General features: G+C 53.0%; 1 protein-coding gene across 2 annotated transcripts; it reads left to right on the top strand.

Annotated features, from left to right (window-relative positions):
- The first annotated feature begins 12150 nt into the window (after window positions 1-12150).
- TESPA1 (thymocyte expressed, positive selection associated 1) lies at window positions 12151-39110 on the top strand. Of its 2 annotated transcripts, none has more exons than XM_039513749.1 (11): window positions 12151-12286; window positions 24528-24734; window positions 25433-25475; window positions 28871-28920; window positions 29292-29345; window positions 29922-29958; window positions 30408-30506; window positions 31744-31952; window positions 32814-34057; window positions 35353-35437; window positions 38071-39110. In XM_039513749.1, exons 2-11 carry the CDS (start codon window positions 24569-24571, stop codon window positions 38226-38228), a joined length of 2145 nt encoding a protein of 714 aa, XP_039369683.1. In that variant the 5' UTR covers window positions 12151-12286; window positions 24528-24568; the 3' UTR covers window positions 38229-39110. The 2 variants fall into 2 exon arrangements, with proteins under 2 accessions (XP_039369683.1, XP_039369682.1); XM_039513748.1 differs by having other exon boundaries at window positions 30405-30506.
- Window positions 39111-70575: the final 31465 nt, after the last annotated feature.

Raw genomic sequence — 70575 nt, 5'->3', positions numbered from 1 at the left:
GTAACTGACCCTCCCTGCACTGGCTTGGCTGGGTCTAGCCCTGCAGAGTTATACAGAAAGGGTGAATCCCTCCCCGCACGCTGGGTCAAAATGGGCAATGTTTGCATTACTTTGTTGTGGGTGACATTGCCCTGCCTGGATGCACAGGCAAATCAAAGGAGGTTGTCAGAGACCAGTGGCAGCAGGAAGGGCAAAACAATAGCCTAGATATAGCCCTGAAGAAGTTTTTTCTTTCCAAGGCTAGGACTGAGATCAAAGGCCCTAAGGGGTTAGACAGGTGCCACTGGCAGGAAGCGGGGGTGGGGGTGCGGAGTGATGGGATACAATCAGCATGCAGCAGGCTGACACGGACAGACTGACAGGTAGACAGATGGAGCCAGGGTCTGCAGCAAGCAAGCTGTAACTTGGTGCCCAGAGAGTACATCTACTGCAAAGCAATCTCGTGGTGGTGAGTCTCAGAGCACTGGTCTGCAGATTCAGGCTTGCAGCGCTTTTGCTCCATCACTAAAAGTAGCCATGTCATTGTTCCAGCTTGGGAACTCGGGCTGTGAAACCCACTTCCCTCCCCGGGCTTCAGTGCCTGAGCTGCATCTACACTATTTTTAGCTTGAGCGCCAGGAGCCCAAGTCAGCTGAACTAGACTCTGAGATTCGCTGCTGTGCTTTGGGTTTTTTTCTTCCACGTAGAGACATACCATAAGCCAGGCTCTGACTCAGGTTTGAGGCCAAGCCTCTGCTTCTGTCCACAAACAAATCAGTCTGAGTCAGGTCAGCAAGTCCTCAGGATACGGGCCCAGACTCACAGGCGTGGGGTGGGGGATGGCTCGCAGCCGCCTGCATCAAACAGCAGCAGCAGCAAGTAAATGAAAGTACCATCACTTATTCATGCAGCAGGGAGGCTCTTTTGGTTTTCTGCAAGTCTCCAGCAGAAGGAATTAACTAACTAGGTCAGTGAACGTGGGGGATCGAGATGGGCTGCGTCTGTTCTGACTCGCTGGCTAATCAGTCAGCTGGGGGAGGAGGAGAGGGCCAGGGTGCTGGGCATGGTCTGTGGGTATCCCAGTGGAGCCTCCCTCCCTCCGCCCTGGTCCCCTCGCTCGCCCCCGCCCCCACTTTTCCCAGTGCAGCAGAGACCTGGCTGATCCACTTTCCTTCTGTGGGTCCTTCCGGTTCCGGGAGCATCCCTGCAGTGGTGTGTGCTTTTGGGGTGCATTGAGATCCCAGAGCAGGTTGGGCAGATATTGACGGCACAGCATCTTCCAGTGCCTGGCAGAAAGCTTTAAAACACGCAGTGCTGCTCTCGTTGGACCCGACGACTTCCTCTTCCTGGCGCCAGGGTGATACGGGCACTGGCCCGCAGCCAAGGGCTAACCCTCGGGTGCGTTCAGTGTCTGACGCCCCTGCCTGCGTGCAAAGTGCTGGTCTCTCTGGATCGTCGTCTGCAGGGTCCGTGAGCCAGAGCTGGGGTCTCATGCCAGGAGGATTTTGAAGGATTCTGGTTTTGTTTACATCTTTGGTCCCAAGGAGCCAGGGCTGGGAAACACGCTAAAGAAGCAGAATTGTATCTCCAGCGCTGCTACAAGAGCCGTCTGGCCTTGCCCCAGGACTCAGGCCAAACTAAGCACCTGGCAAGCTGGGCTGACTTTCCTCGCTGTAGCCTGTGCCCATCTCCCAGGTGCAGATGTGGGAGAACCAGGATCCCAGTGGTGATGGTGGGAGAGGGGGGCATAATCCATCGGCTGGGGACTAGTGGGAGCAGTTTTGGGAGAGCAATTCCCACTGGGCCCGATCGCGAGGCTGCGTGTGGCCTAGAATCCAGGGCCTGATTCTGACCTCACACCTCTTGGACACTGGTGCATCTCCATTGACGCCAAAGGAGTTAATCCAGATTTACCAGGTTCTGAACCCCTTTCTTCTGGGCTCCCCTGACCCAAACCCACCAGCTTCGCTAAACAGGCCAGGTGTGGCTGTGGGAGCGGAAGCACCCAGCGTCTCTTCAAGGCCCATCCAGGGCATCTTGCTGTCCTGCCGTATGACTGTAGCACACACAGGAATGAGTGAATCCAGCCTGTCCTGCAGTGCCATGCCAGTGCCTGGCCACAGCAGTCGGCTAGGGCAGGGCGGCAGCAGTGGGCAGCTGCTCAGCACTGCAGGACCAACTCAGATTTCCCGGATAAGTTTGGGACAATGTGACTTTAGTGGCATCACTGCCAATAGGGCTGGGACAGAGAGACACCCCCACTCCATAGCCTGGAGCAGGGTCTACTGTAAATCAGCACCTCCTATTTTATCTGGCCTTTCATTACCCTCTAGCAGGGCCTGGTGCTCTGTGGTACCTCTGTGTCTCAGCCAACTGGCCAGCTAATGCCCTGCAGCCAGAGGGGCGGGAGCCACTAGGGGCTGCCTGGTTTGATGCAGCAGTTTGGGTTACTCTTGCCTGTACACCATGTCCATCCAAACCACGTCCACTGTCCCTGGGTGATGCCCCTAGCTGAGCATGTAACTGTCACTGCATTCACACACGCAGGCCCCGCCCCGCCCCGCTGTTAGCAAACTCATTGCTTTGCCCAGTGTCTTGAGAGTCTGTGGCCAGCTGCTTAGCAGCAGTAACTCAGCAATACTAAATTGACTCGGGTGCTGAGTTCCACCAGCTGAAGACAGGGCGAAAGGCCCTAGGAATACTCAAACTCTGACCTCTGGCTAAGAATACAAGTGCTGAATCGGTGGGTTTCAACCCTTTTTGGGCTCAGGACCCATTTGTACACCTTGATGGCATATCATGACCCAGGAAACACCTGGCTTACTAAACATTTCTTACCCACAATATATAATACACACATTCATGTAATACGTTCTCAATAAGTACCCTGTGCTCACCTCCTGTGGCTCCTGTTCTGTGGGGCTGTCTGGGCTCAGCTCCCTGCTCTGGACCTTGCAATTTCCAAGGCCTCAGCACCACTCAGATTTGGTCCAGCTCCCCTGATCGGGGGGGGGCGAGGGGGGAGCAGCTGGACCAAATTTGTGCAAGTGGTGTTGTAACCTGGCACACGGGGTCCCAGCCCACGTAGCCCCTGTAACCAGGACAGAAGGGTGCTGGGCCATATCTGAGCAGAGCTGTGACCCATGCACCAGCTCACAATGCCAGGAGTGAGTGGAGAGCCGAGCCCAGCCATCCCCACAGGGCTGGAGCCACGGGAGCTGCTACTGCAGGGTGAGCGTTGGGCAAGTTCTGCAACCCCACCGCAGCCTCGCATGTCACCCTGTGTCATGTGCTGGTGACCCCATTTTGGGTCGTGACCCCTGGACTGAGATACCCTGCACTAAACCCACTTCACTCCCAACGGCTGCAAACGCAACCGTGTCCTGCTCTGATCCCACTCAGAGACTGTCAATTATTGATGAGGAAGGATTCGTGTACAAGCTGCCATGTTCAGTGCTAGGAAGCTGCTTTCCCTCATGTACCTTCAGCTTCCTCTCCTCTCTTATGCCCATATTGAGACTTCTTTCTCATGTGCTACTATTTACCTAGCAGAATATGATGATGATTTATTAGGTGTATTATGGTGGCACCCTGGAGCCCATCAAGGCCAGGGCCCCATTGTGCCAGGAGCTGTACATCGCTTATTAGGTGTATTACAGTAGGACCCCTAACCCTCTAAATACTGAAGTTTCATTTTGCTTTGAACCAAACTCATGACATTTTTGTTTCATTTTGCTGACTCTCCCCCCAAGGTGTGTCAGAAATGTCAAACAAAATGAAAAATGTTTCAGATCCCTAGAAGAGACCATTAAACATTTAGTTTCACCTCCGGTATATCACAAGCCATAATTTCCACCTAGCATTGCCAGCAGATTGAGGGACGTGATCATTCCCCTCTATTCAACATTAGTGAGGCCTCATCTGGAGTCCTGTGTCCAGTTTTGGGCCAGACACTACAAGAAGCAGCAAAGAGTCCTGTGGCACCTTATATACTAACAAACGTATTGGAGCATGAGCTTTCGTGGGTGAATTTCCACTACATGCATCCAACGAAGAGTCCACTGGAGGGCAACAAAAATTATTAGGGGGCTGGAGCACATGACTTATGAGGAGAGGCTGAGGGAACTGGGATTGTTTAATCTGCAGAAGAGAAGAATGAGGGGGGATTTGATAGCTGCTTTCAACTACCTGAAAAGGGGGTTCCAAAGAGGATGGATCTAGACTGTTCTCAGTGGTAGCAGATGACAGAACAAGGGGTAATGGTCTCAAGTTGCAGTGGGGGAGGTTTAGGTTGGATATTAGGAAAATCTTTTTCACTAGGAGGGTGGTGGAGCACTGGAATGGGTTACCTAGGGGGGTAGTGGAATCTCCTTCCTTAGAGGTTTTTAGGGCCCAGCTTGACAAAGCCCTGGCTGGGATGATTTAGTTGGGAATTGGTCCTGCTTTGAGCAGGGGGTTGGACTAGATGACCTCCTGAGGTCCCTTCCAACCCTGATAGTCTATGATTCTATTATTCTAGTCACCCCAATGTGGAGCCCACTAACTTGTGTTTTGTTCAAAGCATCTTCTAGACAAGCTTTGGCTGGATGTCTTTGGACATCCAGAGATGGAGAATCCACCCCGGTGCTTGGCAGGTTGTTTCAATGTTTAATCACTCTCACCACTCAGAATTAGTGCTTAATTTTGAATTGAAATGTGTCTGGCTCCGTCCTTTTGCAACCCTTTCGGGCGTCACTGTGCGTGGCTCCAGTCCCCATTCAGTAGCCATGGCCTGATTCCTTGTTCCGAGGTGGAGGACCTTGCATTTGGCTACATTCAAATGCATTTAATTTCTTTTCAATGTTTTTGCCTAAAATAGTTCCCATGTTTGGTCCAGCCCTGGACCCGCCTTGCTGCCGGATGGTCACTACCCAGCTGCGCTTCCCCAGAGTCTGCCAATGACGTTCAGCTGCTGGAAAGAGAGGCAAGCCAGGCTCCTTGTCCAATCCACTCTCCATGGTATGCTGTAGGCCACTCCATAGTCAAGCCTGCAGTCCTAGCACTGTCAGCCACCTCCAAAGGTCGGCACAGACCAAGCCTGGGTACTTGCAAGAATTGCTGTGGCATCTGGACGGAATGCTGGGTGGGGCTATGATTCCCCAAGACCTCTGAGAATCACTCAGCCATGCCCTGGGGGGGTGGGTCACATGCAATGTTCAGATGCCAGTTCAAGGTGGCTTCCCATCAGCACTCAGCCTTCCTGCCTGCCCTCCTCCCCCTGGCTCACTGCTCCCGAGGGGCTCTCTGTGTGCTCCAGGCACTGAGTTCCTGGCCATGTTGATCTGTTGTCTCCTCACAAGTGTCTGTGTCTGGTGCATGTTAACGTGGCCGGAGGAAGTGCTGATCTGTCCGGCCTGATGCAGTGCTCAGCTTTTTCAGCTGGTGGGCTGCTGGAGATAGGAATGCAGATAAGGGGCTGCCTGTCAGATGAAACCATCTTCAGTCCAAGGGTCAGGGTGCCTCACCTAGTGCTGGGCCATCAGCTAAAGCCATGGAGGCCTCTTAGTGCTAAGACGTGCTCCTCAGCACTCAATGACATCACTATGAGATGGAAAGTGTGAACTTGTCTGCCCTCCATGCCCATCCCCCACCCCTGGTCTCGCCAATGCAGGACCTCCTCGGAACCGTGGGGTTTGCCAGGGCAAGCTGGAGTTACAGACAGGGAGCAGCCTGGGCCCACTCCTTGCCCTAGGTGTGTGGCAGGCACCTCGGTTAGCAGCTCACAGCCCCAGTGCCCTCAGCCAGCGATCAGCAGCATTCCCCAGCCCTGAGCTCCCTGGGTCCCTGAGGCAGCAGCTATGCCCAGAGCTCTCGCTGCCCTGTGCTGCCAGAGCCACAAAGGGCACAGCGTACCCACCTCCTCTTCTTTCCAGGATGTAGTGCAACAGGCTGTCGGGACAGGATTTCCTGCCCTCCCTCCCTAATCAATGGCTCTGCTCCCCTCTGCCAATCAGAGCCTCGGGGCCAGGCTTTCCCAGCACCGCTGCTGCGTTGTGGGCGTCACTGGGAGCACCTACTGCTTTGCGTCTGCCTCTTGCCCTGACCTGAGATTCTGGAGTTGGAATCTCGTGACTCTCCTGCTCTCAGACTGGGCCTTGGGTGCACTGCCCCATGCACCAGCCGCTCATCGCCCTGCAGATTGGGTGGGGTCCTGTCTTCACTGACTGGTGAGCAGCTTGAGTGGCCAGCAGCCTCCTGCAAACAACATGTCTTTATTTAGCAGCTGGATCAATGTGTTGGAGATCAAAGGATTTTAAAGTAACCACCCCCGTGCGCACATCCAGCTGCCCTGAACTCCTGCCGCTTTCATACAGGTGCAGCGTCTGCAGCTACCCTGGCTCTGGTGTGGCTCAGGCTGGTTCCTCCTGTGCCCTGGAGTGTCCCATTAAACTCTGCAAGGGGCCAGGCCCTTTCTTCTCCAGGACGTGTTCTTCCCATGTTGATTGCTTCAGCCTCTCCTGGTCAACGAGGTCCCATCCAGGACCTGAGCCAGTGCCGGCAGAGCTAGCAGTACTGGCATTGGCCCGTAGCACCCAGCATTGTCCTGTAAACACCCTACAGTGGAAGCTGTTAGGGGACCATCTTGATCCATCTCCTCCATCCTGGCTGGACCATCCCAGACAGCCCCTATTAGGAACCACAGAGCCAGGCCAGCACACATTATTATTAAACAGCTCCCACTGTGTGTCACATGGCTGGGGCTCTCTGGGCCTCTGCCTGGCACTGAGCTTGGGAGAAGGGTCTGTTTTCCCTGCTATATCTTGTTTTCTTGCCCTTCTCCCTTGGGGAGTGCTGGGTTGAGCCAAGCACAGCCGCGGTAAGTTTTCAAGCCCTGCAGTGGTTCCAATCTGATCTGGAATATCGATGTTTCATCCTGTACCAGCCCCAAGGAATGGGGAGGAGAGACTGGTTCATTCCTGGTGCCTCGAGCCCCTTTACAGCCAGGGCAACGGTTAGCTCTGCTCAGTGCAGTGAGAGCCTGGGACAGGGAATGAACTGGGATTCCCTGAGTCTCCATGGTGATCCAGGGCAGCGAGTGGGGCCACCTGCCCCTTCCAAGGGGGAAGCAGCTCTTCACGCTGCCTGCCTGGAGCCTGCACTCATCTGTCCCTTGCAGACAGCTGTGGCCAGTAGAGCCCCAGGGAGCGAGCTGCAGACAGCCCCTGGAAGCCAGTGGTGCTGCTGCCTCTGGACAGGCAGCTCTTGGCAACTGACGAGTTTGTAGGGAAAATCTAAAGCAAAGCCCCGAAATCAGCCTCCCAGGCCCAAATGAGGCACCACCGCTGCCTTTGGCAGCCCGAGGGGCATTTCATCTCTCAAATCCGGGGGTACTTAGAGACCCCAGATCCCACCTTCAATTTAAAATTGGGCTCTGACTGGCCACATGTACAGCTGATGGATTTCGGGATGTTGGGTCCAGGACAGGCCCATTGCCCCCTTTCAACCCGAGTGGCTAGAAAGAGTTTGGGGCCCTGTGGATGTTCCTGCTGGGAGTAGAAACGAGCTAGTCGGATATTTCTTTGGTGGAGTTTTGTTTGTTTACAAAGAATGTGCAAAGTCCCGTGTCTCTGAACGCAGGGGGAATCAAATAGCAGGAACCAGCCCTAAGAGCCCCCTGGCCCAAAAACCTCTCCCAGGTTTCTTCCAGAGTCAGCTGTTGTGCTGCCAGCTGCTCCTTACCCAGCTGGCTCTCCCTCTCAGTCACAGCCCTTTTCACTTGTCTGTTGTTCTCTCCCCATCCTATCCCCTAATCTGGTCACAATACCCAGTTAAACCTTCTACAAACTTGATGCTAGTTTCAGGGCAGACTCCATTAATAGGGCCCTACCAAGTCCATTTTGGTAAATTTCACAGTCATGGGATTTTAAAAACCTGAAATTTCACCGTTTCAGACATTTAAATCTGAAATTTCAGAACAGTGTAACTGTGTGTGTGTGTGTGTGGGGGGGGTCCCAACCCAAAAAGGGTCATGGGGGAGTCGCAAAGCTATTGTAGGAGTGCTGCTGCTGGTGGCGGTGCTGCCTTCAGAGCTGGGCAACTGGAGAGCGGCGGCTGCTGGCCAGGAGCCCAGCTCTGAAGGTAAAGCTGCCGCTAGCAACAGTGCAGAAGTAAGGGTGGCCTGGTATGGTATTGTCACCCTTGCTTCTGCATCACCACCAGAAGTGGGTCTGACCCCATGCAGAGAAAGAGGAAGTCCCGTCCCTCCACAGCCCAGCTGGGGCTAGCAGCTGGAGCCCAGCGCATGGTAAGAACGCTCCGCCAGGACACACGTGACCCTGCTCCTCCGGCACTTGAGGGTTAAAGGGGCCTTGGGCTGACTGTGTGTGGTGGGGAATGACCACAGTGTCCTGAGCAGTTACCCACATCACCCACCTGTAAGGCTGCCTCCCCCCCCAAAGTGATTCCCCCCATAACACCCTCACCTCTGCACTGCTGTGGTGCAGCCCTGCCTTCAGAGCTCCGCGGCTGGAGAGCAGAGGCTGCTGGCCGGCCACCCGACTCTGAAGACAGCACAGAAGGAAAGGTGAAAATGCCACTGCCCCCTACAATAGCCAGATTTCACGGTTTGTGATGTGTTTTTCATGGCCATGAATTTGATAGGGCCCTATCTCTTAGTCTTTGTTTTAGGTGTGGCTCCTTAACTGTCTCTTACAACTGTCTTAAATGGAGGACCCATTCACACATCAGCCCAGAACTTCCCAGCTCATGAACAGAGCCATTAGGTCATCGGTCTGGCTGCCTGGGTAACACAGGCCAGAGAATCCCCTGCATAGAGTCCCCAGACTTTTGCCTAAAACAAGGGGAAGAATTAAAATGTCCAAAGTGACAGAGCCTGGGGGATGCTGGGCCCTGACCCGTGACCTTTGCAGCAGTCTGACTCAGGGCTGGGGGCACAACAGTGTCAGAGACAGGCCTCTGTGTCCCGAGCTGGGCACCTGGAGTCACTGCCCAGGTCTGACCGTTTGGGGCCTTTCCAGCTGACCCTGCCCTTCAGCTGTGCTGGGCATCCGGCCAAATTACCCTCTTGGCAAAACCCTCCAAAGTGTGAAAGTCTGGGGTGTGAAATGGTGTGAGAATAAGTGCTGGTGCCCTGGTCACCTGTGTGCAAAGTCCCAGTGATAAAGGCTCAGTGTCAGGCCCTTGTCCTCTCCCAGCACTCTCATGGCTCTGCCAGGGGATGCTGTGTGGCCCTGGCTCTTGCAGGAATTTACACACACTCATTTACATGCACAAGTACATTGGATTGATGTACATCAGTGTAAGAGCCATTTACAGTGGTGCCACCCCCGGTATGGGTGCCTGACTCCGATCAGCCTAGCCAGTGCACTGTCAGTTGCTCTACACACAAAGCCAAACAGGAACCAGTTTAAACTAAACTGCACTTTTTTAAACCCAAATCGGAGCGTCCACACAGGTTAACAAAACCAGTTTAAATTAAACCAACTGGTGCAACTTTCTTGTGTAGACCAGGCCTAAGGTGTGAATGATGCTGTCTCATCCCCTTTCTTGCAGCCCTCGTCTTTCCTCAGTGGGAGCCTCTGGCTGGTGAACCAGGAAAATCACAGTTCATAGAATATCAGGGGTGGAAGGGACCTCAGGAGGTCAGCTAGTCCAACCCCCTGCTTGAAGCAGGACCAATCCCCAACAATTTTTTTTTGCCCCACTTCCCTAAATGGCCCCCTCAAGGATTGAGCTCACAATCCTGGGTTTAGCAGGCCAATGCTCAAACCCCTCTCCACTCCTGTCCCTTTGCCCCAGCCTTATCCCAGGTCAGGGGTAGGGGGGGCATTCAACCAGCACTTCTCGCTGACCTTCTGCAGGAGTTAGTGTGAGAGGCAAGAGTGTTGATACTGCTGGCAAAGACCCCGCCCTGACACTCCCTCCCCAGGGAGCATCTATTTCTGTGGCAGGGTCTCTCTGGTGCCAGTGTGCTGCTTGCACCAGGATCTTTCCAGGAGAGGTGCCAAGCTGGAAGCACAGTCAGTGCTTGGACTGATGCTTTATGGAAAATCCAGTCTGATTTCTACGGGGGCTTCGAACCAGGGACTGAGTGACTGTGGTGGCTGGATCCCAGCCTGGGCTGTCATACACACATGTGGTGCTGGAATCTATGCGTGTTACATCAGCACAGCTCTGTTGACACCACTGGAGCTGAATCCATTGCTACCAGCTCAGGTTCTGCCCCTGTTTCATTTCAGCCTCTCTCAAGGCTGCAGTGATTTATTGCACTCATTCCAAGCACCCAGCACCCCCTACACACCAAGCTGTACCAAGATGTTTGCACCATCAGTACAAGCACTGGAAATATTTTCCTCCATCGCACCTGCACATTTATCCATGACCAAGACACCTGGGGACAGTGTATTTATGGGCCAATTTCCTCTTACAATTACACAGGTGGACACGGGGACCTGATCCTCCTTCACACCATGCAGCCATTTGTAGTAGTGCAAACTGTCTGTGAGACTGAGCCATCCAGAAAACCCAATTTCTGTTCCATGGTCATTTTCAAATCAGGACAAAGAGCCATAAAGTCAAAACTTTTCACAGAACTGAAACCCCATGTTACTGAGAACTCCAGAAAGGTTTCTGCAACAAAATGTGCTCCCCAGTATCCCGGTCAGCTGTGCACTGAAATTGACATAATTTTTGTCAGTTTCCTTGCTGTGCACCACTGACTCCAGCAATCAAACTGACCCAGGGCTTGTCTAGGTGGTGAGTTACTGCAAGGCAAGCCAGGCTGTGAGTCCTCAGCGCACCAGCTTGTTGTGCCCTAACTGGTAGTGGAGGAAGACCCCAGTTTCAGAATAGCAGTGAAACTGATAAGAATCATGTTAATTTCATTCTGCCCCTGCAAGGTCTTGCAGGGTCCCTTGCGCCATGTCTGCCCTTCCAAGCTGAGTGCCTTGGAAGGATTCCTGAGGGATTTCAAGGTCTGTGGTTCAGCTGCTGAGCCACTCAAGCCCTGCTGTGTGGCCTGCCCCAAGGCCGGGTTCACAGGGCTCCCTGAGCTGCCCAGTGCTTGGGGCAGCTGGTTCTTCAGGCTGAGGGAGTCAGACAGCACAGGGAGCCTGCTGGCCCAGCAGTCAAGAAGGCCTGGGGTCCCTGGCCCTGGCCAGTCCTCCTGATGGGATGCTGAGGTGCTGGCAGGAGACCAGGCAGATTTTGAAAAATTGTGTTCTAAGGAAAGATCTATCTAAATTGACAGGTTTTCATAGGTGCTGGAACTAGGGGTGCTGGGGGTGCTGCCGTACTCCCTGGCTTGAAGTGGTTTCCATCCTATACAGGGTTTACAGTTTGGTTCAATGGCTCTCAGCACCCCCACTATACACAATGTTCCAGTGCCCCTGCAGGTTTCTGTAAAACACTTTGCTGTCCGTAAACGGGCATGTGCCAGTGTTTCAAACCCCCTTGTGAAACATTGTGACAGGAGTCAAGTGCCAGGCCCAGATCAGCTGGAGGCACTTTCACGGCCAGCTGGGCTTGTTTGCATTGCTTGACACTAAGATCCCAGCCCTGCTTGCCCATGGGATTTGCAAAGACTTTATTCCCGCTTCTCCGGTTTCCATCAGAGACAGCAGAATATTGGGACAAAACTCCCTTCCCCCCACCCCCCACTGGGCAGATCACCTTGAAAACATGGAGCTAGGAGTTTGGAGAGCTGGATTTGACTGCCAGCCCTGCCACCAATCTGCTATGTGACTCTCCTGTCTCCATGCCTCAGTTTCCCCCAGTAATAATTGTGCCCCTCCTTGCTGGGGTCAGGGATAAAGGAGCCTTTGGCCTGTGTGTTCAGAGTCACTGAATGGACAGCACCTTGCAGAGCATGAGTAACCAAAGGAACAATTTTGGTTGAGCCTTATGGCACTAGAGCCCAGAGCCAAGACAGTGGGTTCTATCTGCAGCTCTAGCACCTCCTTTCCCCTCCCCGTGCCTCAATTTCCCCCTCTGGATGGGGCGATGACAAAGGGTTATATCAGGGCTGTGTGCTATTATTAGCCGCCCCCTCCTGCGTTGGCGGATCATTAAGTTTTCCCGTCTACGCAGCGGATGTGGGTCAACGTTTGAGGTTTCGTTGTTGATTTTTTTAAATTTCCTCTTCAAAACAGATCAGCTTCCTCCCTCCCTGCTGACGACAGATGCGTGCGTGGGCCGTTGTGCCTCAGTGCTGTGACGGGATGCCACGACTGATGGCCCCTCTCTGGAGCTAGACGGCGATCCGCTGGTCAGCCAGTGACCAGGGTCACGCTGGCGCCCCCCAGCCCCGGTGAGTGACAGACCCTGCTGGGCGGCTGAAACCCCTTGCTCTGGGCACCTGTTCTGAGAACGTGCTCGGCAAGGGCTCCGCAGGGCAGGGTTTGCAGGTGGCGCCAGCAAAGAGGGGGAGGTGGGGGGCATGGCAGGAGAGGAAGAGGGTGGGGGTGGGAGGTGAGAGAGGGACCCAGAGGGATGGTGTTGGAGGGGATGTATGGTGGGCAGGACAGTGTACATGAAACAACGGGAAATTACCCTCTTGCTGCTTTGTTTCGGAGGGTGAGATGGGGAGTGGAGACAGGTGGGGAAGTAGAAGGTAGGGCACGAGGTGGGGTGCAGAGAGGGCAGGAGGAAGAGTTAAGAGTGGGGATGGCAGAGGATGGGGGCAGGATGGGCAGGGAAGGGGGCAGGGTGGGGAAGGCAGGGTCAGGGCTGTGAGTGAAGATGTGGGGGCAAGGCAGGGGTGGGGAGGATAGCAGCAGGCTGTAGGGGCCTGGGTGGGGGCAGGGTTGGGAATAGGGAGGGCAGAGGGTTGGGGTGAGGGTCAGGGCAGGGGGTGGGGCAGGCAGTATGGCAGGATGGGGGGCAGAGTTGGGAGTGCAGGGTGAGGAGGGCAGGGGCAGGCAGTGGGGGCAGGGTGGGGAGTGGAGAGGGCAGGGGGCAATGCGGGGAGTGGGGGCAGGGGCAGGCAGTAGGGGCAGGGTTGTGAGTGGGGAGGGAAGGGAGTGGGGTCAGGGTGGGTACGGCAGGGGCAGGGTGGGGCAGAGTTGGGAGTGGAGAGGGAAGGGGTGGTGTCAGAGTGTGGAGGGCAGGGTTAGGAATGGGGAGGGCAGAGAGTGGGGTGAGGGTCAGGGCAGGGGTGGGGCAGGCAGCAGGGGCAGGGTGGGGGCAGGGTTGGGAGTGCAGGGTGGGTAGGGCAGGGGCAGGCAGTACGGGCAGGGTGGGAGTGAGGAGGGCAGGGGCAATGCAGGGAGTGGGGGCAGGGGCAGGCGGTAGGGGCAGGGTGGGGGCAGGGTTGGGAGGGGGGAGGGAAGGGGGTGGTGTCAGTGTGGGGAGGGCAGGGTGGGGGCAGGATTGGGAGTGGGGAGGAAGGGGTGGTGTCAGAGGGGGAGGGCAGGGGCAGGGTGGGGCAGGGTTAGGGGCAGGGTGGGGACGGCAGGGGCAGGCAGTAGGGGCAGGATGGAGGCAGGGTTGGGAGTGGGGAGGGAAGGGGTGGTGTCATAGTGGGGAGGGTGGGGGCAGGGTGGGGGGCCGGGGGGGGAGAGCAGGGGCAGGCTGTAGGGGCAGGGTGGAGGCGGGGTGGGGAGTGGGGAGGAAGGGAGTGGTGTCAGAGTGGGAGGCCAGGGGCAGGCAGGATTGGGAGGGGAGGGGTGGTGTCAGAGGGGAGGGCAGGGGCAGGGTGGGGCAGGGTGGGGGGCAGGGTTGGGGGCAGGGGGGGGAGGGCAGGGGCAGGCAGTAGAGGCAGGGTGGGGGGCAGGGATGCCGGGGGAGTCAGTGGTTTCACCCGAGTAGAACTGGCATATCCATGCTGAAGCATTTGTGGCCCTTTGCTTCTCTGTCTGGAGGGTCTGTGGCTGCTGTCACCCAGCCTGCTGTGGGAGCCTGGGGGGCAGGTCAGCCCCAGTCTGTTTCATTGTGGTGGGGCTGCAGCTGCCATTGTGGTGCTGGGGGTGGGGGGCTGGCTCGTGTACTGCGTGTGCCCTTCCCCACAGCACCATGGGCCATCAGACTCGCAGTTTCCCAGCATTCCCCTCATTGCCCAGGAGCCAGGGCTGGGGCCTGAGGCGGCCTCGTCCCATGGACTCTGCAGCATATGGCAGCATGGGGGGCTGGCCCAGCCATGGCGGTGCCTGGGAGGGGGCAGGATACTCCCAATGATCCCTGTGGCTTTGGTACTGTGCCCTGGGAGCCCTGCGCTCCTGGAGGTGCCAAGCCCAGCACGCTGCCCAGCTGCAACAGAGCAAAGCTGGCACGAGGGCAGCCTGGCAGGCGCTGGCATCACTGCAGTGGGCCGTGCAGCCTCGGCCAGTTCTGCCTGCGTCTACCTTCGGCCAGTTTGATTCTGCGTCAGGGAGGGGCCAGGCTCTGCTTTGGGTCCTTTTGTTTAAGATTTCCATTTTGGAGGGAGAAGGGGGTTGGGGGAGATCAGTGACAGGGTTTAAGGGGTAGAAGGGGGGGTCTGTGTCAGTGTTTAGGAGATAGAAGGGGGGTCAGTACAGGGTCTGGGGGGAGAAGGTGGCTCAGTGCTGGGGTCTGGGGATTGAAGGAGGTCCAGGGTCTGGGGGAGAAGGTGGCTCAGTGCTGGGGTCTGGGGATTGAAGGAGGTCAGGGTCTGGGGGGAGAAGGTGGCTCAGTGCTGGGGTCTGGGGATTGAAGGGGGGTCAGGGTCTGGGGGGAGCAGGCGGGCCAGTGTCTGGGTTTGGGGGATTGAAGGGGGGTCAGGGTCTGGGGGGAGAAGGTGGCTCAGTGCTGGGGTCTGGGGACTGAAGGGGGGTCAGGGTCTGGGGGGAGCAGGCGGGCCAGTGTCTGGGTTTGGGGGACTGAAGGGGGGTCAGGCTCTGGGGGGAGCAGGCAGCCAGTGCTGGGGTTTGCAGGTAGCAGGGGGGTCAGGGCCTGGCTGTCATTCTCATGGTAGAGCCTTTCTCAAAGAGGAAGGTCTTGCGATGTTTCCTTGTGCTGGTCAGACACTGGATTCTCCTGATCTCTGGGAGTGTGTCCCACTGCCAGACCCCCCTGGCTGGGAATGGGGGTCCCCAGCTCTCCTGCACTCCCCCTGGATCTGTGATCTGCACCGTCCCAGGGGAGCGCAGCTGTTGCGGTGGGTCACAGATCGAAATTCGATCTCTGGTGTCGCTGGGGCTCGACCCATTAGCTGCTGTGCTGATCTGGACCAAAGCTTTAAACCAGCACAAGGAGCTGACGGAGCCAGTGGAGGGACCTGGGCACAGGCCTGATATGCTCCCAGGGGCCTGAGCCATGGAGAAGGCAGGCGGCCACATGCTTAGGGTGACCATATTTCCCTAAAGGGAAAACGAGACCCCGCATGGGGCCGGCCTGAGCCCTCCCTGCCTCCCGCCCACAGTGGTCTGAGGTCATCTCCCCCCACGCCCAGGGGCCAGCCTGAGGCCCCCTCTCTCCCCTGTGCGCGAGGCAGCCTGAGCCCCCAGCTGCCCGCCCGTGCAAGGACAGCCCAAGGCCTGCCTCTCTTCTCCCCACATGCAGGGAGGCCTGAGCCCCCTGCCATCCGCGGGGCCAGCCCAGCCCGAGCTGCTCTCCTGAGCCCTCCCTCCCATGTGGGGCTGGTATTACCACTGCCCCCCAAGTTCCTCTGTGCTCCGCTAGGGGTCGCATCCCCCCTTTTTTGCCCAAACTGGGCATTTGTCCCATTTGCTCTTCTCGACGGACGATCATACAAATGCCCAGTTTTGCCAAAGAAGTCGGGACGACCGGGACAGGGCTTAAAAAAGGGACTGTCCCGGCCAAAACGGGACGCACGGTCAGGGCCGGCTTTAGGCCGATTCCCCTGATTCCCCCAAATCGGGCCCCGTGCCTAAGAGGGCCCCGCACTCCAGGTCTTCAGCGGCACTTCGGCGGCAGGCCCTTCACTCGCTCCGGGTCTTTGGTGGCATTTTGGCGGCGGGCCCTGTCGAAACTATTTGAATTGGGCCCTGCACTTCCTAAAGCTGGCCCTGCGCACGGTCACCCTACTCATGCTGCACCAGCTGGAGCCTGCACATCAATCAGCCTCAGCTCCAGTGAGTGATGGTAACCCAGCCCAGAGGTAGGGTAACCCAGGAGTAGGAACCAGAGGAGGGCAGAGTTTCCCAGCAAGCTGGAGGTGAAAGGCAGCATTACACGGGGGGTCCAGGCTTAGCAAAGGGTCACACAGCACCCCGAGTTCTGACCGCTGGGGGCTGGAGCCTTGGATGGAAGGTGGTGACAGCTTGATTCAAAGCGTTTCCCCTTCCTGAGTGACACCATTAGACAGACTCCCAAGCAAAGGGCTGGGGTCTCCCTCTCTTGGTCTCTTCCAGTGTGGACTGGAGCCTTTCTCTAGAAGAGGCGTTAGGCAAACCCAAGTTAGTGGGCTCAGCAGTAGAGGGACTGGGTGACATTCTCTGCCCTGAGCTATCAGGAGTCAGACTAGAGGGTCTAATGGCCTCTTCTGTGGATCGATGTAGAATTTCCCAGTGGCTCCTGCAGAATCTCCATGGCTGCTGCTCTGAGCAGGGGCTGTTTGTGATGTGCTGGCTGAGCTGGGCGACTGGCACCTCCTCAGTCATGTGACAAGGCTTCTCCACAAGATGGCCACACAGGCACTTTAGCCCCAGACACTCATGCGAAGATCGATTTGCAGGAGGATTCACAGCACTTCCCCCTGTGGCCAATATTTGCACAGACACAATCCCGCTTGCACGGGTGCTCAGGAAACGCATGCGGATTTGTGCACCATCCAGGAGTGCACAGGGAGGCTGGGGAAGATGGCAGTGGAAGCGGAGAGGGAGTAGGGATAGGAAGAACTCGAGAAGAGCTCCTTGTTCAGAGTTAGAAGAAATCAGACATTTCTGAAGTTCTTTCCTGCGGTCACAGGACACTGCCTGTTGCTGCCTGTGGTGACCTCAGTCTCTTCGGCATTACCCCAGTCATGGAGGGTGGAGGGGTCCCCAAACATAGGCATCTTGCTCATCCCTCAGGTGGGTCCCCTCTCCAGATCTCACTGGGGCAGGAGCCATGAGAGCTAAACCAAATCCCGGCATTGGAAGTGATGGTGCAGGGTATTTTGGGGCCCGAGCGCTGCCCCAAACGGCCCCTTGGCTGTGATTGGGGTATGGCCACACATTCAGTGGGGTGGGATGGGGGCATTGGCCCTGATGGTGCAGTGAACACTGTCTCTCTGACTGACCGGTCCTGGCAATTCTCCCATGTTGGTCATGGACGTACAGGGGGGTTCTGCTTCGAGTTTCTCAGTGAATGTCTGGCTGCGCACCGCTTGCTCTGCCGCAGGGCCGAGATCTGTTTGCCCTCAGCAGGGGGATGGTGCAGAGAGCTCCCCCTCTGGCTCCTGGCAGGGTGCCTCACACCAGCCTAGCAGAAAAGGCAACTTAGGGAACTGGGCTAAGACCCTCCCAGCTTGTCTTGCATAGGCCCTGAGCCACTCTCAGATGCTCATGATTTCTGGTCTGGGCCAGCACAAGACCGATGGCCATGGGCCCCAGGGCTGTTGCTCATGTGATTTAGCAATGCAGCGTCTATGATATCCGCATGGCTGCAGGGGGTGGGCGGTGGTTTCGGTAGCTGCTGCTGGTGCAGGAATCCCTGAGATATGCTGATGGAGGGTGAGTCGCTCGCCTCCCTCGCCTGGACACCTGGTGCCTGCCCAGCTGTCACGCTGCAGGAGTTTCCATCTGCAGGAGGAGGCCACAATTTTCCACTCTGTGACTGGGTGGGGTTATCACAGGCCACACTCCCCACTGCCCTGGGGTATATGTGTGGGGAGGACATTGGTACCAACCCCACTATGGATAGGACATAAGAACATAAGAACGGCCATACTGGGTTAGACCAATGGTCCATCTAGCCCGGTATCCTGTCTTCCAACAGTGGCTTGTGCTAGATGCTTCAGAAGGAATGAACAGAACAGGGCAATTATCTCAGCGGTTTAAGGTTATCCAGAGCATGAAGTTGCATCCCTGACCATCTTGGCTAACAGCCATTGATGGACCTATCCTCCATGATGACCTTATGTCTTTCTTTTTTGAACCCAGTTATACTGTTGGCCTTCAGAACATCCCCTGGCAATGAGTTCCACAGGTTGACTGTGCTTTGTGTGGAGAAATACTTGCTTATGTTTGTTTTAAATCTGCTGCCTAGTAATTTAATTGTTTTGTGCTGCCAGGTCACGGTGCCTGACAGTTACCCCAGCTATCGCTGCACAGCAGAACCTCATGCCAGGACCCCAATTTCCTAGAATTTCTGATGTGTCCAAATCAGGGCTCATGCCGCCCACTCACTCACAGATGGCATGAGCTGGGGGTGAGGGAGAAGGATTCCACAGAGCCCACGAAGAGATGAACAAAAGCTTATAAAAAGATCCCCTGGCAAACGTGCCTCACCTGGTTAAAGCCAAGTTGTCCTGTCTTCACTGCTAGGTGTCCTGTGCTGTCTAATTCGAGTTCAGAACACACCTCTCTTCCCATATAGACACAACCTGGGAATCACTTTGGGAGCTGGGAAGGGCAGCAATTCATACTGTCATAGATTCCAAGGCCAGAAGGGCCCACTGTTATCATCAAGTTTGACCTCCTGTGTCACATAGGCCAGAGACCTGCCCCAAATAGTTCCTGTTTGAGCTAGAACATAAGATAAATCCAGTCTAAAATTGCTAGTGAGGGAGAATCCACCATGGCCCTTGGTAAATTATTCCCAGTCTGAATTCAACTTTCAGCACTGGATCATGTTAGAATCATAGAATATTAGGGTTGGAAGGGACCTCAGGAGGTCATCTAGTCCAATCTCCTGCTCAAAGCAGGACCAATCCCAACTAAATCATCCCAGCCAGGGCTTTGTCAAGCCAGGCCTTAAAAATCTCTAAGGATTGAGATTCCACCACCTCCCTAGGTAACCCATTCCAGTGTTTCATCAACCTCCTAGTGAAATAGTGTTTCCTAATATCCACCCTAGACTTTCCACTGCAACTTGAGACCATTGCTTCTTGTTCTGTCATCTGCCACCACTGAGAACAGCCTAGCTCCATCCTCTTTGGAAACCCCCTTCAGGTCATTGAAGTCTGCTATCAAATCCTTCCTCACTCTTCTCTTCTACAGACTAAATAAACCGAGTTCCCTCAGCCTCTCCTCATAAGTCATGTGCTCCAGCCCCCTAATCATTTTTGTTGCCCTCCGCTGGACTCTCTCCAATTTGTCCGCATCCCTTCTGTAGTGGGGGGAACAAAACTGGACATAATACTCCAGATGTGGCCTCACCAGTGCCGAATAGAGGGGAATAATCACTTCCCATGCTGGCAATGCTCCTACTAATACAGCCTAATATGCCTTTGGCCTTCTTGGCAACAAGGGCACACTGCTGAGTCATATCCAGCGTCACATCCACTGTAATCCACGGGTCCTTTTCTGCAGAACTGCTGCTTAGCCAGTTGGTCCCCAGCCTGTAGTGGTGCATGGGATTCTTCCTCCCTAAGTGCAGGACTTTGCACTTGTCCTTATTGAACCTCATCAGATTTCTTTTGGTCCAATCCTCCAATTTGTCTAGGTCACTCTGGACCCCATCTCTACCCTCCAGCATATCTATCTCTCCCCCCAGCTTAGTGTCATCTGTGAGCTTGCTGAGGGTGCAATTCATCCCATCATCCAGATCATTAATAAAGATGTTGAACAAAACTGTCCCCAGGACCGACCCCTGGGGCACTCCGCTTGATACCGGCTGCCAACTAGACATTGAGCTGTTGATCATTACCCGTTGAGCCGGACAATCTAGCCAGCTTTCTATCCACCTTATAGACCTTTCCACCTTATAGACTTTTATCCACCTTAAAGGTCTATCCACCTTATAGACCTTTCACTGCTAGGTAGAAGAGCCCATTCGGAAATATTTGTTCCCCATTTAGGTACTTACAGACTCTGATCAACTCACTCTTAACTTTCTCAGTTCTCACTGGGAATGGGAGCGGTTCTGGGTGCTGGGAGAGGTTCTGGGTGTTGGGAACAGCAGAGGTGCTGGGTGTGATGGATTCTCCCTGAGGTGCCATCTGGAACTGAGGTACCACTGAGCCTGCCTGACCCACCAGCCTGGGCTTCCTTTACACTGTACTGCTGTGACAGGTCCTCAAGCCCCCTCCAGCACAGATTTAGTTGGGTTTGGTCCTGCTTTGAGCAGGGGGTTGGACTAGATGACCTCCTGAGGTCCCTTCCAACCCTGAGATTCTATGATTCTATGATTCACACATACAGGTTGGGACATTCCCAGCTGCAGGTACACACAGATGCTGAGATCAGCTCGGCATGGGAAGGCTTAGCTAAGAAACTGCTCAGTTACTTAAGTACACACCCCACTTTGAAGGGTAAATCCAAAATTATACCATCTTGTGCTGCACAGGGAACTGTAGTGTACGCTCATAAAATTCTCCCCTTCCCTCAGTGTGGAGAGGGCTATACGCAGCTTTCTGCTCCAAGCAATGACTCGTATACACACTGGTTTTAGACAAAGCAAAAATAAATTTATTAACTACAAAAGATAGATTTTAAGTGATTATAAGGGATAGCAAACAGATCAAAGTAGATCACCTAGCAAATAAAGCAAAAATGCAATCTATGCAATCTAAGCTTACTATACTAAAGAAATTGGATATGAGTAGCAAATTCTCACCCTCATTGTTGATTTAGGCAGTTTGCAGAAGTTCTTGAGGGAAATCTGCACTTGCTTGCAGCTTAAACCCCCAGGTATTTCTTTCACAGGCTATAAATCTCTCTAGCCTGGGTTCAGTCCTTCTCCCCCAGTTCAGTCCCTCTTTCTCAGGTGTTTCCAAGAGTCTCCTTTTGGAGGGAGGTCAGTGAAGAAACATGATGATGTCACTCCCTTGCCTTAAATAGCTTTTGCATATGGCAGGAACCCTTTGTCTCCAACTTTAGTTCCCACGCCTTTCAGTGGAAAAACACTAGTATTCTATGATGGAGCCAGTACCAGGTGACTTGGTCACATGTCTCTGTAGGGCCATAGCAGCAGGGGTTTCCCTACACCCCTCCCATATCCCTCCTGAATTTCCCCAACACCCCCCCCCCTCGCCAGTTTTGTGAATTAGTTACATTCAGTGTTGTCAATTTAGTGATTGTTTCGAAATTTTAATTGAAATTGAAATATTAATACACACTTTAAAAGCATATAAAGTGTATGATAAAATATGTATATCTGAAATAGTATAATAGATTTGAAAAGTGTGAACATAGACTAGCTTCCTTATACAGCTTTTGTTTTTATGATGATGTCAGTGCAGTCATTTCGGTGATGCTGGCCAAATGATGATTTGTAAGCAAAGTCTAAATGAGCTCTCCCTGACAGCTAGTGATCAGCTGGGGGCTGGGGGGAAAGGCTTCAGGACCGGATTGTATTTACAGTCACACCTAATCTACCTAGGTATCCAGCAAACAGAGCTGCGTTGCCCAAGTGATAGATTTTGGCTGGGGTTGGGTTACAAATCACTTGAATGTGGGGTGGGGGAGGGATGAAATGTTGTTATTCTTATTGTATGAGTAAAGGGCAGTGGAACTGTACTTAGCCTGTGCTGATTGAGGGCATCAAGAGAGAGGGTGGGGACAGGTGTTTTACTTGTTGGTCTGCCTGAGTCACAAGTACTATTTGACCTGCCCCTCTCCACTGTTTAAAGACAGAGCTGATTAGGCTCCATAGAGAGTCTTTTGTTTTGTTAAGTGACCACTAGAGCTGAAATCACTGATAATCAGGTCTAAGTGAAGAGAGGGCCCAGTCTGTACTAGCAGCAAGGTTCCCCCACTGAGAGCTCAGCTGAAATCACTGAGCTGGGTCGAACCTTAAGAGACATGCGAACAAACATGGGTGTGGCATCATACTTTCTATTTAAGCAACAGATATCACACACTATCAGCTGGAGGCCAATGTTAAGTGCATTATCACTTGTTCATCCTTCAGTTGAACACTGGTTCCGAACAAGACCAGCAAATGCTCACTATCTTTCTGCAAGAAACTCAACTGACTGGCTGGAAGCATATGGTGCAACAGTGAAAGACTCAACAGTTGAAAAAGTGAAGAAGTCTCTCACCACATTCAAAAAATTTGCATACATGGCTAATGAATGCACCCATGCAAATGGGAAAGTATTAAGTCATTATGTACGTTATCTTGATGTCAGTGGTAGGCCAGTAGATGCATTTCTAGATGTTCAAGTTATAGAAGACACATTGGCTGTATCTGTGAAAACCCACATCTTAGAAGAGTTAAATGTTTGTCAATTGGACCCCAAACAGACGGCTGCTTGTGCATTTGATGGAGCTGCAAAGTTCTCTGGAAGACATGGTGGAGTACAAGCTTTGCTCAGAGAAAAGTGTAACCCTAATCTCTCCTATACATATTGCAGAGGCCGTCTACTCCAACTAGCACTAGTACGAGCTGCAGACTCTTCAAAAGACATTTAAAAAGCTATAAATGTAATGTCTTCATTATATTCTTTTTTCAGCAAGAGTCCAAAAAGACTGAATATCTTGGAAAATAAAGAAGATGCACTGGGACTGAAGTTCAAATTAGTCCAACCTGGGAAAACCCTCTGGCTTTCTCATGAGCGATCCTTGGCTGTTGTCTTAAAATTACTCCAGCTGTTATTACTGGCTTTGGAAAGTATCTACCAAGATGGGACGGATCTAAGTAGTGAGGCTGGTGGATTACTTTTGCTACTACATTCAGAGAAGACTATTACCATCCTCTCTCTTGTAAGTCTACTGTTGAAACCATTTGGGTCATTAAACAATGCCAGCCAGGCATCTGCTACAACAGTAGTAGATCTTTGTCCAGCAATAGAAGCTACATTTGGATCAATCAGAGAGTTATCCATTGAAAAAGTACTGGAAGAAGCAAAGACTTCAGTCCAGAAGTTGACTGATGAAGGCATTTATATTGAATCCTTAAGTGAAGAGGACAAGAAGTGTTTAAGACAACTGAAAAAGTACACGGACTTTATTCTTAAAAATCTACAACACTGACGTCTAGATTCTACCTAGCTTTTACAGATCTCTGTCCTATAAAACACTGACAGTTGAGTGAAGTGAGGCACTACCAGCAATGGGGCTGCCATGTGCTCAGGACAGAATAGAGAATTTGAACACAGAGTAGAATATCATACGATGAATGAATGAAGATTTGACTTCAACTTCTTTTTTATCATCACTAGTGGCTTGACCTGATCTTTATGCTGTTTCCTGGGATGAAAGAAGTAGGAATTCATCTCTTGCTACTTCCAGTCACAACAGTTACAATTGAGTGTTCTTTTTAATCACAGAATAGAATTTTGTGTTCTGAAAGAAGTCGCCTTCTGCCTTATCATGTGAATGAACTAATGAGCATATCAATTGAAGGAATGGAAGTACTGGACACACAAGAAACCACCAAAGATGAACATGTTGCATTCAAGAAGTACATTAACAGAGTTGTGCAAAATTATAACAAGAAACCAAGAAGGATGTAGATGTCATGCTTCATAGAATGCTTGAGTAGCCAACTTTAATTTGTGTGATGATTTCAAAACATGAGTTGAATCTAATAAAATGGTCATGAAACAGTTTTCAGTTTTTACTATGGTGCCATACAGCCCACCTTCACGGTCTCACCCGTCATCGGCCCTGGCTTCCTTCCCCCATAAATTCGCCCCCCCCCCCCATTTCAATTCCTGGGGAAAACACTGCATAGCAGCCATGTGTCAGAGGCTGTTTGTAGCATCCTCGGGAAGGCTCTCTGGTGGGAGATTAGCATCTTCTAAGACCTATTGTTCTTCCTAATGGCCCTTCCCAGCCAGCCATCTAGACTGATTGCATTCTGCCTAGTGGGCGTTGCCCAGGTGTACACACATTTGTAATAGATACATAGACAATATTCCTAACTTCAGAAAGCAAAATGATACATGCATACAAAAAGTGTAATCAAATTCAGTAAATCATAACCTTTCCAGTGATATCTTACATGATCGATAATGCATAAAATACATCATAGTTATGCCATAATCATGTCATAATAATATTACTATGAAGAATATGGGGCATAATGTCACACTGGGAATGTAGCTGGGACTGGGAGCGGTTGTGGGTGCTGGGAATGGGAGCAGTTCTCGGTGCTGGGAATGAGAGAGGTTCTGGGAGCTGGGACTGGGAGCGGTTGCGGGTGCTGGGAATGGGAGAGATTCTGAGCACTGGGGAATGAAAGAGGTTCTGGGAATTGGGACTGGGAGCAGTTGTGGGTGCTGGGAATGGTAGCAGTTCTCGGTGCTAGGAATGAAGAGGTTCTGGGAGCTGGAACTGGGAGCGGTTGTGGGTGCTGGGAATGGGAGCAGTTCTGGGTGCTGGGGAACAGGAGAGGTTCCAGGTGCTGGGAGCCCATGGCAGGCATGGCTCCCCTGGCAGGCTGCAGAAGGCGATCCCCGGCTGTGCCCTGTCAGCAGAGACCACAGGAGGTGTGGCTCAGCTCAGACGTGGATGCACTGACTGACTGTTGGTTTCTCTCAGGGTCTTGGCTTTGCCCAGAAGGTCCTGTGGCCCTGCGAGCCATGGAGGCTGCATCAGTGCTGAGCCCCTCATCCTGGGAGAAGCGCAGAGCGTGGGTCCGGCAGAGCCGGTGCTGGCGTACCACTGTGCTGGAGGAGGAGGCAGCGGTGGCCGTGCAGGATGTGTCTGGGCTGCAGCCACCACATCTAGATGATGTCTTCCTCGAAGGTGGGAGAGCAGCTGGGGAAGTGGGTAGGGGCGGGGCACGTGTTTGGGAGGACTGGGTTCTTCCTTTAGCTCCTGTGCTGTACTTCCCAAGAGGTAAGTGCATGGCGGGACTTGGATAGCGTCCGCTCTCGTTCACCCTGAGCACTGGGCAGAACAGCACCTGCCCCGCCACCTTTTCAGATCTGCAAAAACATCCCTGAAAAATTTCAAGTAACTGGAAATTTCTTTCATCAAATGACCCTGGCTCCTGACCCCAATGACCCCATTCCAGATCTTGTGCCCAGCCCTGTGGCTGCTTCCCTGACCCTAACAGCTCATTCCTGAGGCCATGGCCCCCAATCCCAACCCCTGCCCCTGTTCCTGGGGCAGAGACGTCTCCCTCAGAGTGGCCAGGGCTGGGACTAGACTTTCTCTCTTGGCCTGGCACCCTCTGTCTACAGGAGAAAGATGCTCAGTGCTCAGCCCGAGAGGAGAAGCTCCCAGCCAGTGCAGAGCCCACTTCCTAGGGAAATCCATGGAGACCCCCAGGCTGGTGCACCCATTCTGCTCATCCCAACGAGCTCGCTGTTCTGGGTTTGGCCTTGGGGAGGTCATGGGGCTGTTGGCAGTAAGAGGTGCAGGGTGGGAGTGCGGGGCTGGGAAGGGGGCAGGGAAGGGCTCTCCCTGGTTTATTTGATGGATTTTTGTATTTCCAACAGGAAGCTCCTCCAGCAAGATTGAGACCTGGCTGCAGGACTGTGGGTGAGTCCAACTGCCCTCTGTGTGTAAGAGTGTGTGTGTGTGTGTGTGTGTGACTGCTGCCACCTGCTCTGTGTATGTGTATGTGTGTGACTGCTGCCACCTTTTCTCTGTGTATGTGTATGTATGTGTGTGGCTGCTGCCCCTGCTCTGTATGTGTGTGATAGAATCATAGAACCATAGGGTTAGACGGGACCACAAGGGTCATGTAGTCTAACCCCCTTCCAAGAGGCAGGATTTGTTGTGTCTAAACCATCCCAGACACATGGCTGTCCAGCCTCCTTTTGAAACCTCCAGTGAAGAAGCCTCCGCAGCTCGCAGGGCATCTGTTCCACGGTCCTACGGTTCTTACAGTTAGGAGGTTTTTCCTGAGATTAAATCTATATCTGGTGTGCTGTAGTTTAAATCCATCACCTCTTGTCCGGCTCTCTGTGGCAAAAGAGAACAACTTTTCTCCATCTTTTTTAAGGCAACCGTTCAAGTATCTGAAGATTGCTATCACTACCTGAAGGGGTTTCCAAAGAGGATGGAGCTCAGCTGTTCTCAGTGGTGGCAGATGACAGAACAAGGGGCAATGGTCTCAAGTTGCAGTGGGGAAGGTGTAGGTTGGATATTAGGAAAAAACTATTTCACTAGTAGGGTGGTGAAGCACTGAATGAGTTATCTAGGGAAGTGGTGGAATCTCCATCCTTAGAGGTTTTTAAGGCCTGACTTGACAAAGCCCTGGCTGGGATGATTTAGTTGGGGTTGGTCCTGCTTTGAGCAGGGGGTTGGACTAGATGACCTCCTGAGGTCCCTTCCAACCTTAATATTCTATTATTCCCCTCTTAATCTCCTCTTTTCAAATTAAACATATCCAGTAGCTTCAGCCTTTGCTCATATAGCTGGCATTCCACCCCTTTGATCATCTTCATTGCTCCCCTCTGGATCTTTTTCAGTTTTTCTCCATCCTTTTTATACAATGGTGACCAAAATTGGACACAGTACACCACGAGACCTAGCCAATGCCGAGTAGAGTAGTGCTATCACCTCCCATGACTTGCATGCTATGTCTCTGTTAATGCACCTAAAATTGCATTTGCTTTTTTTGCAACAGCAGTGTGTTGCTGAGTCACGCTGAGGTTGTGATCCACCACAACTCCCCGATCCTTCTCAGCAGTGCTGCTGCCAAGCCAGTTATCCCCCGTTCTGTATTTGTGCATTTGGTTTTCCTTCCCTAAATGTAGCACCTTACATTTGTCTTTGTTGAATTTCATTTTGTTGTCTATAGCCTAGTTCTCCGATTTATCAAGATCCCTTTGAATATTAGCTCTATCCTCCGAAGTGTTGGCACCCCCACTCCCGCCCCGCAGCTTTGTGTCATCTGCAAATTTGATCAGTATGCTCTCTATACCAACACCCAGGCAGGGCCACCCAGAGGATTCAGGGGTCCTGGGGTCTTCGGCGGCGGGGGGCCCCCGCCACTGAATTGCCACGGAGAACCGGAGCAAGTGAAGGACCCCGCTCCAGGGGCCCTGAAAAACTCTCATGGGGGCCCCTGCAGGGCCCCGGGAAAATTGCCCCACTTGCCCCCCTCTGGGTGGCCCTGCACCCAGGACATGGGCAGCGCATAGCATAGGCTCGGGAAGGCTGTGCCTCCCCAAACAGTCCCATGTGATTCCGCCCATATTCCATCCCAAGGCCCCCTCCTGCTTGCCGCTAGTTGTCTGAGCCCAGGCAGGCTGCCTCCTCTTCTGGGAAGCCTGCTGGGTGGGGCTTGGGGTGGCTAGGGCCGCGCTGCCTGGTGCTTCAGGGTTTGGGGGGGAGCACATGCCGCCTGCCCACCCACCCGGCACTCGGGCAGCCCAGGGCTGGTGTGGGGGGTTGCTGGCGGTTGCAGGGGATAAGGTCTCTGCACTTCGGCAAGGGAAGGGGGGTGGGAGGGACAGGACGGGACGGGGGCTAACCTCACCACACTTGTGGTTCACCCACCACCCATAATCCAGGCCATTAATAAAGATTTTAAATAACACCAGACCCAGAACAGATCCCTGTGTAACCCCACTCAGGACCTCCTTCCAATCTGACATCATTCCACTAATAGCTACTCTTTGTTTGCGGTTGTTTAATCAATTATGTATCCACCTAATGGTAGTTCCACCGAGCCCGCATTTCTCCAGCTTACTTAGCAGAATGTCATGTGGGACTGTGTCAAAAGCCTTGTTAAAGTCCAGGTATATTATGTCCACTGCATTCCCCCATCCACCAAATCAGTTACCCTGTCAAAGAAGGAAATCAGCTGGTTTGGCTTGATTTATTCTTGGTAAATCCATGCTGGCTGCATACCACCCCATACCACCATCCCTACCCCATCCCAGCCCTCCTCTCACACTGATCCCCATCCCATACCACCATCCCTACCCCATCCCAGCCCTCCTCTCACACTGATCCCCGTCCCATACCACCATCCCTGCCCCATCCCAGCCCTCCCCTCACACCGATCCCCACCCCATACCACTATCCCTGTCTCATCCCAGCTCTCCCTTCACACCAATCCCCACCCCATACCACCATCCCATGGGTTAGTTGGGGTTGGTCCTGCTTTGAGCAGGGGGTTGGACTAGATGACCTCCTGAAGTCTCTTCCAACCCTGAGATTCTTTGATTCTATGATCCCTACCACCATTTCAGTCCTCCCCTCACCCTCATCCCAACCACACTCACCCCATTATCATCCTCATCCTTGACCCCTCCCACCCATCCCACCCCATCCCAGCCTGCCCCAACACTCATCCCCAAACCCTCACACCTGTCCCCACCCCCTTACATTTATTACCAACCCCATCCCAGCTCGCCCCCTACACACATCCCATCTCTCCCTTCACACCAGCCCCAGCGCTCCCTTCATCTCCATCCCTGCCTCCATCCCAGTCCTCCCTCACCCCTATCCCCATCCCCTTCACACTCATCCCCACCCCATCCCAGTCCTCCCCACACCCCCATCCCCACGTCCAACCCCATCCCAGCCCTCCCCTTACACCTTTGCCCATCTCCTCACACCCATCCCCATTCCAGCCCCCTCTCTCAAACCCATCCTGCCCCCTTCCCCACACCCATCCCAGCCCTCCCCTTGCATGCGTCCCTATCCCCATCCTTGCCCCCATCACACCCTTCCCCACCCCCATCCTGTCCCTCCCCTCACACCCATTTCACATCACTCCCTTTTTCCTTGGGGCTGGATGCCTTGTACTCTCTGGGGGCAGAGGGGCTCAGTGAAGTTAAAGGAATAACAAGTTGCATTGCGGGCAGTAGGAAGAGACCCCCTCAGTCGGCAAGGGGCTCGGGGGTGCTGGGGAGACTGTGACACTGGAAATAACAATGACATTGATAGCTGCTAACGGGCTCGTCTCTCTGGCTCAGGGCGTCCATGGAGGTCCTGCCTGAGGAGCCTGGCCTGCCTGCCCCCTATGGTAGGTTGCTTTCCCCTGTGCTCGGCCCTTTCCTGGTGTCAGGAGCAGGCACTCGGAGCTGGTTTGAGCTGTGGAGCTGAGAGGAATGGTCCTGGGGGAGGGAACCGCAGGCCCAGCTGGGATGTGGGGGCAGAGCCCCTGTGCAGGTCACTGCATGTCACCAATCACGACCCTGTGCAGGGGCCAGCCTATGGTCGGTGAGCCCCACTCATCGGGGGGCAGGGGAAAGTCCATGGACCGCGCTGCTCAGCCCTGGGTGCCCTGAGCGCTCCCAGAACCAGGACCCCCTTTGCTCCCAGTGAGCACCCTGCCCAGCCCAGGGCTTGCTGGCCCAGCTCCCAGGGATCTGCTCAGCCATTGCTCTCTTGCAGGATGCAGCAGTACCGGGACCAGCTTTGAGGACGACTTGACACTGGGAGCGGAAGGTACCAGCCGTGAGGGATGCCAGCCCAGACGGTTCCCCCAACAGCAAGGAGTGGGGCCAAAGTCACCCCTGGTGTGGGGCAGTTCACATCTGCTCTCACCAGTGTCAGCCACCATGGGGCAGCACAGCCCTGAACCCAGCAGGCGTGTGATTTCCCTGCCACCTCCACGGGGAGGAGACCAGACACTTGGGATGAGCCGAGCCCGAATCCCCTGGCTTGTGTGGGGGAGGGGGCTTGTGGGAGGGAGGCTGGAGGAGGCTGGATGTGCTCAAATCCCTTTTCCCTCCCTCAGCAGTTTGATCCCCCATTGCCCCCAGTCCAGCACGTCAGACCCAGCCACCCTGTACAGCGTCTCGTAAACACCCTGACCAGCCGGGGCCCAGGAACCTTGGCAAGGGCAGCTGGTTCTGGGCCAAAGACACTGCGCTGACTCACTCTCCCCAGTGCCCCACGTGAGGCCTGTCTCTGGGTGCCCAAGGCAAGGGGAGCCCCAGGGGATGGGGGTGCTTGGGGTGCCAAGCTGGGATTCGGAGACACCCTGCGTTACTCACCCATTGCTTCTCCTCGCTCTTCCAGCTCTGTTGTTACCTAGGAATGAAAAAGCCGCGGGCAGGTGAGAGTCCTGAACCTCCCCCCCCCCCACTCCCCCAGGGGACTCTGAGCTCAGGCTTCCCCCGCCCCAGCCAGCCCTGAGCACAGGCCCTTGTGCCCTCACAGGCCCCTACAGGTCCTGCACCAAGGCTGCCCACCCCCTCACGTTCCCTCTCCACCTGCCAGCCCATACCTGGGCAGGAGCACGCCCTGCGTGGCCCACCCTGCACCTGCAGGCCTCGCTCCCAGCAGCCCCCTTGAAACCTTCCCCCATATCAGGCCCTGCACCATGTCTGTGGGCCTCGTACCCAGTCGCAGGGCCTGAGCCCTGGAGTGATGTAGGGCAGGATCTTGTGCACGAGTGTTACTGTCCAGGGGATGGTGACCAGGACCCTGGCTGGGCATGACCCTGGCCAGGCCATGCTATCCCTAACTGTTTGTGACCCTCCCCTGCCTTCTCTCCCTCAGCAGGACCCTGCTGGAGAAGCCCTGGCCAGGCCGCTACCTCCACCTCGGGCATAGCATGGCATCCAGTGCCATCTCTGGCGGCACCAACAAGACCACCTCCAGGTAGGACCCCGAGGACCTCAGGACAGGACCCCAGGGATTGGTTGGTACTTCCCAGGGGCAGTGAGTCCATCTGGCCTTCAGCACTGTTGAGGCAGCTACAGCCAGTCCTGTCCCCTCTGGTGGTGGGGAGGGGAGGCTCAGCTGCAGCCAAGCCAGATCTCTTGGGGGTCCTTCAGCCACAGCCAAGCATTCCCCTTTGGTGTCTGTAGAGCAGCAGCAAATTCCTTGGACTAGCCCCCACCTCAACCCAACAGCCTCCAACCTGAGACCCACTGGCCCAGGGCAGATAGGTAATGGGGGTAGGAGGGTATGGGGCATGGGGATGAGATGTGGCAGTGGGGACAGTGTGTGGGGATGAGGTGTGGCAGTGGGGATGGTGTTTGGGGATGGTGTGTGGTGGGGGATGGTGCGTGGGATGGGCCATGGGGGAGAGCATTGGGGATGGTGTTTGGGGTGGCTCATATTCACGGGGAGTGTGTGGGAATGGGATATAATGGGGGGTGGGGGTGGGGACAGTGTGTGTGGATGGGGTGTGGGGATGGTGGGGACGGTGTGTGCGGATGGGGCGTGTCAATGGAGATGGGTTATGCTGGTGGGGTCGGTGTGAGCGGATGGGGTGTGGGGATGGGTGATGCTGGTGGGGTTGGTGTGAGCAGATGGGGTGTGGGGCTGGGTTATGCTGATGATGATGGTGTGTGTGAATGGGGCGTGTTGGTGGGGATGGCTTATGCTGGTGGGGACGGTGCGTGTGGATGGGCCAGGGGGCTGGGTTATGCTGCTGGGAATGGTGTGTGTGGATGGGGTGTGACAGTGGGGATGGGTTATGCTGGTGAGGATGGTGTGTGTGGATGGGGCGTGTTGGTGGGGATGGGTTATGCTGATGGGGAGGGTGTGTGCGGATGGGGCATTGTGCGGGGGATGGGTTATGCTGGTGGGGACGATGTGTGCAGATGGGGTGTGGGGATGGTGTGTGCGGATGGGGTGTGTGGATGGGGCATGTCGGTGGGGATGGGGTATGCTGGTGGGGACGGTGTGTGTGGATGGTTGTGGTGCTGGGGATCTGGTGGCTGGGACCTGGTGGTGAGGATGGGCATGGCAGTAGGGACGTGCCATAGGGATCGGTTATGCCAGTGGGGATGGTGTGTGGGGTTTCCCCCTGCTCTGACCACTGCCCCAGCAGGAGGGGTAATCCAGCCCCATCACTCTGTCTCAGTGCACCGTGTCACTCTCTCTGCAGTGTCTCTGAGATCCTGGAGCGGTGCCAGGAGGACGCTGAGGAGATTCTCTACAACTTGGGCTTCGTGCAGGACGAGCTTCAGGCAACAGCCCGGATCCCAGCCCGGTTCTTCTCAGCTCCTTCTCAAGCCAAAGGCATAGATTTCCAGCTCTTCCTGAAGGCCCAGGTGCAGCGCCTGGAGATGGAGGATCCCTGCCTGACCCTGGCCAGTAGGTGTTGCTGGGGTTACCTCTCCCACGGGGATGCCTGGGCACTCCAGAGGAGCCTGGATAGCTGGGGGTTAAAGCAGCCTGGCCGATAAACCTGCAGTCGGGGGTAAGAAGCCATGAGCTGTGCCCAAGGCTGGGACAATCTTTGAGCCCTGCCACCCTGCCTAGCCAAGCCCAGGTTACTGGCCAGTCACTGCACTCAAGGGATTCATACCCGTGGTGCCAGAGGCAGGATCCCATCTCAGTCGCTTTTCCATCTCAGAGACCGGTGCTTGGAGCAGAGGCATGGGCTGGTCTGCTCTGGGGCTCTGCCCGGGGAGCAGAGCTGGGCTGGGGTGGGGATAGGATGTGCCAGTGGGGAAATGAGGTGTTGGGACGGGTCGTGGCAGTGGAGGATGGTGTGGGGGTCCTAGTGGTAAGAGCAGGTCATTAGAAGTCAGGACTCTTGGGTTCTATTCCCACCTCATCCCACTCTAAGCAGACTTGGGCAAGTCGCTTCCCCTCTAGTGTCTCAGTTTCCCCACTTGTGAGCTGGGCAGAACGCGATCCACTGTAGGAGTTGTGTTTCTGCCCCCCGCCCCCGCCCAGAACCCCCTTCAACCAATACTGAACGGGCCATCAGAAGAGCCTGGCTACTACAGTCGGGTTCCACTCACCAGCTTCCCACAGCAACCCTGCTAATAGATCCACAGGCATCCAGGCCAGCAGGGACAGTTCCAAGCACCTAGTCCGGCCTCGGGCGTGGCCCAGGTGGGAGAATGCTCCTAGGGACTCCTGGTTCTGTAACTTCTGCTTGGCCCTGAGCATCCCCAATCTCTGTCTAGTGTCTGACCTTCCTCTCTCTCCTTTCCATGCTGCCAGGTCGGTTCCAGCAGGTGGAGGCACTGGCTGCGACGGCGGACGCCTTCTTCTGCCTCTATTCCTATGTCTCCAAGACCCCCCTGCGGAAGATTTCGCCTGCCCAGGTTTTCTGGGCCTGCCCAGAAATTCCCAACTTCTGGGTCGTGCCCGCAAAGGCCGAGGCTACGTCTCCCGTGGACCGTCTGAAGAAAGCCATCTCCAGGATGTGCCTGTACACCTCACCCAGAGCCGGGTCCCCGCGGAGAGCTAGCAGGGCACCCAGCTGCCGGAGGAGCAGCCTGGGCAGTGTGGTACAGAAGGTGCTGGAGAGGGCGAGGGAGGAGCGGTTCCGATTTGACCAAACAGATATAGAGGACGTGGAAGGGGCAGCCTGTGAGATGCCCCCGGGGACATTCGAGTGCCAGCATAGAGTGGAGAGCTCCGTCCAAGAGCCACCGTCACTGGAGCTGGCAGAGCATGTTTTGGAGCATCTCTGCCACGGAGGTGAGGCAGCCCCCATTTCTCCAGGAGGGAAAGGAAATCTCCACGCAGTGCCATCCCCACCAAGGCTGCAATGGGCCCCACAGGGGCTACCTGCTGGCACAGTTGGGGCATGTGCAGAGGGGGCGGGTAGTCCAGGCTACCAGGAGAAGAAAGGCCCTGGAGAAGCCCCTATGGAGATGGCTCCTTCCAAATGGGAGGTCTCCATGGACGCGTCCTGCCCCTCAGGGGGAGCAGGGTCTGATGAGGAGGGTTCCTATGCTGGAGGCATGGCTGCACCACGGGCTTGTCTCATCCCCTCTCCTGGGACACACTACACGGCCACCAAAGGCATGGGCACTGTCGGGACAACGTGGTTCCATCTGGAGCCCAGAGAGGGGCTCAGAAGTGAGGCCGGGTTTGCCTTAGACTTGTCCAGGGCCCTGAGCAGTGATAATGCAGGCTCCTGCATAGCCCGGCTGCCCCACCCAGGGGGGCCCCCAGGGAAGGATGGGCTGAAGGCCTACAGAGGAGCTCTCATGTGCCCAGAGGAGCTGAGGGCTGAAGGCAAAGGACACTCACCGCACAGAGGGAGCTCCCACACGTGTGGCTCCCTGGACGTGGCACATCCCCAGGAGCAGGACACCAAAGTCCCAGGGCCAGCATTGCTCTCCCTGGAGGAGGTTCCTGCTTCGTGGGTAGCAGGAGGGGGCTCCATGCTCCATGGGCCCTGCTGGGCACCAACGCTGCCCCTCCAGGAGGATGATTCTTTTGAACTGGAAGAGGTGGGTATAGACATGGGGAAGCCCTGAGCCTAATCACTGAGCCCCTCATGTATGTGTGGGGGGCAAGTTCGACCCTCCGCCTGCAGGGAGTGCCCCGTAGATAGCCATGGTCACTGCATCCTTGCACTGCATGCGTGCCTCAATGGCCCAGCCCCTGGCCCCGTGTGCCTGTACCTCCCCACCTCCTCCAGCTCCCAGCACGCAGCACTCAGCACTCAGCTCCCACAGCAGGGAGTCTGACTAGGCCAGCGCAACACAGGGACAGCTGGCCATGCCCTCGCCTGGTCACAGACTATAGGATGCACCAGCTTCCTGGGACGGATCCACTGCAGGGCAGCTGTGGGCCACATGCAGGGAGCTGCCTGGGTGGGGCTCGGGGGCACCATTTGACCCTTTCTGTTAGCTGGGCACAGTGAGAGTTCAAAGAGCCGGAATGACAGGATGACGGGAGTGAGAGCTGGCTAGACAGAGTAGGACAGCAGAGGGCAGCTGGGCTCCGGTGCAGCAAACGTCCCTGACACGCTAACAATGATCCAGGCTGTTTGTGTTTGAAAGATCGAAAGCTTTAACTGAAGCGGGTCCCAGGAGGGGAGGGAGCCGAGGATGATGGGGTCTGCCTCCTATATCAGCTGGGCAGGAAGATGCAGGTGGAACAGAGGCAGTGACACACACTCGTGTCTCTTTGAAGCACTAGCTAGTGCAATGAGTCCGTCCAACAGGATTCTGACAGAGCCCCTTCGCAGCAGGGCAGCTGCTGCCCACCCCCTGCCCCTTCAGTGAGTACCCAGGCTATTGCATCCTTAGCATCCTCCACCTGGCACGCACCTGCGCACGCACACACACACACACGCTGGCATAGGCACTACTCTGTGGGTGCTCCGGGGCTCAAGCACCCACTGAAAAAATAGGGGGTGCTCAGCACTCAGAGGATTGGATTAATGTTTTGTGGGCCCTGGCTCCCGGACTGTGACCCCAACCCCCCCTCCGCTTGCACTCCACCCTGAGCCCCTCTCCCCTCTCGGCCTCTACTCCCCAGGCGCTGCCCACGCTCCACCCGCAGCCCCTGCCCCCACTTGGCCTCTTCCCCTGGAGGCCACGCCCACCACTCGCACAGAGGGGAGGGGAGGTCGGAGGGGAGTCAGCACCTGTGCACTTGGGGCTCATTCTCTCCAGCAGGGGCACTAGTCTCTCTCTCACACACACACACAGAGCTGCTGCTGCTGGCCCCTGAGTGTCCGTTTCCCCCCCAGTGCCATGCCTGCACTCTCACCCACTGTGCGGTTTCTTGCTTTCAGGTGCAAAGCACCAGTGAGGATGAGGGTGGCACCCCCGAGGCAGCAGCCTGGCTGCCTGCACCCGCCTTGACGAGACATCGGAGGCGTAAGTAGGCTCCTTGGCTCTGGCTTGAGCCATGCACAGGGAATGGCCTTGCTCCAGCTGCCAGCCAGTCTCTGCAGGGGGATGGTTCGGGGCACTGGGCCCTGAGGGGAGGGGCAGTGGCGATGTTTTGGGGGCAGGGAGCCTCTGCGGAGCTGCCTGCCCGTGGGATGGGCCAGACCTGGCTCTGGGCAAAGCCCAGCTCCTCCAGCCCCATTTGGAGCCAGTGGACTCTGTACCCTATGGCCTGGAATCCTGCACCCCGATACACACCCCTTGTGCCCCACAGAGCCAGGCAGTCTGGGAGCCAGGAGGGCAAGCGCAGGGGTGTCAGAGCCGCACGAGACAGGGGAAGCTGAGAATGGTCGAACGTGATCCAGCAGCTGGAAGCTGAAGCCAGACAAATTCAGACTGGGAGTAAGGTGCTGTACATTTTTAACAGCAAGAGGAATTAACCACCAGAAGAACTTCCCAAGGGTACTGGTGGGGTCTCCATCACTGGCAATTTTTAAATCCAGCTTGGATGTTTTTCTCAAAGCTCTGCCCTAGGGATTGTTTTGGGGGCAGGTCTCTGGCCTATGTGACAGAGGTCAGGCGAGATGATCACAATGGGCCCTTCTGGCCTTGGAATTGGTGAATCTATAAGAGCCCAACTGACCCTGGAGAGCGTGTCTTGGCCAGCTGGGTGCCTGACGGGGAGCGCCCTGGGCAGCAGAATGGGCCCAGCCTGTGGGAAAGCAGTCAGCCCCCCCACACGCGGCCCCACACCCAGCCCCTTGCACACGACCTTCAGCCCTGCACGTGGCCCCCCAGCCCCCACACAGCCCGGCCCCCAGCCTCCAGCCCTGCACACAGGCCTGCACGTGGCCCCCACTAGCCCCAGCCCCCACACAGCCCTGCCCCCAGCCCCGCACCCAGCACACGGCCCTGAGCCCTGCATACAGCTCCCAGCCCTGCACATGGCCCCAAGCCCCTCACACAGCCCCCTGTACACGGCCCTGAGCCCTGCATACAGCTCCCAGCCCTGCACATGGCCCCAAGCCCCTCACACAGCCCCCTGTACACGGCCCTGAGCCCTGCATACAGCTCCCAGCCCTGCACATGGCCCCAAGCCCCTCACACAGCCCTGCCCCCAGCCCCGCACCCAGCACACGGCCCTGAGCCCTGCATACAGCTCCCAGCCCTGCACATGGCCCCAAGCCCCTCACACAGCCCCCTGTACACGGCCCTGAGCCCTGCATACAGCTCCCAGCCCTGCACATGGCCCCAAGCCCCTCACACAGCCCTGCCCCTCAGCCCTGTACCCAGCACCCTGCACACGGCCCTGAGCCCTGCATACAGCTCCCAGCCCTGCACGCAGCCCCCTGCCCCTCAGCTAGGGTTGCCAACTTTCTAATGGCCCAAAACCGAACACCCCTGCCCAGGCCCTGCCCCGGCTCAACCCCTTCTCTGACGCCCCGCCCCGCTCGCTCCATCCCTCCACCCACGCCCCCCGTCGCTCACTCTCCACTACCCTCAGTGGGGCAGGGGATTTGGGTGCAGGGGGCTATGGGCTGTGGGCTGGGGGTGCGGGCTCCAGGTGGGGCCAGAAATGAGGTGTTCAGGTTGCAGGAGAGGGCTCCAGGCTGGGGCAGGAGGTTGGGGTACGTGGGGGGTTGAGGACTCTGGATGGGGGTGCAGGTTCTGGGGTGGAGCCAGGGAAGAGTGGTTTGGGGTACAAGAGGGGGCTCTGGGATGGGGCCGAGGGGTTCAGAGTGCTGGAGGGAGTGCGGGCTCCAACTGGGGGTGTGGGCTCTGGGGTGGGGCCAGGATGAGAGGTTTGGGATGGAGGAGGGGGCTCAGGGTTGTGGCATGGGATTGGGGTGCAGGCTCCGGGAGGGAGTTTGGGTGCAGGAGGGCTGGGGGGAGGGTTGGGGTGCGGGAGAGGGTCTGGGGTGCGGGGTCCTGGCAGCACTTACCGTAGCTCCCAGGAAGCAACCACCAGGTCCCTGCAGTCCCTTGGAGCTGTGGAGCCGCCACTCAGGGCGGGGGCAGCGTGTGGAGCCTCCCTGGCCGCCCATGCGCCTAGGGGCTGCTGGGACCTTGCAGCTGCTTCTGGGAGCCACGTGGAGCTAGGGCAGGCTGGGACCCTGCCTTAGCCCCGGGCCCTCGCTGCGCTGCCGACCAGACTTTTAACGGCTGCCGACCGGAGCCACCAGGGTCCCTTTCCGACTGGGCCTTCCAGTCGAAAACTAGACGCCTGGTAACCCTACCCCTCACCAAGCCCCTCACCCAGCCCCGCACCCAGCCCCGCACCCAGCCTTGCACACGGCTCCCAGACTGCACATGACTCCCCCCGAACCCTGCACACAGCCCTGCATACAGCCCCCAGCCCTGCACGTGGCCCCCAGCCCTCCACACAGTCCTGCACGTGGCTCCCAGCCCCTCACACAGCCCCCAGCCCTGCACACGGCCCCCTGACCTACATACAGCCACACACACAGCCCCCAACCCCCACACATAACTCCCAGCCCCTCCCACAGCCGTGCACACAGCCCCCAGCCCTGCTGGTGTGGAGTGCGCAGAGCGCAGTGGTTTTCACGCTGATGCCCTGAAAAGAGGTGCCCAGTCTCAGTCTTTGTTTCCCTTGGCTTTAGGTTTCATGCTCCATGCCCACAGTGCGCATTCTGACAGCAGCGGTTTTGTGGAGGAGCCAGCACCCAACTCAACGCCCACCACCCAGCTTCCTGACACAGCCTGCTCCGAGCTCGGCAGGCCAGTGGGGGGCCCATGTGGCACAGGGCAGGCTGTGTAGGTCAGGACTCCCTGGCTGAGAGAACTCATCTGAGCAGGAGGAAGATGTCTGCTGTCTCCAGGCCACACACTTCTTCCACGCAGCCTGTCCCAAGCCCCTTCATGAGCCATGACAGGGTCCGGGCACGATCCCTGGGACAGCAAGATCACAGATTCCTGGGCCTGGGAACAGCAGAATTGTACCTCAAATCCAGACAGCACCAGGCAACCAGGGAAACCCATGAACCTGGGCATGGAGCAGGAGGCACCTACCAAGGATCCAGGGCAACCCAGAGCATGGAGCAGGAGCACCCACCAGGCAGCCAGGCCAACACATGGCATGGAGCAGGGGGCACCCACCAGGAATCTAGGATGACCAAGGGGTGCAGAGTGGGTGGGGCATCCACTCCCCAGGGTGAGCCTGGGGGCAGGTGGACAGCCACCTGCCAGGCAGCCATGGTGACCCAAGGGTGCAGAGTGCGTGGCAGGGATACCCACCCACCAGGCAGCCAGGGTGACCCTGGGGTGAGGGAGAGGCGCAGCTCTCTGGTATTTAAAAAAGAAAATTTGACTCAGAACTTTTGCCAAAAACAGCAGAAAATCGTCCTTCTTCCCCCAGCCCCTAGTTCGCCAGCGAGATCAGTAACCCTTGGGACATAGCGATGGCCTCCCAGGGTGATGATGGGGTGGAGTTAAGGGGGTTTCTCTGTTTTTGTTGAGTGCCCCCTGCTGACACAAATGGGGAATTGCTCGGCTCCACAGGCTCCATGTGACCTGCGGCTCATCACTCGCAACCTCACTAGCACTTTGGAACTGGTTCTTGTTACACATGCTGTAGCGCTTGCAACACTAGGACAGCTGGGATCCTGCCTGGGAACAGCCCATGCACACTGTAAATAAACACATGGAGAGGACATCTGTGCACCTTTATGCAGCTGTATGAATGGACACAAGTGAGAGTTACTTTCCTCCAGCTTTGGGCATCCCACACACTTGGGCTCAGTGTGGAGGCTGGGTGTGGGGGGACAGAATTGATCTCCTGGGTTAATTTGCCAATCCCAGCAACATCAGTCTGCCTTACTCCCCCAGAACCAAGGAGCTGTGGCGTGCTCTAGTGGTTAGAGCAGGGATTGGGAGTCAGCCTGCCTACATTCTACTCCTGGCTCTCAGGGTGGAGGACTCCTGGGTTCCATTCCTAACCCTGCCATGCACTGTAGTGAGTCACTTCCCTTCTTTGTGCCTCAGTTTCCCCATCTGTAGCATGGCACTAGGTCTGTCTGGTTCCACGCCCCGCTCTTGGCTCCCAAGAGCTGCACCTGTAGGTAGCTTTGCAATGTCCGAACCAGCTGCTTCCAGCAACTTTCCTCCCTGGATTGTTACTTTACTTCCTGCCGCGGGGACTCAGCTGTGCTGCCCTCGGCATGGACAGCGCCCCCCAGGGGTCGGGCTCCATGCTGCTCCAGCACAGCCCTAGAACGTGTGGGGTGGGGGGTGTGACGGTTCAGTTCAGTTCTGATCCTTTTCCAGCTCAGGCTATCCCTGCCCCACCTACAGTGGCTGAGCCCCCCCAGATACTCGCCACAGCTCTGCAAGATGGGGAGGCATTGTCCCCACGTACTGATGGAGAAACAGGCCCTGAGAGACTAAGGGCCAGATCTGCAGAAGAGATCAGCCCCCAGCAGCTCCCATTCTTCTCCACAGGGGTGGGGTGGTGGGCATTCTCCACTGTCTCAACAGGGGACGGGGGTTCTCTATTGTTCTACTGGGGGATTACCCCATCCCCACTCCACTCCTTCCCCCAAGTCTCCGCTCTGCCCTGCCTCTTTCTGCCCCCTCCCCCGAGTGCACCCTGCCGTTGCTCTGACCCCTCCACCCCAGTGCCTCCTGCATGCTGCTGAACAGCCAATCGCGGCAGGCAGGAGGTGCTGGGAAGGAGTGGGAGGAACTGATCGGTAGGACCACCGGTGGGTGCTGAGCCCCCACTATTTTTTTCCATGGGTGCTCCAGCCTCAGAGCACCCACAGAGTTGGCGCCTATGCCTTTGAGGGCTCTGGGTCTCTGCCTGGACCAGAGCACATTCGTGAGCAGCTTCTCATGCCTTTTCCCATCCATAAGGGCTGGGCACCCCTGGGATAAATATCCTTGCCCAGCGCTGGGAGCAGGTTCTGTCAGGAGTAGAGTGAAGATTCCAATCCAAGAGGGCGTTAATCCCAACAGGTTTGACGGTCCCTGCGCTGGCGGGAGGGGACGTGGCACTTAGTTCACTGTCCCTAGCAGCACTAGTCACCCAAGCCTGCACAATGTGTGTGTGTGTGTGTGTGTGTGTGTGTGTGTGTGTGTGTGTGTGTGTGTGTGTGTGTGTGTGTGTGTGACATAAGAGGATAAGAACCTACTTCTCCCATCAGCTAGTGGGGATGCTCTTTTAGCTCTAGTTGTTGTCCAGGATTATGCTTTTAGCACTGATGACCCGTGGTTCAGTCCCCACTGAAGACCTGGGCAGGGGGTTAATTAGAGCTACATGAGAGTGTAGCACAGGAAAAGATGAGTAACTCAAGCCATGCAGCTCATTACCATCACCACAGCTGTAACAGCCCCCAGCCTCCACTCAGAGCGGGTTTGCTCAGAGCAGGGTTAGACAGAAGGATTAGAGCAGGTTTGGACAGACACCACCCCATGGTTCCCCGCCACAGCCCCAGAAAGGGGGGTGTAGCCAGGGTTGAAGGGGCTCAGAGATGGCTCTAAGGGCCCCTAAAAACAGCTCATGCCAATCCCAGCTACTGTTTCCTTCTTCAGTTTCTGAGCCAGCAAATAAGTGTTTACAGGAAATCCACCAGCCAAGCAGCGATTTGCAGGCAGAGCTGAGCACAGTATGAAGCGTGACATGGTTTTGCTGCTCCCGGATCCCGTGGGTGTGAATGGGGTTTCCAGCCAGTGAAAGTTCATCTATGGGACTGTTTCTGAAAGGGAGGAGATGCCTTCCCTGCACTACAGTCTGCCCCGGCCCCCGACTGGGGCTCCCAGAGCCTGACCTGGGGCCTAGCACCCATCGGGGCTCCCACAGCCTGACCCGGGGCCTAGCAACCATCGGGGCTCCCACAGCCAGACCCGGGGCCTAGCACCCATCGGGGCTCCCACAGCCAGACCCGGGGCCTAGCACCCATCGGGGCTCCCACAGCCCAGCCCGGGGCCTAGCACCCATCGGGGCTCCCACAGCCCAGCCCGAGGCCTGCATCGATCGGGGCTCCCACAGCCCAGCCCAAGGCCTGCACTGATCGGGGCTCCCACAGCCCAACCCAGGGCCCTGCACCCATTGGGGCTCCCATAGCCCAACCCAGGGCCTGCACCAATCGGGGCTCCCACAACCCAACCCGAGGCCTGCATCGATCGGGGCTCCCATAGTCTCCTGGGAAGAGGCGAATTAAGATTTATTGGCGCCCTGGGCACAAAGAACATTTGGACCCCGACCCCACCCTGGGGCCCTGCCCCCTGCTCCTCCCCTTCCCCCAGGCCCCATCCTCTGACCTGGCCAGAAGCTGGACTGTGCTAAGAGTTGCACAGGGAACCTGGGCTACTGTGTGGAGCCCTGGACCCTCCATCTGCCCTGGGCAGTGCACCCAGGGGGCAGGGCCAGGGGCTACTCTCAGGCACCCCGGCACCCCATCCAGGGCAGGTGGAGGGTCCAGGGCTCCACACTGCTCCCTGGGCTCCCTGGGTAGGTCTTACCACAGCCTAGGGTCACTATGTCCCATTTTGGCTGGGACAGTCCCCTTTTTAAGCCCTGCCCCCGAGATACAATTTTTTTTGGCAAAAGAGGGCATATATCCCATTTACTCTTGCAAACTTGGCTCCTCTGCTTTGAGGCTGTGACAATCCCAGTGTCCCAGGAACCACACAACAGGCCCCACTTTAAGATCTTGCCAGCAAGTTAAAGAAGTATGGATTGGATGAATGGACTATAAGGTGGATAGAAAGCTGGCTACATTGTCGGGCTCAATGGGTAGTGATCAACGGCTCAATGTCTAGTTGGAAGCCGGTATCAAGCGGAGGGCCCCAGGGGTCAGTCCAGGTTTTGTTCAACATCCTTATTAATGATCTAGATGATGGGATTAATTGCACCCTCAGCAAGTTTGCAGATGACACTAAGATGGGGGGAGAGGTAGATACACTGGAGGGTAAGAATAGGGATATGAGTCAGCAGTGTGCCCTTGTTGCCAAGAAGGCCAATGGCATATTGGGCTGCATTAGTAGTATTGCCAGCAGATTGAGGGAAGTGATTATTCCCCTCTATTCGGCACTGGTGAGGCCACACCTGGAGTGTTGTGTCCAGTTTTGGTCCCCCTACTACAGAAGGGGTGTGGACAAATTGGAGGGAGTCCAGCGGAGGGCAACGAAAATTATTAGGGGGCTGGGGCACATGACTTACAAGGAGAGGCTGAGGGAACTGGGGTATTTAGTCTGCAGAAGAGAAGAATGAGGGGGGGATTTGATAGCAGCCTTCAACGACCTGAAGGCTGTTCTCAGTGGTGGCAGATGGTAGAACAAGAAGCAATGGTCTGAAGTTGCAATGGGGGAAGTCTAGGTTGGATATTAGGAAACACTATTTCACTAGGAGGATGGTGAAGCACTGGAATGGGTTACCTAGATAGGTGGTGGAATCTCCATCCTTAGAGGTTTTTAAGGCCCGGCTTGACAAAGCCCTGGCTGGGATGTTGGACTAGATGACCTCCTGAGGTCTCTTCCAACCCTGATATTCTGTGATTCTATAATCTTGGCTCTAACTAATTTTCACTTTATTGGGTGATTTAGCCCACACGTACACTGGAATCCGGCTAGTATCAGAGCAGATTGAGTCACCAACCACAGCCTCTGACAGTCGATCACGATCTCCAGCCACTAGAACTCCATAAGAACATAAGAACGGCCATACTGGGTCAGACCAAAGGTCCATCCAGCCCAGTATCCTGTCTACCGACAGTGGCCAATGCCAGGTGTCCCAGAGGGAGTGAACCTAGCAGGTAATGATCAAGTGATCTCTCTCCTGCCATCCATCTCCACCCTCTGACAAACAGAGGCTAGGGACACCATTCCTTACCCATCCTGGCTAATAGCCATTCATGGACTTAACCTCCATGAATTTATCCAGTTCTCTTTTAAATGCTGTTATAATCCTAGCCTTCACAACCTCCTCAGGCAAGGAGTTCCACAAGTTGACTGTGTGCTGTGTGAAGAAGAACTTCCTTTTATTTGTTTTAAACCTGCTGCCTATTAATTTAATTTGGTGACCCCTAGTTCTTGTATTATGGGAATAAGTAAATAACTTTTCCTTGTCTACTTTCTCCACATCACTCATAATTTTATATACCTCTATCATATCCCCCCTTAGTCTCCTCTTTTCCAAGCTGAAGAGTCCTAGCCTCTTTAATCTCGCCTCATATGGGACCCTCTCCAAACCCCTAATCATTTTAGTTGCTCTTCTCTGAACCTTTTCTAATGCCAGTATACCTTTTTTGAGATGAGGAGACCACATCTGTACACAGTATTCGAGATGTGGGTGTACCATGGATTTATATAAGTGCAATAAGATATTCTCCGTCTTATTCTCTATCCCTTTTTTAATGATTCCTAACATCCTGTTTGCTTTTTTAACTGCCACTGCACACTATGTGGACATCTTCAGAGAAGTATCCACGATGACTCCAAGATCTCTTTCCTGATCCCTTGTAGCTAAATTAGCCCCCATCATATTGTATGTATAGTTGGGGTTATTTCTTCCAATGTGCATTACTTTACATTTATCTGCATTAAATTTCATTTGCCATTTTGTTGCCCAATCACTTAGTTTTGTGAGATCTTTTTGAAGTTCTTCACAGTCTCCTTGGTCTTAACTATCTTGAGCAGGTTAGTATCATCTGGAAACTTTGCCACCTCACTGTTTACCCCTTTCTCCAGACCATTTATGAATAAGTTGAATAGGATTGGTCCTAGGACTGACCCTTGGGGAACACCACTAGTTACCCCTCTCCATTCTGAAAATTTACCATTTATTCTTACCCTTTGTTCCCTGTCTTTTAACCAGTTCTCAATTCATGAAAGGACTTTCCCTCTTATCCCATGACAACTTAATTTATGTAAGAGCCTTTGGTGAGAGACCTTGTCAAAGGCTTTCTGGAAATCTAAGTACCCTGTCAGAGGGGTAGCCGTGTTAGTCTGGCATGCGTCTGATGAAGTGGGTATTCACCCATGAAAGCTTATGCTCCAATACTTCTGTTAGTCTATAAGGTGCCACAGGACTCTTTGTCGCTAAGTACACTATGTCCACTGGATCCCCCTTGTCCACATGTTTGTTGACCCCTTCAAAGAACTCTAAAAGATTAGTAAGACATGATTTCCCTTTACAGAAACCATATTGACTTTTGCCAAACAATTCATGTTCTTCTACGTGTCTGACAATTTTATTCTTTACTATTGTTTCAACTAATTTGCCCGGTACCGACATTAGACTTACTGGTCTGTAATTGCTGGGATCACCACTAAAGGCCTTTTTAAATATTGGCGTTACATTAGCTATTTTCCAGTCAGTGGGTACAGAAACCGATTTAAAGACAGGTTACAAACCATAGTTAATAGTTCTGCAACTTCACATTTGAGTTCTTTCAGAACTCTTGGGTGAATGCCATCTGGTCCCGGTGACTGGCTACTGTTAAGTTTATCAATTAATTCCAAAACCTCCTCTAGTGACACTTCAATCTGTGACAGTTCCTCAGATTTGTCACCTACAAAGGACGGCTCAGGTTTGGGAATCTCCCTAACATCCTCAGCCGTGAAGACTGAAGCAAAGAATTGGTTGTTTAGCAGGCTTCCTGTTTCTGATTACTTAAAAAAAATTTTGTTATTACCTTTGGCGTTTTTGGCTAGCCATTCTTCAAATTTCTCTTTGGCTTTTCTTATTACATTTTTACACTTAATTTGGCAGTGTTTATGCTCCTTTCTATTTACCTCACTAGGATTTGACTTCCACTTTTTAAAAAAGATGCCTTTTTATCTCTCACTGCTTCTTTTACATGGTTGTTAAGCCACGGTGGCTCTTTTTTAGTTCTTTTAGTACTTTTACTGTGTTTTTTAATTTGGGGTATACATTTAAGTTGGGCCTCTATTATGGTGTCTTTGAAAAGTGTCCATGCATCTTGCAGAGATTTCACTCTAGTCACTGGACCTTTTAATTTCTGTTTAACTAATCTCCTCATTTTTGCAAAGTTCCCCTTTTTGAAATTAAATGCCACAGTGTTGGGCTGTTGAGGTGTTCTTCCCACCACAGGAATGTTATTATATTATGGTCACTATTTCCAAGCGGTCCTGTTGGACCAGATCCTGCGCTCCACTCAGGACAAATCGAGAATTGCCTCTCCTCTTCTGGGTTCCTGTACCAGCTGCTCCAAGAAGCAGTCATTTAACGTATTGAGAAATTTTGTCTCTGCATTTTGTCCTGAGGTGACATACCCAGTCAATATGGGGATAATTGAAATCCCCCACTATTATTGAGTTCTTTATTTTGATAGTCTCTCTAATCTTCCTTAGCATTTCATCATCACTCTCACTGTCCTGATCAGGTGGTCAATAATAGATCCCTACTGTTATATTCTTATTAGAGCATGGAATTACTATCCATATGAGATTTTTACTTCATTTCATTCTACATTTTCTTTCACATATAGTGCCACTCCCCCACCTCCCGCACAACCTGTTCTGTCATTCCAATATATTCTGTACCCTGGAATGATTATGTCCCATTGATTGTCCCCACTCCACCAGGTTTCTGTGATGCCTATTATATCAATATCCTCCCCGCCTGCCCTGGCCCCATGTTGCTCCTGGAAGCAGCCAGCATGCCCCTGAGGCTCCTGGTGGGGGCAGGGGTCTCCGCATAGCACTGCCTCCGCAGCTCCCATTGGCCGGGAATGGGGAACTGTGGCCAATGGGAGCTGTGGGGATGGTGCCTGCAGAGAGGGGCAGGGCATGGAGCCACGTGCCCTCCCCCCTGAGGGGCTGCAGCACACAGGCATGATGGCCACTTCTGGGAGTGGCAGGGAGCCAGGGCAGGTGGTGAGCCTGCCTTAGCCCCACCGCGCCAACCACCAGGAGCTGCCCGAGGTAAGTGCCTCCTGCACCCCAAAACCCTGCCCCAGCCCTGAGCCCCCTCCCAGAACCAGCAGCCCATAGTCCCACCTGCACCCTGAACCCCCTCCTGTAACCCAAACCCCTGCCTCAGCCCTGAGCTCCCTCCCAGAGCCAGCACCCCATAGTCCCACCTGCACCCTGAACCCCCTCCTGTACCCCAAACCCCTGCCTCAGCCCTGAGCCCCCTCCCAGAACCAGCATCCCGTACCCCCTCCAGCACTCCAACACTCTGCCCCAGCCCAGAGCCCCCTTCTGTACCCAAACTCCCTCCCAGAGCTTGTACCCCTCACCCCTTCTTGCATCCCAACTCCCTGCCCGAAGCTCAGCCCAGAGCCCCCTCCCACAGTCCAAACCCTTCGGCCCCAGCCCAGAGCTCACCCCCCCCCCCACACACAAACCAACCCTCTGCCCCAGCCCAGTGAAAGTGAGTGAGGGTCAGGGACAATGAGTGACAGAGGGAGGGGGGATGGGTGAGCAGAGCGGGGTCTCAGGAAAGGGGTCGGGTAGATCCTGGGTTGCACTTAAATTCAACAAGTGATCTCATGCGTAAAAAGGTTGGAGACCACTGAAGTACAGCAATTGCTGATTTACCCCGTATTATACAAAGTATTGCCCCCAATATCCCGTAGTTGGCATAATTTCCCTCACCTGTCTCCACAAGTAGGACAGTATTTCTTGTTCTCCGCTCTGTGTTGTGGATCCATTTGCTCCTGATGCTCTCGGCTTGGGGTCCTGATGGGGAGCTCGCCTGGCATGGGGCTCGCAGGCTCACAAGCTCGCCATTGCCCTCAGGTTAGCCACGTAGGGTAAGTCTGCACTGCAGCTAGAGCTGTAATGCCCAGCTCAGGCAGATGTACATGCGCTAGCTTTGCTCGAGAAATAGCAGCGTGGCCGCAGCGGCTTGGACAAGCCGCCCAAGTGCAATCCAGCCTGACACTCTGGATATGTCATTAGGTGGTTAGTCCCGCCCAGGCAACCACACTGCTACTTTTAGAGTGTAACTCGATCAGAACTAGCATGTATATGTCACCCCAAGCCAGGAACTAAACCTTCTGGCTGCAGTGTAGACGTGCTCGTCTCCTTAGGCCTCAGCTCCCCTTCTTTCCAATGGCTAATGATCATTCCTGTCTCCCACCCTAAGTCTGCCTCTGGGGGAGGGACTGTCTCTCGCTCTGGGGCCGTGCAGCACCCAGCATAATGAGGCTCTGCTCTCGGACGGGGCTCCCAAGTGCTGCTGCAATACAAACATTTAATAGTAACTGGCTGAACAGTAAAGACACTTATTGGGTTCCTCAGTGGTCTCAGAGTCAGGAGAACCCGAACCTGCTTCACTAGGTGTGAACGAGAAAGGGCTAGTGACTGGGAATGGTCCCCTGGCCCAGGCTGGCCTGCAGGGGGAGAAGAGTGCTGTAACGGGGTCAACACCCACCTCTCACAAGCGCCCCCTTCTGGCTGGGTGTGTCTGCATTCTTTCCGTTTTGGTGACCCCTTTCGGTGGTTCTCAGGTGGTTTTTTCAGTGACTTAACTCTCTGACCGAGTCACACACACTGTCTGCATGTGAATCCGAACAGACCCCTTTCCGGCTATCCGTTCACCAGGGCCAATCTCAGTCCCCCTCTGGTGGTGTCTCTCTAGCCCTCACTGGGCTCAGTCTTTATGGTCCTGGTATGTGGCCATATCTCCAGGGCTTCCTCCCTGGAGACACTATCTTCCTGCAGCCCTACTCAGTCCCAGCAGCCAGCCGGGAGCTCCTTTGTTGCTCACCCAGTCGCTGCCAGCAGACTGTCTTTGGCTCCTAGCAGTCCTAGCAGCCAGCCAGGAGCCTCTCTCTCTGCTGGTCGCTGCCAGCAGACTGTCTGTGGTCCTGCTGCTCTTCCAGCCACCCAGGCAATGCCGGGACATTTGGGTCAGCACTGACGGCAAAGGGAGAGTGCCCCCCCTAGTACCCCGCTCTTTCTCAAGGTACTAGGAAGCACAGCGCCCCCTAGTACCATGCTGGCTCATTGGGGTCAGCACTGACTGCCAGGGGAGAGCACCCCCTACTGAATCCGCAGTGACACTTTGGGTTCTACCCAGACCAGTAAGGGGTTGTGTCATTACCTGTCCTGCAGCTCTGGGCCTGAACACCAGCAGCCGGCAGACAAGCATTCAGGTCACATCCCGGCTTTCACCGCCCAACGAATGTTTGCAGAGTGAGCTCAACACCCTCCCCCATCCTGAATTTCCCCAAAGCTATGTCCCTGCAGTGTCCAGCCCTCTCCTAGAACACACACAGAAGTTATTACGTTCATTGCTCTTTTAAGGAGATGGAAACAACAGCTTGTTATCTTGACTGGGGTTAACAATTACTGCAGTGCAATCAAAGCACTGGGTTGGTTTAGATAAAAAGTAAAAAGTTATTGAATTAAAAAGAGAGAGGATTTAGGTGAATTCAGGTACAAGGGATAAAGACAGTAAGAGATACAAACAAACAAAAATACAAATACACTTTCTAATGGCTAAAACCTAACCTACACTCTTTATTCAAGGTAGTTTCCTCACCGATCTTCCTTTTCCAGCAACAATTAACTAGTTTTTAGTCAGGAGTCCCACAGAGCCTATGGTGCTGGTTTTCATTGTCTCCTCAGGTGAAGGATAACTTAGGGGTTCACTCCCTCTCTTTATAGTCCAGTGACCCTTTGAAATGTATTCTTCTGAAAGCTCTTCCTGGATCAAGTTCCTCTTCCCTGCTCGGTGTGGACACCAGGCTGGCTTCTCCCCTGCTGGGGATTTTGACAAGGTAAGTGATCTCTTGCTTCAACCTCTAATACAAATGAATAGACCATTGAATTTGGCTACACCTGGTCTGGGGTGTTGGCCTCTTTCCTGTGCCTAGAGGAAATCTGTTTATCCACTTCCCTCACACATCTCACATATTTCCAGCAGAAGTTCCTTCTGGGTTGACACAAGAATATTATTGAACAGTGAGCTATTAGCTTCCCAAAGACATATTACATGACACCTCTTAGATACAGATTATAACCGCAGTGAGTTGGGTACACTCAGCTGATCAGGTCAGCTGAAGTTCACTGCTAGATACCAGGGAACCCCAGGCCTTCTGGCATAGGGATGCTCTTAGGGTCATCCCCCCATCCCTCTCCCTGCAATGCAGGGGTGTAGCCATGGGTGGGCCTGAATGGGCCGCAGCCCTCCCATCTCCCTGCCCCTCAGCAAGCCTCCTGCCCCCACATTCTCCTTCCCCACAACCTCTTTCCTGCCCCCACATCCTCCTGCCCCCCTCATCCTGTCTCTGCCCCCATATCCCCCTGCCCCTCAGCAACCCTCCTGCCCCCCACATCTCATTGCTCCCCAGCAGCTAAAATGCAAATGTGCCAGAAGGAGTCCCCCTGTTCTGCCATGATCTCTGCTCAACTGTCTTCTATAGACTAGCTCCCCTCAGGCAGTGTTATCTTTCCTTCCAATACAAATAATACATCTACAATAACAACTCCTCAGTGAGCCAGGAAATTTGATGTGTGACAAGTGAGCAAATTGCAGCACCAAATGAGTGCTGTGTGGGAAATGGAAATCCGTTCCCACAAAAAAAATTCTGGTTTTCTAAATATTTTTCATCCTGGATCAGGACAAAAAGTCAAAAATCATTACATTTCTCATGGGATCTCCAGCCAATTCTGTCCGGGAAAACCAAACTGGAATTTTTTGCCAGCTGCCTCAGGTGGAAGGCTCTTGTCAATTTAACTTTTGCCTGGCTGCTGGAAAGGCAGAAAGGTGGGGTGCCCAGCTGTCTTTCCCTGCCCCCTCCCCAACCCCCGTTTACCACCAGGCTCTCTTGGCATCTCTCATTGCTGCTGTAACACAAATAGTAGACTAGCATTGAGGCTCAGCAATTTACTAAGGAACAAAGCAAATGTCCAAGATTTCTTATTGCATTGGCTTAAGACCATCAATCACCAATTCTTTAGTATTTCTAAGACATTTATCCAAGAGCCAGAACTTCTCCAAGGAGTAAGGATGCACTTATCTTAAAGGCTCTCCTATGAGTGTGGGCCCTGTGATTGGGATGGTTTGCTCAGAAAGGGACAAGTTTAGAATATCAAAAGCAATTGCTTAGAGGGTTTAGCTCTCTCCTAGGCCAGTTTGATTGGCCATATAACGGAGAGCATGCATATAGCGCGAGCTAGTTATGGTACAAAGTATGGCTAGAAAGTGTCGCCTCAACAAGATAACCTGGAGTTATTTATATTAAAGAACAGAGGGGAATGACAAGCTTTGACATGAAATCCCATCACTCCTGCTTGTCCTGTCACCCTGAAGCAGGGGAGGGCTGCTCAGAAGGCTGGTGTGGGTGTCGCTTGCATGTCTGGATTCTGCAGCCTCTTTATGGATTCAGTCAAATCTTCTTAGGATTGTGACCCTCAATGAGCAGCAAATCTTTCCCAGATGAGGGTTCAGCAAAGCTCTGGAGTCCCACATGGTGACCTCAGTTTTATGTACCCAGCTTTCAGGCCTCCTTGGAGTGGGCTGCGCTCTGATTGCTATTGGCCATTTGCTGAATTGCGCTCAGCTTTCTGCTCTCAGTCTTTCTGCTGCTTCCAGCAGTAAGCCAGTAGATGGCCCCAGTGTATAACACAGTTCTTCAATGAGCCTTTTCGTCAGACCATATTATTGTTTTTACAGTTATTATTTTAAGAACTAATTCATTTAATAGAACCTTAGAATCATAGAAAATCAGGGTTGGAAGGGACCTCAGGAGGTCATCTAGTCCTACCCCCTGCTCAAAGCAGGACCAAACCCCAACTAAATCATCCCAGCCAGGGCTTTGTCAAGCTTGACCTTAAAAACCTCTAAGGAAGGAGATTCCACCACCTCCCTAGGTAACCCATTCCAGTGCTTCACCACCCTCCTAGTGAAAAAGTGTTTCCTAATATCCAACCTAAACCTCCCCCACTGCGACTTGAGACCGTTACTCCTTGTTCTGTCATCTGGTACCACTGAGAACAGTCTAGATCCATCCTCTTTGGAACCAGGGGCGGCTCTACAGCTGCCAAGCAGCGCAGCGCGCGCGCGCCGCGCGCCCCCCCCCGCGGTCAGTCCCGCTCCTCCGCCCGGGCTCCGGCATCCTGGGAGGCGGTTGTGCTGTGGAGAGCTCCGCGGCATGCCAGGTCGGGTCCACCGGCACGGAGGACGAGCGGACCTGCCGCGCGCATGAGCTCTGCGAGGAGCTCAACCGAGAGCGGACCCGGACGCGCACGCAGCAGCAGCAGTCCGCCGTCCCGGGGTCCCGGGTGGACCCGCCGCGCCGCGGGCCGGCGGGAGCTCAGACCAGCCAAATGACGCCCCCCCAGGATGCCGCTGCCGGCGGCGCGCCCGCTGGTGCCTAGAGCCGCCCCTGTTTGGAACCCCCTTTCAGGTAGTTGAAAGCAGCTATCAAATCCGCCCTCATTCTTCTCTTCTGCAGATTAAACAATCCCAGTTCCCTCAGCCTCTCCTCATAAATTATGTGCTCCAACCCCCAATCATTTTTGAAGAAAACATAAAATTAATGCTGGTAAAGTGAAGTGGTAAATAATCAATAGGACACAGCAATTCTCTGAGCAATCTGGATCATTTGGTATGCTGGGCTAATTTGAAGAACATGAATTTTAATACAGCCAAACATAAGGTCACACACCTAGAAACAAAGAATGTCAGTCACAGTTACAGGATGGGGATTGTATCCTGTAAACCAGGAACTCTGAAAAAGAGTCATGATGGAAAATAACCGATCATGAGCTTACAGTGTGATGCTGTGGCTCTGAGAGATGTGACACAGCGACCCATTGGCAAGGGCTCCGCTGTTCTTTGCAAACAACTCTTGTCTCAGCCCTGACAAACTCACTACAGCAAACACATGTCTTGTAGGGTAGTTATCCAGAAGGTGTAACATGTAAGGTATCTAATGAAAGCTCATCACTTTTCAAGACTCATAATCATTGCAAAGTGTACATATGGGTAATATTTACAGAATAATGTAACTATATTGAAAGAATGCTTTATGATTTAGGAGTAAAAGTTTGTCACCATCTACATCCACATGACAAACTTTTACTCCAAAATCACCATAACATCAAGTCCCACATGAGCTACTCCATTATCTTGCCCAGGACTGATGTCAAACTGACAGGCCTATAATTATCTGAGTCATCCTGTTTATCTTTTTTAAAATACTGGCACAAGATTAGCTTTCTTCTAGTCTTCTGGAAATTCCACAGTGTTCCAAGACTTATTGAAAATCAATATTAACAGTCCAACGAGCTCCTTGGCCAGTTCTTTTAAAACTCTTGGATGCAAGTTATCTGGATCTGCTGATTTAAAAATAGCTGGCTTTTGTAGCTGCTATTTAACATCCTCCTGAGATACTAGTAGAATGCAGTGTGTTATCATATGCTATAGTCATATAATTTATTTTTCCCAAATACAGAGCAGAAATATTTTTTGAACGCTTCTGCATTATTATTTATAATTCTACCAATGCCATCTATTAGTGGACCAATACCATTGCCAGGATTGTTTTTGTTCTTAATATACTTAAAAAACTCCTTTTATTGTCCTTATCTCTGCTGGCCATAGATTTCTCCTTGTGTCCCTTATCAATTTTCTATAATTGCTGGCTTCTGATTTATATTAATTACTATAATTTTTGCCTTTCTTCCGTTTGTTATATATATTTATATAGATACCTTCACTTCCCTTCTAAATCAATATTGCTTTTGTCCTTGATTGTGGCTTTTTGGGCATCTAGTAAAGTGTTCTTAAACAATTCCAAATTACCATTCACTTTTTTTCTGAGTAAATTCTTCCTCCCAACTGATTTGGCTCATAATTGTTTTCAGTTCTGTGAAATTGGCCCTTTTAAAGCACCAAATATATGTTGCAGTGGTTTAGACTGTATTCTATTTGCACATTATAAATGTGATCAAGTCACTATCCCTTGTATCTATGTTACCATAGTTTTTATTTAGTTCTGAGATCAGTTCCTCTTTATCTGTCAAGATGAGGTCTAGTATAGAATTCCCCTGTGTTAGATGCAACACTTCTTGAATTAGGAAATTGTTGCCTATAATGTTTAGAAATTCCAAGGATGTTGCTTTTCCCCCTACACATTATAGTTAGGTGCACCATGAGCTAGTCATCCTGTTCCTAGTGTAGTTTGGTGGTCTGTAGCAGCCACTAGCTAATACCTGATCTTGTGCATTAGCTGGTAGGACATTGATCCATAAGCAATCAAGATCATTTTCTTCCAAGATATCAGTGATTTGGGAACAGGTAATTCCGTTTTCCACATAGCGTGCCATTCTCCCCCTTCCCTTATGCTCACTTGATCCTTCCTAAATAGATCATAGCCATTGATTGTAACATTGCAGTCATGGGGATCATCCCACCCGGTTTCAGTAATACCAACTACATCAAATTTATGCTTACAAATGAGCAATTCCAATACTTCTTGTTTGTAACCCACAGGGCCAGCTCAGGCTTTATTGCCCCCCTGCCCCTCAAGTGGTGAAGGAAAAAAAAAAGCTGTGATCAGCCGCACTTCAGCGGCAGCTCAACCGCGCTGCTTCATTCCTCGGCAGCAATTCAGCAGCGGCTCCTTCACTCCGAGAGGGACTGAGGGACCCGCCACCAAATTGCCACCAAAGACCCGGGCGTGCCGCCCCTTCCCATTGGCCACCCCAAGCACCTGCTTCATTCACTGGTTACCCAGGCTCCTAGCACTGGTGAATATGGAATTCAAGAATTTCTTCTCTTCATGTCCTTTGGTTCCCTGACTAATTTGTTCTTAACATCTTAATTTTGTGCTGAGTATGAATCTCTTCCCTCTTTAACCCTCCCCTTTTCTTATTAGTTTAATGCCTTCTGACTATTCTAGCCAGCCTATTCCTGAGAATATTAGTCCTCCTTCAGTGGAGAAGCATGTGGTGATCACAGTGGGGAAGTTGGCAACTCCAGCCTGCTACCGGTCAGTCGTGAATCAGTTTGGAGATGGGAAGTCGACCGTTGGAGCTGCGTTAATGCAAGTGTGCAGGGCCATTAATCACATCCTGCTACAAAGGACCATGACTCTTGGCAATGTGCATGAAATAGTGGATGGCTTTGCAGAAATGTGTTTCCCTAACTGCAGCGGGGTGATAGATGGCATACATATTCCAATTTTGGCACTGGACTACCTTGAGATGGAGTACATCAATAGGAAGGGGTAGTTCTCCATGGTGTTGCAGGCACTTGTGGATCACCGCAGGGTGGTCTAGAAAGGTGCATGACACACCAGGGACACCAATCTGTAGAGAAAGCTGCATATGGGGACTTTCTTTCCAGACCAGAAGATTACAGTGGGGGATGCTGAAATGCTCACAGTGAGATCCGGCGTACCCCTTAATGCCATGGGTCATGAAGCCTTGTGCAGGAAACTTGCATAGCAGTAAGGAGCAATTCAACAATAGGTTCAGTAGGTGCAGGATGACCATGGCGTTTGGTGGATTAAAGGCATTCTGGGGATGGCAGTTTAGACCTCAACCAGGATAATATTCCCATGGTCATAGCCATGTGTTTTACATTGCACAATATTTGTGAAGGTCAGGGTGAAAAGTTTGCTCAGGGGTGGACTGCTGAGGCAGACTGCCTGGTCGTTGATTTTGAGCAGCCAGATACCGAGGCTATTAAAGAGGCACAACAGGGGACAATTCGAATCATGAAGCCTTTGAGGCAACACTTAATGAAATCAAATTTTGCTAGGAAGCACTTTTAAATTTTGTGGCCTAGGATTCCATTTAAGCAAATGCGCTTAAACTGCTTGTGTATGTGCTGCTGCCTCCTGCTATCACAATTTGCAGTCAACAAATAAAGATTATTTATCATTCAAAAACTTTGCTTTTATTGCACAGAAAACACTACCACCACCACCACCACATCCACCCACACAAATGCTTGGTGGGAGAGGAGGCACCAGGGGAGGGCTGACTTTCAGAGTTGTGGGTAAGTCCAGCTATCATTTGAAAATGTGTCTATGGGGGTGGAGTTAACGGGAAAGCGAGAAGTCCCAGAAAGTGGAAAAGAATATGCAGGTAGAGTTTGGGGAGGGCATAGGAAGGAGCTCTGAATGTGCTGAAGGAGAGGACAGGCATGTATCTGCTCAGTCTGAAGCATTATGAGGGACTTCTCAGTTTGCTTCTCCATAGCTTTAATAATCCTCTAAGTAGCATCCTTAATGAAGGCCTAATTTTCTTTTCTGTCCTGCTTTTCAATTTCCCTCCACGCCATGCATTCCCTCTCTTCTGTATCTGAGTATTGCAGCAGCTTCCGGAACAATTCCTTGCTTCGTCTCGGGCGCTTTCTTATCTGGCAGAGACACTCTGCCGGTATGTAGGGGGTGCCTCTGAAGGCCACATCTGCAGAAGCACAAGGAACAATACATAGAAGCATGATCGTTAAGTACACACAAAGCATTGATAAAGTATAGTCAACTACACCTCTAATAACACACCAATCACTTTCTCACAGCCCCTTGACATGCACAAATATCGGCAACCACCGTAAGCATGATGAGTTTACCTCAGGGCGGGGGGCATTGTACATGAGGAGAAGAGCAATATGAAAGGGTCATGGTGTAGTGAACTAGGGACAATATTTTAAATTTTCCCACCCTTTTCCATAGGCAGGGGTCATTGTGGCAGATATATCACTCCTGTAAGCAAGGAAGCAAGGGTTCATTTAATGGCTTCCAACCCAGTCCCTATGCTGCTCGCCTGTGCGCTGCTTTGGTCCCTGCGCAAGTGATTGCGGAATGGCGTGGGAAAGTTTCTTTCAGTGGGGGAAGGAACAAAGCATCTCTGCCAAGAAACTTTCAGCAGAGTATTGCTGCGTATCTGCATGAAAGTTTCCTAGAGCTCTCTCTGGAGGATTCCTGTGAAATCTCAGCATCAACACCCTGTTGCATGCACTGCTTAGCTGCACAGGGAAATGTCCAACACACAGAAACCAGCCAGTCTTGAACATTTCTATGCCCTCAACCCACCTCCTCACTTCACAAAGCAAAACCACTTACCAGAGGTCTCCTCTCCTGATTCTTGCTCACTGGAGTGCGACTGCCAAGACTGGCTAGACACCTGTGGAGTGGAGAACGGTTCCTGACTGGTGACCTCCTTGTGGGCTCCACATTGTTGTCTAACTCCTCCTCTTCATCAATGACTTTGTCCTTTGGGTTAGGTCCACTCTCCACTGGCTCCAGCCCCAATGAAGTATCTACAGGGCTCTTGCTGGTGGAGGTGGGGTCACCGCCGAGGATGGCATCCAACTCCTTATAGAAATGGCAGGTCTTTGGCGTAGCACCGAAGGGACAGTTTGCCTCCCTCACCTTCTGGTTTGCCTGCCTCAGCTCCTTTAACAAAATTCCTATGGCTGGAGCACAGCTGGGACTGCACAGCCTCCTTTTCCCAAATACTGAGCAGCTCCAGCAGCTCCAGTGGTCCAAGTGGAGAGTGTCTGCTGTGTGGAGCTGCCATGGTCAGCTGGAAAAATGCAATGTGAGCTCTCCAGCCCGAGCAACCAGGAAGTGGAATTTCAAAACTTCCCGAGTCTTGAAAGGGGGAGGGGCCGATGGTTGTTCGCCTGGCTGAAAGGCAACAAAGTTGGAACTGCTGACCAGATCGGTCAGGATGGGCATTGTGGGACACCTTCTGGAGGCCAATTAAGGCGATGAAGTCAAGCACAGCACTTTGTTGACAAACTTTTGTGCAAAAAGCCCTATGTCTCTCATCAAGGTGCTTTTATTTTGTTGCCAAAACTGAAGAGTTTTGTCGCCAAAAGTGGCATTGCAGTGTGTACACCTCCACTGTTTTGACACCAAAAGCTTTTGTCGACAAAACTAAGTAGTGTAGACAAGGCCTTAGAGTGATTGATGTCTCATATCTTGGCTCTAGGAAGGCAGCGCAGAATCCTATTGTCTGCCTGTCCCTTGTTCTTTCAATTCTTCTGAGTATTGAATCCCCAACAAGGATCATTTTCCTTTCTTGGATGGCTGGAGATATCTTTATGGGCAAACTTGATCTTTTTATGGTTGTTAGTTATGTTTTAATACATTAACGAATACAGCTGTGAATTCTAGTGGAGACACTAAACAAGTGTTTGTTCAAGGATAAACATTTGTTCCTCGTCATTAACCATGACTAGCTACAGCTTTGTGTTCTGCCCATGCTAGAATTTACAGTGCTGTCAGTTCACATGTGTTCGTTAACATGACTCATGATTCATGTACAGAAACACCCTTAGAGACACATTTTCAGATGTGCCCAGTTCCTGGCAGCCTCACTGTGACGCTTATGGACAGATTTGCAAATGAGTTGAGCCCTTGAGCGTGTTTGAACACCTGATCCCTAATTTTGATATCTAAGAGAACAGCAACACTAGGGAAAAAGGGGGTTCAGAACTACAGATTAGCTACTACTGTGGAGAAGACACTAGGTGACTGGGCAACAAAATGGCAGATGAAATTCAATGTTGATGAAGGCAAAGTAATTCACATTGGAAAACATAATCCCAACTATACATAGAAAATGACGGGGTCTAAATTAGCTGTTACCACTCAAGGAAGAGATCTTGGAGCAGTGAAAACATCTGCTCAGTGTGCAGTGGCAGTGTAGCTAGGAGGCTTGGCCTCCCTCAGAGATTGACAGGGAGGGACCACAACACCCCCCGGCTCCCCGGTGTGCAGAACCAGGAAAGCCACACCCACCCATCTGGAAGCTGAGGGGTGGGACATGAAGCAGAAGTACAAAAGGCGAGCCCTGCAGCTCAGTTGTGCTGGAGCCGCCTGCTACTGGAACCTGCAGAGGAAACCTGCCGTGCTGAGGAGTGGGAAGATCTTCCTGGCCTGCCAGCTGACCAAGACACTGAGGAGCTGCTGGGGCTGCTGCCTGACGACTGGCCAGAGCTCCCCAAGGAGGCAGAGGACTCTTAAATTACAGAGTTACCAAACCCCAGGGAGGTAGAAAGTAGCCATGGGGAACTAGATGACTGTTGGCCTGATCCTAGGTCAGCGTGTTGTGGGCAGATCCCCTCAGTGGTCCAGCACTATTAAGGTCCTGGGCTCGGATGCTTGGGCCCGTGTCCCTCTACCTCCTGCCATCCCACCCCTTGGGTGGCACCTCCTCACCTCGCCCAAGAGACCTGTGTTTGTCTGTCATCCTTCCTGAGACACGGCAGCAGGCAATAGACTGCTTTGGTGCTCACCCCTGCCTGGACTACTGACTGCTCTGCCCTGACTGCAGGCCAGAGCCTTCTAGCTATTTGCTGCCTCGCCCTGACCGAGGGCCTGGGGCGTATAGGCAGCTTAACTGCTCTGCCTGACCTGAAGGCCTGAATACTAGCAGAAGTTAATTCCCCATTTTGAGATCACCTTTACAGGGTATGACAGTGAGGAGGCGTGGCCTCCCTCAGAGATTGACAGGGAGAGACAGCCACACAGCCCTACAGGCAGTCATAGAACCATAGGGGTAGAAGGGTCCATAAGGGTCACCTAGTTTAACCTCCTGCCAAGATGCAGGATTTGTTGGGTCTATCCAAGGCAGATGGCTGCCCAGTCTCCTTTTGAAAGCCTCCAGTGAAGAAGCTTCCACAATCTCCCGAGGTGTCTGTTCCACTGGGCTACTGTTCTCCCAGTTAGGAAGTTTTTCCTGAGATTTAATTTAAATCTGCTATGCTGTAGTTTGAGCCCATTGCCTCTTGTCCTGCCCTTTGTGGCAAGAGAGAACAACTTTTCTCCATCTTTTTTATGGCAGCCTTTCAAGTATCATGTCCCCCCTTAATGTCCTCTTTCCCAAACTAAACATCCCCAGTTCCTTCAGCCTTTGCTCATATGGCTGGCATTCCATCCCTTTGGTCATCTCTGTCACTCGCCTCTGGATCCTTTCCAGTTTCTCCATATCTTTTCTATACATTGGTGACCAAAATTGGATACAGTACTCCAGCCAAATGCCAAATAGAGTGGTACTCTCACCTTCTGTGACTTGCATGCGATGCCTCTGTTAATGCAAACTAAAATTGCATTTGCTTTTTTTGCAACAGCATCGCATTCCTGACTCACGTTGAGGTTGTGATCCACCACAACTATCAGATCCTTTCCATCAGTGCTGCTGCCAATCCAGTTATCTCACAATCTGTATTTGCGCATTTGTTTTTTCTTCCCTAAGTGTAGTGTCTTACATTTCTCTTTGTTGATTTTCATTTTGTTGTCACTTTATCCTCCAAAGTGTTGGCAACCCCCCTAGCTTTGTGTCACCTGCACATTTGATCAGTATGCTCTCTATATTTACACCCAGACCATTAATAAAGATATTAAACAACACCAGACCCAGAACAGATCCCTGTGGAGCCCCACTTGAGACCTCCCTCCAATCTGACGTCATTCCATTAATAGTTATTTTTTGTTTGTGGTTGTTTAAACAAAAAAAGCTAGTCAAAGTAAAAAATGCTAACAGAATACACCTCTACCCCAATATAACGACACCAGATATAACACAAATTTGGATATAATGCAGTAAAGTAGTGCTCCAGGGGGTGGGGCTGCGCACTCCAGTGGATCAAATCAAGTTCGATATAACACTGTTTCACCTATAACACGGTAAGATTTTTTGGCTCCCGAGGACAGCGTTATATCGAGGTAGAGGTGTATTAGGATGCATTACAAAGGGATAGATAATAAGACAGTAGCTATCATAAAGCCAGTATGTAAATCCATGGTGTGCTCACACCTTGAATACTGCATGTAGTTCTGGTCACCCCACCTCAAAAAAGATATATTAGAAATGGAAAAAGTACAGAGAAGGGCAGCAGAAAATATTAAAGGGGGTATGGAACAGCTTCCGTATGAGAGAGTGAAAAGACTGGGCTTGGTTAGCCTGAAAAAAGAGATGATTTAGTGTGTGTGTTGTGGGGGATATGACTAAGGTCTATAAAATCATGATTGGTGTGGAGAAGGTAAATAAGGAGGTGTTATTTACCCCTTCTCATAACACAAGAACTAGGGGTCACCCAATGAAATTATTAGACAGCAGGTTTAAAACAAACAAAAGGAAGTACTTCTTCACACAACATACAAACCTATGAAACTTATTGCCAGGGTATGTTGTGAAGCCTATAAGTATAAGTGGGTTCAAAAAAGAATGAGATAAGTTCCTGGAGGATAGTTCAATGGCTACTAGTTCAAGATGGTCAGGGATGCAACCTCATGCTCTGGGTGTTCCTAAGCCCCTGACTGCCAGAAGCTAGGAGTGGATGACAGAGGATGGATCACTTGAAAATTTCCCTGTTCTGTTCATTCCCTCTGGTATTGGCCTTGTCGGAAGACAGGATACTGGGCTAGATGGACCATTGGTCTGATCCAGTATGGCCATTTTTATGTTCTTATGTAGTGTTCACACATATTCGCAGGTTGAGGTGAGCACTGGGGGTTGGGGAGAGTCGGGACAGCTTGAATGTGGAGGGGAATCTAATGTACATCCCAATTTCCCTAATGAAGACAAGGCCTGAATGGAAGCTGCTGAAACCTTTTGAAAATCTGGCCCTGATTATGGGTGCCGAACCCCTGTGGAAATTCTGGCTTTAACAGGCGAAGCTTGTCCTGTGCAGAGCTAGGCTGCCAGCCTCTGCAGTGAAGAGCTCCCTTTGGGAAATGAAATCAGTTATTCCTGACAGCTCCTCTTAGTGTAATTGTTCCCTGAGGCTGGTTGTGGTATTATTAACAATGGATTTAGTCAGAACAGAGTGAAGCTTAAATTAGAAACTGACTGGCAGGCCCTCATGCTTTATTGTGTTGGCCAGTGTAATCCTGCGTGAAAGGAGAGCCTGTGTTTGCATTTCACACAAAGGAGAGTGTCTGCTAAAGGAACTTCAGTCCTACCACAGGCTTGATAACAGTCCTTAAAAAGAGTGACTTTCAGAAGTGCAGAGGAAAAAGTAGGTGAACTAGAATGCCTGGCAATGGGAGAGGGCAGTTATATAATCAGCAGTACTGAAACATGGTGGACTGGAAAGAACTCAATGGGATACTGTAATAGCTGGCTGTGAACAATACAGGAAGCTCAGATTGGGCTTAAGAGGTGGGGGAACAACACTATATCAAAACAATTCAGGAAAAACTAAAACAAACATTTGGAATGGAGTGGCCAACACCACTGAACCCATATGGCTCCAAATTTCAAGCTACGAGAATAGAAATATACTAGCAGGAAAAGGAGACAGGGTGCCCATTGTTACTGCATTGCCAGCCCCATTCCACCATCATGGACCAAGCCTGCCACATAATGAGATTGATTTAATCAGGGCCGACGAGGTGGGGGGAAGCTGGTACAAATTATTGGGGCCTGGAGGTCCGGAATGGGGCCCGGGGCCTGGCTTCCCCGGCTTCGTCAGCCCTGCTTAGCCGGTCCGCCCTTGCTGGGGGGCCTGAAAAATTTTTTTCACCGGGACCCGAACCTGCTCTCGGCATCCCTGGACGTAATAATCATGAAGTGTTTACGAATAATAAATGTTGGGCTCTGTTTATTTGCTTCTGGTTGGGAATCGTTAGAGCTCCAATTGTCCAGCTTCCCTGTACAACCACATGGGTTAGAAACCTCTTTAAAAGCATGAAAGCTGAGATTATCTGATAACCACCTGACTCCAGGAGCGGGGCCTTGAGGGAAAACCCAAATATCACACTATAACTGCAAGAGTTGGTGACACTGTTAAGGGAGATCAAAGATGCAACAAAGTCTTAGGGTATGTCATCCCTTCGAGTTGGGGGTGTGCTTCCCAGCTCAAGAAGACATACCTGGGTTAGCTCTGACCAAGCTAGCATGCTTAGCAGCCACAGCAACATGAGCGGCAGCAGGGGCCAGCCACTCCAAGTACATACCTGTCCAAGACCATAGGTAGGTACTTGGGATGGATAGCCCCTCCCACCAGTCACACTGCCACAGCTCCCCTCTATTTTTAGCACGCTAGCTTGATCAGAGCTAGTGTGGGTGTGTCTCCTTGAGCTAGAATAACACCCCCAGTTTGAAGTGTAGATGTCCCCCAATAAACAGATGTTAATCGGGGATTTCAATTTCCACACACAACCTGCATGAGTCTCACGAGGGGTCATGATTTAGAGAAACAATTTCTTGACACCTTAAAAGATGGCTTCCCAGAACAGCTGGCTCTAGAGTGCACAAGACCAGCGGCTGCATTCGACTCCACGCAACAGCTGATGCCAGAAGATCTGTAGTTAGGTTGCTAAGTATAAGTGACCACAATGTGGGTAAGTATAAGACCCTTGGGAAAGGTACCAAATACTTGTTAGGAGACACTAGAACATAGAAAAGGGGATTTCAAACAAAGGAGAAGTGCATCAGAAAGGCTCTAAAGTCAAAAGTCAGGAAAGTGAACTCCAGAATTTTGGCTGGGATGCTCCTGCAGGGACCAATAACTGCGTCTCGGGGGCACAGAACCCCCTGAGCAAAGAGGAAAGCAGGAGGGCAAGGGGTAGTAAACCAGTCTGGCTAATGGCACGTCCAGGGGTGATTTGAGCCAAATGGGATCCTTCCGGAAATGGAAATGCTGCCCCAGTGAGGCCAATACACAGGAGTGAAAACTGCCGCAGGGCTAGGAGCAGGGAATTGGGAAGATGCGGGTGGAATTGGAAGAGCAAAGAGTGCTCAGTATTAAGACCGATCACACTAGTCCTGACCTTTCTGGCCTTTGGCTTCTCCCCATATGTCTATCTGCTGCAGTGTGATGGCGACAGGACCCCACTGTTACTGCCATTGCCGGGACCCAGTGATCGGCCACACAGCATTACATTTCTCAGTGGGGCCTTCCAAATTCACTGTAACTTGTAAACCGATCCACAGGGAATTCATTCTGTCCAGAAGGAGCAAGCGCTGTCAGCGTGGGGAGGATTCGCTGTATTCGCCATACGGGACACAGTGGTTAAATCCCTGCTTTAAGCACCACTGGCTCTCCCAAGGTGAGGCTCTTGGATAAGCATCCTGATTTTCAGTGGCTGCAGCCACTCCCTCCTCCTATTGGCTGCGCACCCCTGGCTGAGCACTCCCACCTCCTATTGCCTCCAATGGGAGCTGCATCTGAAATCCAGCAGCTTATTGAAGCCCCACTGGAGCATTTGGGCCTCCATTTTGCTCTGGTGCTTCTAAGCCGGCAGCACATTCCCCTGAAATAAACTGGAACAACAAAACCCTACTGAGAGGGCTGTGACATATTCACGCCTGGCTGGTGTCTTAGCCCGCGCCAGCTGAGTCAGGTGCCACTGCAGCTTCCCTTTGCCTGGAGCTGTGGACGATCCCAGGAGAGCAATGCACCTCGTTCACACATGTACAACGTTGAACCTGAAGCCTATGAATGCCTGAGCAGCTCCCGAGCCGCAGGGAAGCTGGGCAGGGTTCCAGCAGCAAGCTGCCAACAAGGGAGCCTGCACCCCTCTGCACTGTGAGCCCCCAGGCCGGGCAACAGAAATAGCCCCCAGTGTCATTGCAGCCATGCCGCAAACCCATGGGAGATGCCAAGGCAGCTACTTGAGGAGTCTGTCAAGCTGCCAGACACCACTGCTGCCAGCAAAACTATGCCCAGAGCTTGACATCTGGGTCCCGCAGACGCCATCCAGAGAGCGGTGCTAGTGCAGACTGCCAAGGCGCACGGCTGCCCTTCCCCTCTGCTCCCATCACCCCTCCGCTCCTCAAGCCAGCCTGAAAACCCCCTATAACGTAGGGGTATGAGGCCCAGTCCAGCACACAGAGGGCACTGAGCAGTGGCTGAGTCACGAACTAGCCAGGGATAAAAGGCTGCAGAGCCCAGTCAGTCCTGCCAGCCTTCTTCATTGCAGGTAGGAAATGTATGTCCGCCATCTAGTGGCTGTGCTGGGGGTCTAAAAGACAGAGTTCCACAGAGGATATGGAGACACAGGGCTGAATTCTTCATACACTTTACACCCCGGCAACATGAAGGGCCCTGAGTTTACACCTGGAGAGAACACACCCATTCTCCTCCCTTCCAGAGATGTGCTGGAGGTGCAAAGCTGGACCCAGCAACTGATCCAGACCAGAACTTCCCCCCAAGTATGGAGGAGCTTGGGACTAAGATTCTAGTTTAGCCCCCAGCTCCCGCTAATTACAGGGTCCTCTCACTTACCAAGCACTGACTTTCCTCTTCTCACAACATGTTTTTCCATGTTGGCCCCTCTGTTGAACTTGCTGCCTCCACTGTGTTTAACTCTTCCAGCCCTTGTCTCTCCTGCTCCCCAGCCCAAGGCAGGCGTTGCCTGGGGCTCACAGATAACCTGATACCTGCTCCAGTCGACACTCACTCACACTTCCTGGGCTATCTAGACCCCACTCTCCTGCTATTGCTTCCTCGCTTGCCTTTCTTTGGCCAGTGAAGGCCAGGTGCTGAGGGCCTGTGCTAAGCACAGTCATGCACTACCGCAGAAACATCCCCCTGTGCCTGCGATACACCCCTTCTCCTTGGGTTGCAAAGCGGGAGAGAGGGGAGGGACTGGAGTCTATAAAAGCACTTTCTCTTAACAAAGAAGCACAGCAAACAAACTGACCTTGTCAGCTGTATTCACTGGGAATGGTTAGAACTTTGTTCCTGAGAGCGATGCAGAAGATGGTGCTAGCTCAGAGCCGTGCTGGCAAAATGTTTGCGGAACACTCCAGCAGGTCTGGTTCTGCCCTGCAGGGTGCACTTCACCCTTACCCGCTGTCCAGGACAGTGCACCTAAGCTGCCTTCAGTCCCCGCAATGCAGGCCCGATCCTGCCTGTGCTTAGCTAGGCTGTTTTGCGGCAAGTGAGGGTCTGGCAGTGTCACAGTCATGCGATTCCCGGGGCCTGCCAGCTTTAGCTGGGCTGGCCATACCCTGGCACTCGAGCTGCCTCAGCCACAGGGCACAGGAAATATCAGGAGCTGGGAACCTCTGTCCCCAATGTCATCCAACCTGAAAAGGGCACAGCGCAGAGCTTTGGCTGCTTCCACCCATGAACCATTCATTCTCACATGTCTGGGGCAGACAAGGCAGGGGGCTCTGGCATTAGGCAGCCACCTGAAAGCCAGCTGCCAGGCAGAGCTGGTAAACTCACAAAGGGGCACAGAGCCCCTCTGGGGGCCTCACTCACAGTTACACTGGGACACTTTACTCCACTCTGGCAGCATGCAAAGGCAGAAACAGTTCCCTGAGAATCCTCCTAGCCTGTGCCGGGTGGTGTAGCGCTGGTGTGAGGGCTCTGCACCGGCCCTGCTCCCCATGGGCTTGGGTCAGGGAGCAGATCGGGGGCAGGTCTGCAGTAGACTGCTTGATTGCTATTCACTGTCTTCCAGAGTCCTTGGGAGATGTGGAGAGCACAGCAAAGAGTAGAGCAGTCCTGAGGCAGCTCTAACTTACACCAGGGGCTGGGCTGGGCCTTGCATGGCCCAAGAATATGGGGAGCAAATGTGACCTGACAGCACTTCAGCCCACTCCCTCCATCCTCACCTAAAGCATGGGACCATAGTAACTGAGAAGGTGTTTAGGGATAGCGCAGGGCTGGTTACTGGGCTGCCTGACAAAGATGGAGCCTTGACCTGGCTTCCATCACTCTCCATTAGGCTGTTGCACTTTGAAGGCATCTGTTGGGAATGTGACAAATAACTTTTATTAATACTGAGACAGGACACATACTCATCATACCTAGGTCCCAAAGCACTTTGCAAAGGCAGCTCTCTGCTATTAGCCGTGTTGTAGAGCTGTGGAAACTGAGGCACAGAAGGACGTCAGGACTAGCTCAAGGCCACAGAGTGAGTCCATGGACAGCCAGCAGTTGAGTCCCAGGCTCCCAAGTCCCAGGTCTATAGCGTGCCTTCTGGAGCACACTGCATCCCTGGATGCATCACCTCGAAATACATTCTAGCTAGACCTTTAGCTCGGCAATGCCCTGCAGATATAAGCTGTTCTCCCTTGTTAAATACCAAGATTTATGCTGCTCACAGTATGAGAAGCTGGCTCTTAGAGCAATAGCTAGAGAAAAATTTCCAAAGCTGAGCAATAAAAATTGTCAAGCCTTCTCACCAGCAGATGTCAGCCCCTGCCAGAGATAGAGCCTCTTCCTGCAGTCCAGAGGTCAAATGGAAGGAACACAATGGGAGCAGACAAAAGCTCTTTCTCCAAAGCAGAGGCCATCTGGAGAGCTGGGTTACTGACCAAACTGTGCTAAACTGCTGTGAAGTCTCCCCAACACCACCAGGGGCTGCTTAGGGCAAGTGAACATCTCTCCTAGGAAATCGAAGACAGAAAAGGCCTGATTCTGCTCTTCTTTACACTGGAGTGAATCTGAAGTCACTCCCTGGAACTCAGTGGATTTACACTGGTGAAAGTGAGAGCAGGATCGGGCCCAAAGAATATCAGAGCTTCCAGGGAATGCAAAGAACTGTTCCCCTTTGAGGACTGCAGGTGTTCCCACAAACAGACACAGAAATGCCATCAAGTTGAGTGGAGGGCATTTCACTTGGACAATTATTTATTTAAACGCCAGTAGCACACACAGGCCCCAGCAGAAATCGAGGCCCTATTATGCCAGGTGCTGCACATGCACATAGCAAGAGACAGGTCCTGCCCCCCAAAGTTTACACTCTAAATACATAAAGAGTAAGCATGCTTCGAAAAGTCAGTAGACAGGAGATTTGAACTCATAATCATCTTGCTGCAAGCACATATAACTGTGCTCTGGCTGCAGAGAGAGGAGTAGAGCATATGTCTCTCACTCTCTGGACTTTCCAGAACAGTGTCAATGCTAGAAGGGGGTTTATCCAGCTGATTGTTTACATCATCAACTACATACGCTGGTTCATCTTGGCCCATTTCTCTGTGTGTATTTTTAAGAATCTAAGAAAAGGGCTATAACCAAATGCTGGGTATGTGTGTGATGGATAATGCAGAGATCAGTGCATGCTGAGCTCAGAGCAGAACCCAATTCTTGCAAAGAGTCTGAATAAATACAAGACAATCAGAGTTCATTCAGAAGGTGCTTCTCTTGTTACTCTCCCTTCTCCTTTCTGTATCAACCCCCCACAAACAATTCCAGTTCTGGTCACAGGTAGACTCTAGGCTTGGCTTTGTGCCATTTACATGCCATTTGGTTTAAAATCCCTTTTCACTGAAGTTGATGCCGCAGCCTTAACTGAAGAGCAGCCCTGTGTGTTGGGAAAGGGCCCAGATCAGCCCAGCAGAGCAGTCCTTGTTGTTTACCCTGAAAGACACCTGGGTCTGGGGCTCTCCCACAAAACTAGGAGCAGATCTTATAGGAGCTTCTCGCTTCTTTGCAGGACTAGACAAGTGCCGATGTTGTTCTGGGCAATGCAACCTTCCAGCCCTGCCCCAGGCGCTCTCCTGGCCAGTGGGAGTGTGTGACGAGCTGCACCCTGCAATGTCCTGCATGGTAGACAAAGGGATGGGAGATAAACCAGATTCTTTATTGAGGCTGCTTGACACAGATGGACCCTGTGGTTCTCCAGCTCCCAGAGCGACTGACATGGGCTGCATCGTGCGACCACACAGGAGGATCAAGTCCTGGCCCAGACTGAGCAATTGTGGATGACACTGCTGACTACAGAGCGTACTCTCAGTTTAGAGCTACCTAGAATTCCCAATCACATCGCACAGTTTCTCTCAGGTCCTGCCTAGACAACTGGGCTCCTTCCTCAACTGGGGCAAACGAGGGACCTACATCAAGAACCATTCCCAGGGTGTTACCACATCAGAGCCCAGTGGCTGCTGCATACACTCAGTCAGAGCCAGCTCCGCCCTGGCATGACTGGCTATGGTCAGCGAGGCTGAAGCAGGAGCAGATCTCCAGCCCATTATTATTATGTGTGTGGGGGAGGGGAGAGGGGGAGACCTCATTCCACTTTGTGGACGGCCCCCTCGGGCCGCTGGGAATCACTGCCTGTGAGCGGACATTGTCTGAGCCAGAGCTGTTGATGGCTCTATAACACTTAAAGCAAATTATGTTAACTTTTCAAAGCTCATTGAGATGCAAAGCAGGCTGTTGGGACACAGGTCACCAGGGACGCACCAACTGTTCGCCCTGCAAACCGGACGGCACCTTGGACTCCACAACGGCAGTTTGGGAAAGCTGACAGTTACCAGTGTCAGCTGTTTAGCATTTTCCCGTCTTTGGGTGTAGGCTGGGGCTGCTGCAGTCCAGATTCCCCATCTTTTCCCCCACTCCGACATACTGGGCGTGTCCATGCTCTGGGAGCTCCGATACCAGACACATGCGAGCAGATTGTGACAGTCTGACACTAACCAGGCAATTTGAGGGGTCCAATTTCTGCCCATGGTAATTGAAATCCCAGCTTATCAGGGGTCAAGCTGCTGCTGACTGGCCTGTCGGGATACTGGGGTCCATCTAGGAAAGTCCAGCCTTTACCCTGAAAAGTCATCCCCATTGCCAGTAAAAACCCTTCATCCCCCATCCGGGGCTCTCCCTGGTCACTGGTGCTGCTCACACTCAGTTCAGCCTTTGGGAAGTCTCCTGCCTTCAGGTTCATGTACCAGGGGCAGCAGAACCAGGGAAGGGAGGTAGTGGGGGGTAGGACCCTCACAATGGAAATATTTGTGGAGCTGATCTTTATTCCCATCCCTGCACATCATTCTGCTGCATGTTCTGGAAGCCAGTGTTCCCTGTAAACTGTGCACATGTACGGGGTGTGGAGGAGAGAGCCAGAGGGACTGAAGCAGTCAGGAACGAAGGTGATCAGGTTGGAGCTTGAAGCAGCTATCCTAGCAGCTGGCGAGAGAGATGCAAACTGCATGACTCTCCTTCCCAGTCTGGAGCCAGCTGCCCCCCTAGCTGAGTCTTAGTAGCTCCCCTCGCTCCCCATGCAGAGCACCCCCTGCGCTGCCCTGCTCCCCCTCCAATCCCTTGATCCCCTCCCATTCAAAGAAAGTTTTCACCACTGCTGTCATCTATACCAAGTATTCTTGCCAGCTCCCAAAGTATTCTTGCCAGCAAGTTAAAGAAGTATGGGCTGGATGAATGGACTATAAGGTCGATAGAAAGCTGGCTACATAGTCAGGCTCAACGGGTAGTGATCAATGGCTCCATGTCTAGTTGGCAGCTGGTATCAAGCGGAGAGCCACAAGAGTTGGTCCTGGAGCTGGTTTTGTTCAATATCTTCATTAATGATCTGGAGGTTGGCATGGACTGCACCCTCAGCAAGTTTGCAGATGACACTAAACTGGGAGGAGTGGTAGATATGCTGGAGGGTAGGGATAGGATACAGAGGGACCTAGACAAATTGGAGGATTGGGCCAAAAAAAGTCTGATGAGGTTCAACAAGGACAAGTGCAGAACCCTGCACTTAAGTTCGAAGAATCCCATGCACTGCTACAGACTTGGGACCGAGTGGCTAGGCAGCAGCTCTGCAGAAAAGCACCTAGGGGTTACAGTGGAGGAGAAGCTGGATATGAGTCAACAGTGTGCCCTTGTTGCCAAGAAGGCTAACGGCATTTGGGGCTGTATAAGTAGGGGCATTGCCAGCAGATCGAGGGACGTGATCATTCCCCTCTATTCTGCATTGGAGAGGACTCATCTGGAGGATTGTGTCCAGTTTTGGGACACACACTACAAGAAGGATGTGGAAAAATTGGAGAGTCCAGCGGAGGGCAACAAAAATGATTAGTGGGCTGGAGCACATGACCTATGAGGAGAGGCTGAGGAAACTGAGATTATTTAGTCTGCAGAAGAGAAGAATGAGGGGGGATTTGATAGCTGCTTTCAACTACCTGAAAGGGGGTTCCAAAGAGGATGGATCTAGACTGTTCTTAGTACTACCAGATAACAGAACAAGGAGTAATGGTCTCAAGTTGCAGTGGGGGAGATTTAGGTTGGATATTAGGAAAAACGTTTTCACTCAGAGTGGTGAAGCACTGGAAGGGGTTACCTAGGGAGGTGGTGGAATCTCCTTCCTTAGAGGTTTTTAAGGTCAGGCTTGACAACGCCCTGGCTGGGATGATTTAGTGGGGGATTGGTCCTGCTTTGAGCAGGGGGTTGGACTAGATGACCTCCTGAGTTCCCTTCCAACCCTGAGATTCTATGATTCTAAGAGACTCCACAACACTGCAGTGCCCTAGTGTAGATAGGGCAA

This window comes from Mauremys reevesii, linkage group 25 (genome assembly GCF_016161935.1).
Source record: "Mauremys reevesii isolate NIE-2019 linkage group 25, ASM1616193v1, whole genome shotgun sequence".
NCBI lineage: Eukaryota > Metazoa > Chordata > Testudines > Geoemydidae > Mauremys > Mauremys reevesii.
Note: the sequence above shows the minus strand (reverse complement) of the source record. Positions and strands in the feature narration are given on the sequence as shown.

Excerpts from the sequence above, each read along its gene's own strand:
- TESPA1 (XM_039513748.1), top strand. The coding sequence starts at position 24,569 with ATGGAGGCTGCATCAGTGCTGAGCCCCTCATCCTGGGAGAAGCGCAGA. Across the intron at positions 29,346-29,921 it reads CTTGACACTGGGAGCGGAAG|CTCTGTTGTTACCTAGGAAT; the intron begins GTACCAGCCGTG and ends TCGCTCTTCCAG. Across the intron at positions 29,959-30,404 it reads AATGAAAAAGCCGCGGGCAG|CAGGACCCTGCTGGAGAAGC; the intron begins GTGAGAGTCCTG and ends TCTCTCCCTCAG.